Raw genomic sequence first — 66,642 nt, forward strand, 5'->3', positions numbered from 1 at the left:
ATTGATGAGAGAACATTTGAGCAAATCAAAAATATTGAGATGGCTCATGAGGCATGGAAGAAGTTGGAAGAATCATTTGAGGGCACTCAAGCCATAAAGGGTGCAAAGGCTTATATTCTCAAAGAGAAGTTTGTAAGCTTCAAGATGAAGGAGGATGAGAGTGTGCCGGAGATGTTTCATAGGCTTCAAGTGCTTATCAATGATCTCAAAGCACTTGGAGAAGAGGTAAAGGACAAGGACTTCTCCCACAAGTTCTTGAGATGCTTGCCTTCAAGATTTGGCACATTGGTCACAATTCTAGTGAGGAGTGGTTTGGACACCATGACACCAAACCAAGTGTTGGAAGACATCATGACCGATAATACATATAGAGATGAAGATGAGAAGGAAGAAAAGAATGAGAAGAAAGATGAAAAGAAGGATGAGAAGAAGAAGAGTGTGGCATTCAAGGCCACATCATCCAAGGGCAAAGCTAAGCAAGAAACATCAAGTGAAGAAGATGAATCATGGGATGATGATGATGATGAGAAGATTGCTCTATTTGTCAAGAGATTTGGCAAGTTCATGATGAAGAAGGGCTACCGTGCTAGAAGAAAGAAGTCTTCATCCAAGAACAAAGAAGAGTTAAGAAGGTGCTTCAAGTGTGGAAGCAAAGATCATCTTGTTGCTCAATGCTCATACAATAGTGACAATGATGATGACAACAAGAAGAACATGAAGAAGGACAAGAAGGAAAAGAAAGAGAAGAAGGACAAGATGGCATTCAAGAAGAAGAAGGGTGGTTCATATGTAGTCACTTGGGATAGTGATGCTTCCTCAAGTGATGATGATGATGATAGTGATGATCACAAGACCACTAAGAAGGTTCTTGCAAGCATTACCATTAATGAGAAGCCTTCTCTCTTTGAATTTTCATCATGCTTCATGGCTAAGGCCACTAAGGTACAATCTTGTGATGATAAGAGCGATGAAGAATATGATGATGATAATAAATATGAAAATGAAAATGATAGTGATAGTGATGATGATGAACCTACTAAGGATGAATTATTTGACATGCTAGAAGATGCTAAGGAACACTTTGATATCAAGAAAAGGGAATGCAAGAGCTTGAATAAGGAGGTAAAAGCCCTTAAGCAAGCCCTTGATGAGCTCAAGGCAACTCATGAGAGGCTAGAGAAAGCCCATAAGAAGCTTGGCAAAGCTCACAAAAAGCTTGAAAAGGCTCATTCCTCTTTGCTTGATGAGCAAAATAAAAAGATGCATGTTGAAACTTGCAATGTAGGTTTAACTTGTGACATAATTGATGAATCACTATCTATGACTATCATTGTTGCTCCTACTAACCCTTCTTGTAGCACTTCCACTTCTACCTCATCTAGTAGTAATGGTCTCACTTGTGATGCCCCACTAGTGGTTGAGAATGAAAACCTCAAGAATGAGGTCACTAGGCTCACTCACACCTTAGCTAAGGCTTATGATGGTGAGGACCACTTGCTTATGTGCTTGGGTAGCCAAAGAGCTTCTCTCTACAAAGAGGGATTGGGCTATACCCCCAAAAAAGACAAAGCGGCCCTTGCTCCTCATAAGACTAGTTTTGTGAAGAACAATGGTCGATTTTGCACTAGTTGCAAGCAAGTTGGTCATAAAGAGCAAGAATACAAAAATAAGAGTAAAAATGGTAATGTATCCTCCATTAAGCTTGATTCATGCTATATGCTTACTAGGGGTACAAATGGTATAAAGGCTAAGTTCATTGGTAAACCATGGATGAGCTCAAAGAAGAAAGCCATTTGGATACCAAAGAGCCTAGTGACTAACCTTTAAGGACCCAAGCAAGTTTGGGTACCTAAAAAGAATTAATCTTCTTTTGTAGGTCAATTACAAAGCTGGAGAAAGGCATTGGGTTTTTGATAGTGGGTGCACTCAACACATGACCGGTGATGCAAGATTGTTTAACTCAATCAACACCAATGGCAATGATGGTTATGATAGTATCACATTTGGTGACAATGGCAAAGGCAAGGTCAAAGGGCTTGGTAAGATTGCAATATCCAATGACATAAGCATATCTAATGTGTTGCTAGTAGAAAGCTTGAACTTTAATTTGCTATCTGTGGCACAATTGTGTGATCTTGGATTCAAATGCATATTTGGAGTAGATGATGTAGAGATCATAAGTGTAGATGGCTCTAACTTGATCTTCAAAGACTTTAGATATGAGAATCTATATTTGGTTGATTTCAATGCTAGTGAAGCTAAATTATCTATATGCTTGTTCACTAAGTCTAGCATGTGTTGGTTATGGCATAGAAGGATTGGTCATGTTGAAATGAAACAATTGAATAGATTAGTTAAGCATGACTTGGTTAGAGGCTTGAAAGATGTTATGTTTGAAAATGATAAGCTTTGTAGCTCTTGTCAAGCCGGCAAACAAGTTGGAAACACCCATCCTAAAAAAGCATGATGAGCACTAATAAAGTATTTGAGTTATTGCATATGGATTTGTTTGGGCCAACATAATACACTAGTATCAGTGGTAACAAATATGGATTTATGATAGTGGATGACTACACTAGATACACATGTGTATTCTTTCTAGTGGATAAAAGTGATGTGTTTGTAACATTCAAATCATTTGTCAAGGGCATTCACAATGAGTTTGAAATAACCATCAAGAGAGTTAGAAGTGACAATGGTAGTGAGTTTAAGAACACTAGAATTAATGAGTTATGTGATGAATTTGGAATTAGACATCAATTCTCGGTCAAGTACATACTCCAATCAAATGGCCTTGTTGAGAGGAAGAATAGAACACTTATTGATATGGCAAGGTCTATGCTTAGTGAGTACAATGTGAGTCAATCTTTTTGGGCCGAAGCTATCAATACGGCTTGCTATTATAGCAACCGCCTCTATTGTCACCGATTGAAAGAGAAGACACCATATGAGCTCTTGAATGGTAGAAAGCCCAACATTGCATATTTTTGGATCTTTGGTTGCAAATGCTATATCTTGAAGAAAGGCACAAGATTGGGCAAATTTGACAAGAAATGTGATGAATGATTCCTACTTGGTTATTCTACTACAAGAAAAGCATATAGAGTTTGGAATTTGGATAGTGGTACTCTTGAGGAGGTTCATGATGTTGAATTTGATGAAACCAAGGGTTCATAAGTAGAAGATAAGAACTTGGAAGATGTTAGAGACATTCAACTTTCAAATACCATGAAGAACATGGATATTGGTGAATTGAGGCCTAGGCAAGTGAATGATAATGAAGATGATCAAGTGCAAGTGCTCTCTAACTCAAATGTGCAAGATGATACAAATCAAGTTAGTGCAAGTGGCTCTCATGATGATAAACAAGATCAAGTGGCTAGTACATCATCTCAACCCAATGATCAAGCAAGTACATGCAATCAAGTTCCAATCCTCCAACCAACCAATATTGCAAGAGATCATCCTTTGGACACTATAATTGGAGATATTTCAAGAGGTGTATAAACAAGATCAAGATTGGCATCATTTTATGAACACTTCTCATTTGTGTCATCCATTGAACCAAAGAAGATAGATGAAGCTTTGAAGGATATTGATTGGGTGAATGCTATGCATGAAGAATTTAATAACTTCACAAGAAATCAAGTATGGGAGTTGGTAGAAAGACCAAAGGGACACAATGTGATTGGAACCAAATGGGTCTTTAGAAATAAGCAAAATCAAGATGGGATAGTAGTAAGGAACAAAGCAAGACTGGTAGCACAAGGATATACACAAGTTGAAGGTCTTGACTTTAGAGAAACATATACCCCAGTTGCTAGATTGGAAGCAATTAGAATCTTGCTAGCCTATGCTTGTGCCCACAACATCAAGCTCTATCAAATGGATATCAAAAGTGCATTTCTCAATGGCTACATCAATAAAAAAGTATATATTGAGCAACCTCCTGGTTTTGAAGATGATAAGAAGCCCAACTATATATACAAGTTGAAGAAGGCATTGTATGGCTTAAAGCAAGCACCTAGAGCATGGTATGAGATATTGAGGGACTTTCTCCTCTCTAAAGGGTTCACAATAGGCAAGGTTGACACCACTCTTTTCATCAAGAAGGTTGGAAAAGATCTATTTGTATTGCAAATCTATGTTGATGATATCATATTTGGATCAACCAATCAAGAATTTTGTGATGAGTTTGGAAAGATGATGGCTAATGAGTTTGAGATGTCCATGATTAGAGAGTTAAGTTACTTTCTTGGCCTTCAAATCAAGCAATTAAAGAATGGTACATTTGTGAGTCAAGGCAAGTACATCAAGGACATGATCAAGAAGTTTGGCATGATTGATAGCAAAGTCATTAGCACACCAATGGGAACCAATGGCAACTTGGATAGTGATGCAAGTGGAAACATGGTAGATCAAAAATTATATCGGTCTATGATTAGAAGCCTACTCTATGTGACTGCATCAAGGTCGGATATCATGTTTAGTGTATGCATGTGAGCAAGATTTCAAGCCTCACCAAGAGAAAGTCATTTGAAGGCTACAAAGAGAATATTGAGGTACTTGAAGCATACACCAAATGTTGGTTTATGGTATCTCAAAGGAGCAAAGTTTGAGCTAGTTAGTTACTTCGACTCAGACTATGCGGGATGCAAGGTTGAAAGAAAGAGCACCTCGGGCACATGTCAATTGTTGGGAAGATCACTTGTTTCATGGTCATCAAAGAAATAAAATAGTGTTGCTTTATCAACCACCGAAGCTGAATACATATACGCCGATAGTTGTTGTGCACAAGTACTTAAGATGAAGGCCACTTTAAGTGACTTTGGAATCAAGTTCAAGAAAGTATCATTGCTATGTGACAATGAGAGTGCAATCAAGTTGACAAACAATCCGGTTCAACATGCAAGAACAAAGCACATTGATGTCCGCCATCATTTCATAAGAGATCACCAACAAAAAGGGGACATTTGCATTGAGAGTGTTGGCACCGAAGATCAACTTGCCGATATATTCACCAAGCCATTGGATGAGAAAAGGTTTTGCAAGCTAAGGAATGAGTTGAACATATTGGATTTCTCAAATATGTGTTGATGCACCCCCACTCATATGACATGCCTCTCATTCAAGCAATTCAAGGTAAAAGTTGATTGGCATGGCATACATCCTTACTAAAGACATGATTAGTGCATCTAGTCACATTTTCAATTTTATTAGGACCTTTCTAGTGGTTCTATTTTATTAGGTTCATTCATGAAAATCAAATGATTTTGATGTTTATATGATATCACTATTGTTTCTATGCTTGATTTGATCTAGTAATAGCATATGACATGTTTATGGGCTTGTAAACCTAGTGTTTGATCTAAAAAATAAGCTTTAAGTATTTAACTCAACATGGTACAAGATAACCCTTATTTGGAGGTGTGAAGAAGCTTGTCCTTGGATCAAACCGAGTTAAATATCTTTGGCAAATAATCTAGATTGGACCAAATTTGGGAAAATGAACCTCACCCCATTGATTGACATTGATAATCTATCTATATTTAGAACCTTTGTGGTCATTGATGACAAAGGGGGAGAGAAACAAAGATAGTAGTAAAAATAGTGAAAAAGGGAAGAAATATCATAAAGGGAGAGAAACATAAAGATATCTTGATATATGACATAGGGGGAGAGATGTGACAAAGGAAAGGCATCAATTAAAATTTTGAGCACACAAGTAGGGGGAGCAAGCTCATGAACTTGTATGATACATTTGAATATGCATTTCATATGTTTGCTTGCATGGCATAAGTTCTAAAATTCAAAATATCCATGCTTGTGTGATATATGCTAGTTGTAAGATTGAATGATGAAAAAAAATCACTAGATAACTTTCATTTCCAAGTAAGTCTTTACAAGTGGTATCTTTCCAAAGTATATATCCAAATGGTATTGAGCTAACCATGGTGCTAAGGATGGTATAATGGTGCACTCCAATTGGTATCACGCTTCAAAGGTCCATCTTTTATACCTTAGCATCATTTGGTAGACATTGTCTCCTATACTTCCTATCTAATCATATATGCAAGCTACAATCCAAACTCTTAGCACATATGTAGGGGGAGCAATTGCTACCATTTGGGGTTCATGAAACTTGTCCATATCCTTTTACACATGGTAAATATGCTTGGACAAGTAACATGGATTAAATTAAATTTTATTTCATATCTTTGTATAAGGGTTGTCATTAATTACCAAAAAGGGGGAGATTGAAAGCTCTAGTTTGGTTTTGGTGAATTGATGAAACACTAAGTGCTAACCTAGTTTATCAAGTGATCATGAGATAGGTAGCACACTTCAAGCGAAGAAGCTAATAAAGATCATAGCATGACAATGGTGATGGCATGGCGATGATCAAGGGCTTAAACTTAAAAAGAAGAAAGAGAAAAACAAAAAGCTCAAGGCAAAGGTATAACTTGTAGGAGCTAGTTTGTTTTAGTGATGAAGACACTTAGAGAGTGTGATCATATTTAGGTTTGATAGCCATACTATTAAGAGGGGTGAAACTCGTATCAGAATGCGGTTATCAAAGTGCCACTAGATGCTTAAACTCATTGCATATGCATTTAGGATCTAGTGGAGTGCTAACACCCTTAAAAATGTTTGTGAAAATATGCTAACACATGTGCACAAGGTGATACACTTGGTGGTTGGCACATTTGAGCAAGGGTGAAGAAGTTAGAGGTGAAATGGTGTTGGTCGCAATGACATTGGCGTCGGTCAACTGACCAGATGCTAGGTCACTCTACGACCGGACACTGAAGGGCTACGTCCGGTCGCGTTGTCGGTCAGCACAGTAATTAGGGTTAAGCACCAGACGCTAGGTTGTGTTCGGTCAAGCATGACCGGACATGTCCTGTCGACAAAAACATGTTTTGGACCCTTACTGTAAACGACCGGACACTGAGGGTCCAGCGTTCGGTCAGCTCTATCGGAGCGTCCGGTCAAATTGTCGACCGTTGAGATCACTGTTGAACACAGGTGACATGTGGCCACCATCGGGCGACCGGACGCTAAGGAGCAGCGTCCGGTCAATTAGACCAGAGCGTCCGGTCAGCCCGTGTTATGCCTAGTGAAGGGGTATAATGACTCTATTTTATGGGGGCTTCTATTTAAGTCCCATGGCCGGCTGTAGCTTACAACCTTTGGCCATTTTCAAAAACGATTAAAAGACGGTGTCTAGGACTTAGGGGGGGAGTCCCCCCTTCTAGCCCCTGAGGGAGGTTCGGTTCTATAGAGGCAGAGTTGTGTCTTGTTCGAGCCCCGCAGTGGGCACCCCTACAGAGGCAGGGCCGAGTCCCCTTATGGTGTTATCATAACGCTGAGCCCCACGATGGGCTCAGGGGGTTTCTCGAAAAATTAGAACAACTAAAGAATGCTTCTTTATTGAATTTCGAGAAACAAAGTATACAATGCTTGAAAATTTAAGGGTAGAAGCGACGTAGCTATTCTATGTTCCAAACGTTGGTGAGGATTTCGCCCTTCTCATTGGCCAGCTTGTAGGTCCCGGGCTTTAGCACTTCGGCGACGATGTACGACCCTTCACATGGCGGGGTCAGCTTGTGACGGCCCTTATTGCTCTGCCTCAGTCTCAGCGCCAGATCACCCACCTTCAGGTCTCAGCTCCGAATGCGCTAGGCTTGATAGTGTCGTAGGGCTTGCTGGTACTTGGCCGAGTGTAGCAGCGTAACGTCTCGGGCTTCCTCTAGTTGGTCGAGGGCATCCTCGCGGGTAGTGCGGTTGCTCTGCTCGTTGTAGGCCTAAAGCCTCAGGGAACCATACTCCAAGTCAGTGGGGAGGATGGCCTTGGCTCCATAGACCAGGAAAAACGGTGTGAACCTCGTGGCTCGGCTCGGAGTGTTCCTTAGGCTCCAGATGACCAACGGGAGTTCGACAAGCAATTTCTTGCCAAATTTCTTCAATCGATTGTATATTCTTGGCTTGAGGCCTTGTAGGATTATGCTGTTGGCACGTTCTACTTGGCCGTTTGTCCTGGGGTGTCCTACAGCCGACTAGGCCACACAGATGTGGTGGTTGTCGCAGAATGTCAGAAACTTATGGCCGGTGAATTGCGTCCCATTATCGGTGATGATGGTGTTTGGAACCCTGAACCTATGGATGATATCAGTGAAGAATAGCACCGCTTGCTCGGATTTGATTCGAGTGATCGGATGAGCCTTGATCCACTTAGAGAACTTGTCGATTGCTACCAGCAAATGAGTATAGCCCCCGGGGGCCTTCTGTAGAGGCCCAACCATGTCTAGCCCCCATACAGTGAATGGCCATGTAATGGGGATGGTCTGGAGGGCTTGGGCCGGGAGGTGCGTCTGCCACACATAGTACTGGCATCCCTCGCAAGAGCATACTAGCTTGGTGGCATCAGCAACCGTCGTTGGCCAATAGAACCCTTGGCGGAAGGCCTTTTCGACGAGCGTCCGAGGCGCTGCATGGTGCCCGTAGGCCCCCATGTGCAAGTCCTAAAGTAGGGCCTGGCCTGCCTCGGTGGTATGCATCGTTGGAGGACAGCAGATGGGCTTCGCTTGTACAACTCGCCATTGCTGAGGACGTAAGTTTTGACTCATCGCGCAAGTCGTCGGGCTTCGGTCCTGTCTGCGGGAAGCTCTCCTCAAACGAGGCAATCAAGGAACGAGACTCGCCAGTCCGTGCCTTGGTTGGCCTCGGGAGGCTCCGTGCTGACTTCCATGGCCTTGAGCTCGGCCATGGGGGTCTCGGTGACAGAGGGAACCTCGGGCCCTTCGGTGGGCTCGACCAGTGGGCCCTTTGCTATCGCTGAGGCATAGTCAATGGAAGGCTTGTGGAGGTCTCTAGCGAAGATGTTTGGGGGGCCCGGGGCCCGTGCCGACGCCATCTTTGCTAGTTCATCCGTGGCCTCATTGAATTTTCACGCAATGTGGTTGAGTTCGAGATCAGTAATTGGCCAGCCATAGCTCAGGGTTGGTCTCACCGCTGTACTTTGCGAGGTTGGCCGGTTGCCGAAACCGGGCCGGGAAGTGAGCGTCGCGGATGGCCTTGCTAAAGACTTGAGGACCAGGTGGCCTAGGAGAAGGATTGTGGTCCTCCTCACTGTCATAGCGACCGCCTCGGTGTGGGTGGTATCCTCGGGCGGGTCCATCGTTGTCGTGGCGTCGTCACCTGCTAACCACATCGTGGTCGCCTTGCGCCTTGCGTTGGTCACCGAGGTGGTCGTGCACCGAGGGGGCCCTATTGGCCATTGGTGCCCGAGCAGGCTCGGAATGGATCGAGGCCTCTCTATCCTGCTGAAGCGATGCCATGGGAAGTTTTGAGGCGCCTTCACGCCATCGAGAGGCGGAACTTTTGGCCTGTTGTACCGTGGCGGTCTCGAGGAGGTCCCGGAGCTCGCCGTGGGCCCATCGCCCCTCTAAGGTAGAGGGCTCAGGCATTGTTCGGAGCAGCATCGCTGCTGCCGCGATGTTCTAGCTAGCACGATGGAAGATAGGGGGTTGATCGTCCCCTTCGTCATTGTTGATGCGATGGTTGACGTCATGAGCCCTCCGTCGGGCTGCTCCATCATCACCACGACCCCGCTGCTCTTGCTCGAGAGTGTCTCGGAGCTGCTACAGAAGGAGTCGGTCTTGTTCGACCTTGGCCTGAAGCTCACGGAGCTGCTCCAGGTCCGGACGTCGAAGTTCTTTGGGGGCAACATTCTCGATCTGCGCTGCCCGAGGCTCGACACGTGGAGGTGCGACGACGCCCACCCCCTCGGGGGGTGGGGAGCGAGAACCTGCCCCTTCATCCTCATTGCCCATGCTTGGCATCCCGAGCTTGACATGGAAGCACTCACGAGTGGGGTCGTAAGTGCCTTCATCATCGGAGTTAGAGTAGCCGAAGCAGTAGTCGCTCGCGACCAGGAAGCGGCGCATAGCTTCAGGGCCACAAAGTCCGGAGAAGTCCACTCTGGCCCACGCCTTGTCCTCCTCCGAGGAGTCAGCGTGGGTGTGAGTTAAGGTTGTGGCATCGTGGTCGAGGGCGAAGCGTTGGTGGCATCCTGAGGCCTCCGTGTGAGCGGAAGCGTAGGCGGAAGCATAGGCGGCGGCATTACTCAACCCGAAGGGGTACGAGGATGGCGCCATCGTTGGGCTTCACTCCACTAGAGTCGACTCCTCAGGAGGTGGCAAGGCAGAGCTTGATGACGGGGCGTCGCTGCGTGCCATCAGCATCTTTCCCTTGCCCAGGCTTAAGCTAGATAGGTCCCCAACCAGGGACTCTATACCAGCAGCCGGTTATGGGATGCCGGTGGAGCGCGGTGCATCGCCCTGAGCTTGCGCGGTGTTGGGGTGGTCCCGCCCATGCCGTGCTTGGCGAGCGCGACAAGAGCGACGGCCTAGGCGCCGCCTATGCCTAGGCTACTGGGGCATGATGTCGTCGTCGGTCGGTGGGGCTCTGGATGTGAGGAGTACCATATCATACTCATGTCCTAGAGACATGAACTCTAGGCTCCCAAACCAGATCACTGTGCCGAGACGCAGTGGTCGCACGGGGTCTGCCATCTGGAACTTGTTGGGATAACGAACCTGACACGCAGTATGATCCCCTACCTGGCGCGCCAACTATCGGTGTTTTAGACCAGTGAGCCCTCAACCAACTAGTAAAAGTGTACTGCGTGCCCCTAATCCCGGATGGTGATGCAAAGAGACACAAGGTTTATACTAGTTCAGACAATAGGTGCCCTACGTCTAATCTGAGAGAGCGATCTTGTATTCCTTGCACCGAGGTGCTCATAGTAGGGGTTTACAAGCTGGGCGAGAGAGGGAGCTAGTCCTAGGTCTCTGCGTGGAGCGGCGTGGGTTGTTTGAGATGTTGATCTCTTGCAGCGAGGGAGCGTGCGTATTACAGAGTGTTGCGCGTTGCTTGCGCGTGTGTGTCTATCTGAGCGATGTCTACATGTGTGCGTGCCTCTGTGTTTCGTCTATCTCGTGAGTCCGTCTATGTTTCGTGAGTTCCTCTTTCTCTATAAGCGGCCCTGATCACTCCCTTTTATAGTCGAAGGGAGGCACGGGGGCGGTACACGGATTTGCTACATGGCGTTCGTGAGCAGAGGCGGTATGTCCAAGCCCTATAGCTTGTCACTGTGGCGGCATGGTCGATGGAGCGGTCTTGTCCTCGGTGTACTGGAGCGACACGCCGGTCACGCCCGATCCTGTGCGACGTGGGAGCTCCTGTGATGGCTTGACGCAGGGTATGACACATACTCTGAACGACGTGTCGGTCGCTGTACGTTGACAACATAGAGAGCCGAGGCCTAGTTGGTGCCGAGGCTGAACCATTGTGGGGGGCTCGGTGGGCGCGAGTCCCGAGGCTATAGGGACCCCAAAGCGGATAGCCGAGGCTCGAAGGGAGCAGTTGGTCTTTGTACGTTGATTCCAAGGCTACAGGGACCCGGACTTGACTCTCCACGCCGCGTCGTCCTTAGAGCAGGTGGGGTTAGGCAGCACAGTGCCGCATAGGTGTTAGTCGTGGGCACAGTGCTGAGCACAGCGGCTGGTAATCCCTTCCCCGTTCCGTCTCGGACGGCATGGCGTTGATGCGACTCCCATCTCGTCGATCACTCCGCTGTGTCGAGCCGTCGTTTGGCTGACGTCGTGGGAGTGGTTGGTCGCGTTAGTTGGACGTGATGTTCTATTAGGGAAATCAGTCGAGGCGGAGGCGACGGGGTTGTCGCCGAGCCGGCCTCAAGCGAGGAGGAGAATCGACACCTCGTTCGAGGCCTTACATGCGGGGCCTCGAGCGAGACAGAGAATTGGTACCCCGTCCGAGGCCTTACGTGCGGGGCCTCGAGCGAGACGGAGAATCGGTACCCCGTCCGAGGCCTTATGGTTTCATTTTGGGCCGAGCCCGCTTCGGGTGGGCCCAGATTTTATTCAAGGTGGGCCGAGCGACCCAGCTGAGCCTCGGATAAGGTGGGAGTTTGCCGGTGGTTGTCTCTTGGCTTCGATTTTTACAGGGTCTAAGCGATTTTTTGGTTTTTGCTTAGGGGACCCCTTTTTATGGTACCCGACACTCTGGTATGGGAGTGTTGGCAGAGACATGTATCAATCCCAATCAAGTGCAATCATGTTGCGTTGTTAACTGGTGTATTAGCTAAAGTAATATGTTTTGTTTGATTCCTTGAGGGGTTTTATCTCTTTTAACTCAATATTAACTAACAACGCATCTTGTTTCATCCTATACTTTTCAACAACACTAACGTCAAAGCAATAGGAAAATATAAGGGCCCGTTTGGATAAGTGGAATTGAATTCATTTTAATAATTATAATTTAGACATAGATTAATTAAGCTAATATAGTTATATCTGGAATATATTTGTATATTTATTGTTGGACATATAAGGGACATCCTTATATGTTGTATTTCTATTGTAGGAAAGTGAGTTGAAGAATGTGTTATAAGTAGGAGAATAGAATTATAGCATAGCGATCTATAGAATCCATTTCCATCTCCCACGCTATGAATTTGAGATAGACTTATTTATGAGCTTGAAAATGTTATAGAATGTCAAATTCCAAGCCAAATAATCTAATCCATTATGTAAATTTCAATTCCTCTAAAATAAAAGAATCCAAACGGTCCCTAAATGTTTTTTCATAGCTCGAGAAAAGCTAAAGTTCATATACACACTTGTTCCTACCAAACTCAAAATAACATGGGAAACTTATAAAGTAAAACAAGTTAAAACAAACCTAACAAAAATACAAAATTATATAAAACATGTAATTGAAAAGAAATATAAGCAAATGATATTGTCGTCATCGGTTGTCCTCTCTAACAGTCATGTCACGTTTAACATAAAAACAAGTAATAAGGTTATCTATTAAAATCACACTACAAACATACCAAGTGGTGTGAATTTCAATTTTTTAGCCAAATAAGAGGTTTCACCGCGCGTGTCGGCATATGAGAGAGTCATGGGTTGTTCCTCGCTCTATTTTTTTTTGCGTGAGGAGAGAGAAGCATGTCCCGTGTTGGTCACCAGCGTCTCCGTCTCCGCTTCATCTTCCAAGTAGCCATTAAAGATATATTTTTTTATTTCTTACCCTGTCCGTATATGGTAGTTTTGTACACTTTCTATGATAAAACTTATTTCCTGTTATCGTAAATAATTTTTAAACAAATGATTTATATTTGTTTGTTTTTAGCTTATTCGCTAACTCGTTCTCTACCAAACCACTAATGAATTTGGCGTGCACCAAAAACAACTTCCTCAAACATTGAACACTCCCAACTCGATCATCAATACATAAATGATTATAACACAAGTTTGATTACTATTGGATTTATTTAGAAACCACGTATTATACTGGTCGATGTGTACTTAAAAGAATGCAATCGTAGAATAATGCAATGTTAAAGCTTATCAAGCTTGATCAAATTTATATAAAAAATAGTAATATTTATCATGCTAAGTAGGCATTATTAGATTCATCGTGAAACATATTTGTACAGTATCGTTATTGGGTGACGTGGATTTCAATTTGTCAGCCAAAAAGCCTGCTTCCGAAATCCGAAAAACCACCCGGGCAAGGCACAGCAAATCAAGTTCGGCCTTCGGCGCAGGGAGCCGAACGGCCGGAGCCCCGGCCCCCGGACCGTTCACCGTTGAGGAGAGCAGAGCCGAGAGCACGTTCCGATTCCGCTCAGAAATCTCCACTCCAATCTCCCTCGCCTCTCTGCCCTCCTCACCATTTCGCCATGCTGCCGTCGCACCTCAACGGCCACTCCGCCCTAGGGCGGCCCCGCCCGCGCCTCTCCGCCGCCGCCGCCGCCTCAGGAGATTCCGCGGCAGCGGGGGTAGGGGCGGCGGCTCCGCTGGAGGAGCACGACCGCATCTACTTCCAGTCCTACTCCCACCTCGGCATCCACGAGGCTATGATCAAGGTAAGCCGCTGCGCATATGCTCGCATCCGCAGCTGCGTACCCTAAACCCCTCCTAAACCCTAAGTAGCGCAGCCTGTCGACTTCGTTGGCGCCGCGTTTTGAGTCCGAGCAGTGATTCGATGAAATGGCGTCTGTTGACGTTTTTCTTTTGGCAGGACCGCGTCAGGACTGATGCTTACCACACAGCGATCATGCGCCACCAGAAATTTATCGAGGGGAAGGTAAAAACTGCTAGCCAAATTGAGGATGTACTAAGTGTTTCACTTTTTTTTCAGAGATCTGAATTTAGTGACGGGTTCTGACATTTTGCAGGTTGCGCTGGATGTGGGGTGTGGGACTGGAATACTCTCTGTGTTCTGTGCTCGTGCTGGTGCAAAGCGAGTAAGCTATGGGAATGTTTTGCGGCAACAGCTGCTCATTTTAGAAGCATAGTGTTTTTCTTGGAGCACTTTGGTAGTTATTGACTTCTGGTTGCTTAGGTAATGTAATACACAATTGACATCACACTCTGTATCAGTTGAAGGAACATAGCAGTCAACATTCCAAATTCCATTGTACAGCCTACAACTACAATGTACTAGGACCCAAATGTAGGTTACACTTAGTTTTGCTTGCAAATTTGCAGCTTAATTCAATTGAATGTTCTAACTGAAAGCACTAAAAGTTGTAAAATGCGGCTTATATTTTGTTTGTGCTATTGGAAAGGTAGAAACGGTTTAAGTGTATGTGTCCTGTTCCTTTTAAGCATACATTAGTTCTGTTTTTCTGTTTGTCCCTGATGATAGTGGCAGGAATCTGGGATAACTGAAAATATTGATAAGAGTTGTATCTAGCAATGATTTGTTTTCACTAACCTATTAATTCTGCACATTAGCATTGATTTTGCCCCCTCCCTATTTGTATACTCTTTCAGGTGTATGCTATTGAAGCTAGTGAAATTGCTGTCCAGGTAATATGTCACTTCTGAATATATGCTCTAATGTTAACTTGTATGCTTTATTTCTTTTTCTCTATTGTGGATGTCTATAATTTATGTTTGTACTGTTCTCATTGTGGTATCCAATTTGGTTAGTTATCCAATATGTGAACATAGTTTCAGTTGACACATACGGGTGTGTTTGGTTACTTGGCTTCCTTCTACCCTGGCTAGGAAATAAGCAGCTAGCCTGAGCCTGCCTCCAGCAAGCCAACATGGACTTTTTTGGTTGCCTACACTATCTAAGCTTGGCTAGCATCTAGTTGTGTTTGGTTGGCTGGTTTGGCTTGGATAGAGTCACCTCTTCTTTGGGCAGGGAACTTCACCCCCTTTGAGGCAATTTGTCGAACACGTGGTGAGCTCCACCTCTCCACCAAGTGAGCTAGCTACTCTAGTGAAGTGAAGCTAGCTGCCAGCCTCGAGCTTGAGCAGAGCAGAGCTTGCTCACTCTTTTTGTACTAGCACACAGCAGCTGCGAGAACAGAGGTTCAAGAAGAGGAAAAGGAAGCTCTTCTTTGGTGGTGCTCGTTTGCTTGAGCCGGTCATCCATGGACGCCTACGAGGCCACCAAGACGGACTCTGCTCCTCTCCTCGTCCGCCCCAATCGAGCATCTTGACGCCGGGATAGAGTAGCGTGATGGAAGCTCTGCTCCTCCTCCGCCCATGGCCGGGGACGCGAGCACCGGGGACCCGAGCTGAGGATGTGAGGACGCGAGTGCCGGGTCTGGTGGTGGTGGCGGGGGCTGGTGCCCGTGCCGATGCTGGCGGAGCTCCGTCACGCCGGCCTCTGCTCCGTCGAGCTGGCGTCCATGGCAGGTGGTGAGGACGCCATGGCTGCAGCGCGCGACGAAGATTCTGTTCTGGCTGCGGCGCTCGATGAACAGGAGTGGACCGTGCGGGGCGTCCATGGCTGCGGCGCGCGGTGAGGAGCCAAAACAGGTGCCGTGTGGGGGCGCCTGGCTCTGGCTGCGGCGCCGTGGCAGGGCCGGGCGTGTGCGGCCCAGGTGCGGAGGCGCGACGTCGAGGCAGTGGCGCGGAGGAGCAGCAGGAGGACCGCCGTCGTCCTCCTCGAGTCGACCGCGGAGATAGGAGGAGCAGACTGGGGGCGCGGAGAAGGAGCGGCGAGGCCGAGCTAGCGTCCATGGCGGGAGGCGACGGCGGTGAGGAGGGGGCTGGGGCGGGGTCTGCCCGGCCGACCTGGCGTCCATGGCGGGTGGGGCGGGCGGTGAGGAGCAAGGGCGGTGAGGAGACGCACGGGCGAGGCCTGGCCAAGCCAGGCTCCATAAAAACGCCTGCCCCTCACGTTCTTTGTTGGCCAGGCTAGGGCCGTACGGATGGCCCCCCGAAGTCAGGCTCCCGCACATCTACAGCCAACCAAACAAGCTCATCTTGGCTCCAGGAAACCAGGCTAGGAGTTAGCCACCTAACTAAACACACCCTACATGTTTGGAAAGTTACATACTTGGTAGTAGCATTTAGTTAAATTTGTCAAGAGGTCCTTGAATGATCATTTACCAGTTCATATAATCAAGCACGTATATGGGAGTTGAGAGCATGGGTATGAATAACATATTGATCATTGCATATAGTATGACACCTTTTGGAGGTATTTTCTGCATCTGATATTTTGCCTGCTTGGTGTTAAGTTGTTTGTTGTTAATATGTCTAAAATGGCCCAATTTAAGGTGGTTGTTCTAGAAATGCAATATCATTTCCATATTAAAAAATGATTAAATTCCTATGCAGGCTCGTGAAATTGTAAAAGCAAACAACCTAACTGATCAGGTTGTGGTCATCCATGGACGTGTTGAGGTGAGGTTACCATTTTATGTTTATTCTCAATTACTGCTGATTGCATTCTTCAATATGTGATGTCGTGTTGGTAACTTGGCATTGTTGTTTTTTCATGTTTAGAACAAGTTTTTTTTATTACGTTTAATTGTTCTTATCTGCATTTGGAGTGAGCATATTGCTTTTTCATGCTTAGAACAAGCTTTTCTATTCTGTATATTGGTATGGCATAATCTCTTCTTCATTAATACCACTATTGTATAAATGCATTTAGTTTTTTTATTCCATACACTTTTGCTCTTCTTCATTAATACCACTATTGTATAAATGCATTTATGTTTTTTATTCCATACACTTTTGCTTTTGATCTGCATTATATTTTCGTTGCTGTTGAACTGGCAGTGTAGGATGTCGACCTTGAGGAGAAGGTTGATGTGATAATATCAGAATGGATGGGCTATATGCTTCTCTATGAGGTTTATATTTCAATGCTGTTTCTTTTCATTGCATTTCAATGTTCTCTTACTTTTATCGGTTCTAAATTCTTCTGTTTTTTTTCCCTGTAGAGTATGCTGCCAAGCGTCCTATTTGCAAGAGATAAATGGCTTAAGCCTGGGGGTCTTATTCTTCCTTCTCATGCTACGGTATAATTAGCACTCAAAAAATGTTACACTGCTTTTACAGGATGTACCTCATCTATTTGCTTGTACAAGTCATTTACTAATTTTTAGTTTACATAGGCAGAAGTAATATCTCTGATAACTCTAAATACTAAATGTTTCAAATATAAGGGCCATATCATGTGGTGTGAGCCATTAATGGTTTCTGGCTCAAAATCTTGATTTACCATTTTATGGAATGAGAACCAATGGTTTATGATATATCATTGTCCAAAGCTGAATACTTGTCCATGATCCTTTCCCATAGCTCTTCATGGCTCCCATAACAAATCCCGAGAGATACGAAGGCAGTGTTGATTTCTGGCATGATGTCTATGGCATAAACAGTAAGCTACTGCCCTATCTATTCTAGAGTTTCAGTATGCATTGTGGGTGCTGTCAGATACTCAGATCTTGTATGGTGGCTTCTGATGCTATATTTTGATCATAAACCTTTTCTGCTGCAGTGTCTGCTCTTGTGCCACTTGCCAAAAAGTTTACATCTGAGGAACCTTCCATTGAAACAATTGGCGGAGAGAACGTTATAAGTTGGCCAGCTGTGGTGAGTCTTGGGAAAGCTTTTCTGAATCATAAAATGTCGAGCAATAATCATATTTACTCATTACAGCCTTTTGTGATTGAACTCTAATTGCATTTGTCCCGTTCTGTATGCCCTGGGGTGCACACTGTGTACAGTTCAAGCACATCGATTGCTATAATTTTACAGCTGAGGAATTCAAATCTATCACCACGAAATACAAAGTTTCGTCAATGATGTTAGGTGAATTCTGTGACTTCAATCATAATCTCTATCCTGTCTTCTGAATTTGCTATGTTAACTTCTCTGTATTATAGTATGATACTATCTGTTTTTTTTCAAGGACTGTGATATGTTACCTAATGCTGAGTGGCATGAATCCTTGTAATACATGGCATCTTTTCTATTTTTAAAACTAATGTATCGACGTTCACACGTGCTCCTTTCTATCACGGGCTTTTAGGAGCAATATTGGCCAATTTGGCAAATCCCTTAAAGAGAATTAAGATGGTTCACTTAGTGGGCGGTGCAGGGCTATTTCACTAATGTAGTTTTTTCAATTATTATATATAGGGAACTAAGCTGGTTTGTCAACTACTCAGCTGTAGCATGCTTTTAGATTCTGTTTAAACTGCTTTTCTGTAAATATAAAGTTAAACCATAGGTAAAACTCATACAATGTCAACTGTTTGGTAACGATATTTGTTATCACTTATGACTTTAGCTGCGAAACAAAAAAATGTGGGTTGATCTTTATCATACTGCGATTGGTGATAGTTTTCCCATGCCCCACTCTTAGTTTGTTCTATGTTGGCAATGGTATTTTGCCATTAGTTGAGTTAACACCTATTACAAACACTGTTTGCTCATTAATTATACTAAATTAGTTAGTCTCTATGCACTATATATTATGTTGTCAACTCTTTTAAAGCCTAATTTCTGTCTGCTATTTTTATTATGTTACTTGGTCCGTTCTCACCAATATTCGGTCCTACAATGACAGCAGTTGTTAAAGTTGAATAGATTAATTTCCATATCATTTTGTAGACCGTTTATTTGCATCCCCCTTCATCTAAGACTTAAATAAACTATAGGAGACATCAGCAACCTTCTGCTATGCCTTTATTTACGTAGCATTCTTATAAGCCTGTGCCAAGTAGATGCACAATTTCTTAATCTATCTTTTAAGTAAAATAATACTTAAATTTGTACCAACTGATGTCTGATTGTTAACCATAGACAAAAGAACTAGAATTGATCTATACAGGAAATTGAGATGGCACCATTTCTCCCTTTTGCTTATGATCATTAATTGTTTCTTTCAGTTCAATCTAAAGTTTGCAGTTGTACTTGTTTACTCTACTTGCAAAAATATGCGGAGTCTAGGATTATTATTTTTCTACTAAATTCACATGATAAATGTCTTATATAAGTTCCTGAATAAGAAGTCTAAAATTTCTATTTTGCCTGTGTGAAGCTCCTATTCATGGCTTTGGTTTCTGGTTTGAGGTGGAGTTCAATGGGCCTGCAGAGTCCTCTCATAATTTTCCTTCCAATTTGGATCCACTTGAGATTATTCAGAAGAAAAGGAGACGATCATCAGAAGATACAGTTTTGTCCACAGCCCCAGAGGATGAGCCAACCCATTGGCAACAGGTTTGATTTGTAATAATGGCTTTTTCCGTTTTCCATCACGAAAGAACTTATTTCAGTTTTCTTGTTCTTTTAGAGTAATAATATTGATCTTGGGTCATCTTCTGCAGACTATTTTGTATTTCCCAGATCCTATAGAGGTGAAGCAGGACCAAATTATAGAAGGTTCTGTAACAGTGTCCCAGAGCGAGGAGAACCCACGTTTTCTGAATATTCATCTAGAGTGCACGTAAGTTCCTCTGTCATACTACGGTAGTTCCATCCAAGTTATGCTGCTGCTTGAATGTTGTTTATAGCAATAGTTGCTCAGTAAAACTGTCACTGTCTGATTTTTTTTTTATCATGGATACAGTTTGGGTGTGGTTTATCACAATGGGTAGCATGTAATCCTGTTCCGAAGTTGTCTATTGCCAGTCTAGCATTCCATATAGGCATAGAGTTGCAAGGATGAACAGTGACATAAGCTGCCTAATCCATGGAGCATTCATGCATGTTTAGGAAGTTCCAATGTTTTGGGACATAGGAAAAGTCAATCAGTAAGTCCTTCCAGTCATTGTTCATGCCACATGTATGGTTTAGTTTGGGAACAGGATAGGTCGAAGTCTCAGAATGAACCACGATTTGATCCAAAATGTCCATGCATCGATCTAGCAATTTGCTGTCATGTGTTATAGAGGACGTGAAGAAGTTTGCTACTATCAAGTTTGCATTCACACCACTTGTGCTGCACTGTATATTGATATCACACTTTTTAACACTAGTTTTGCATTAAGATATGAATAATCTGCACATAACCTTTGTATCTTGGTTATAGATCAATTAGAACTCTTGCTTCACTCCCTTATGCTCTCGTCTTGGTACAACAGCACAGGAGGACAGACATTGGTGAAGGACTGCGCCATGCGATGAACTGGTGTTTTTATACTTTTATAGTGGCTGGAGTTCCCTGCCAAAGATCATACAACTTGCAAAAGGGCATTGGCAGTGAGGTGCTGAAGACAGGATTTCAGATTTCTTTAATGGAAGCAGAGTTTTTACTATTTATGCAAATTTTTCGTCTAATATGAAGGCAGGATTTCAGTAATTGTACTTTTTCTTATTCTATAGAGTATAGACTAGTAGTTGATTTTGCATCCGCACGCTGTGATCATGCCTCAGTCTCGCAGTCTAGGAGTTTGGGATGAGATGAGAGAAGGATAAAGTAGAAAATGGTGGGATAAACTGAGATAACCAGTTTTTCCTCGTCGACCAAAAAGGATACTTTTAACTGCTGAGACATTGATTATTGAGCCTTTTCTTTGGGTGTTTGAATTCAGGGACTAAAGTTTAGGGTTGTCACATCGAGTGTTCGGATAGTAATAATAAAATAAATTATAAAAGTTCTCAGTAATCCACGAGACGAATTTATTAAGTCTAATTAGTCCGTCATCAGCATATGTTACTGTAGCACTACATTGTCAAATAATGGACTAATTAGGTTTAAAAAATCGTCTCGTAAATTAGTCTCAACATGTGCATTTAGTTTTATAATTAGTCTATATTTAATACTTCATACATGTGTTTAAACATTAATGTGACATGGACTAAAATTTAGGTAGGGGGACAAACAAGCCAGCCTTTTCTTAGTCATGGTGGGAAAGCCTGCAGAAAGGGGAGACTTTGTTGATAGTGTTGTCCAATTGCGAGTGAAGTTTGTCTGTCAAGTGAATCTCTTACTGCTCCTTTTTGCTGCAGTAAAACACAGATTAGGTGTGCATGATGTTAACAGAAAATAGCAGGCGTAACTGTCCCCAGTGCAGTGCCAGTTCCAGATTGCTTTGGAAAATGGAATCCTGCATGTGGCTGAAACTGGCCGTACTTTATGATGTTTTTCCAATATGTTTCCGTTGAAACATTCATATAATGTTAAGGCCCCGTTCGGTTTCTTTGGAATCCTTCCCAGTCGGGCCATTCTTTCACAAAATTATATAATGTCGGGATTATTCCGGGCGTGGAATGGCTCATTCTGTAGAAAACGAACGAGGCCTAAGGGAGAAATGTGGGGGTCATACATATCCGCAAGCCGCATTATTGGTCCCTGGCACTGTTGCACAAGCCAAGTGAAACATGTTCATCGCATTGCATCCTTTGGCTCCTTCCACAGAAGTGAACGTGTTCATGACATCCCATCGCAGCCTTGCACAAAGCGAAAATGTTCATTTTCCCCTCTGCAGAGACCATCAACCACGGTTTCAGTGCAGGCGCACGACACCGATCATGGTGCTGGACAGGCATCTCGGTGGCATGGCTACACACTGCCTTGGAAGGTGAGCCGGTGCGTGCAGGTCAAATGCTGAACTCAAGTTGCGTGTTTGCTGGTCGGTACTGGTGCTGGTGCTGATTTGTGCTGGTTAATGCTGAATTTTTTTTTTTGAGAAAAACATTGTTGACTGATTGAATAAGCCTGGTTGAAACCAACAAACGAACACCTGGCTGAAACGTCTCAACAACATTCCAAACTTCAGGAGTCAGGACCTTTCCTAACACAAAGGAAAGACATTTTTCTTCTTGACACACTCTCTGTTACCTCTATTTACGTACTACTAGGGGTACTTCCGTACTTGTGTACCAATACATTCTCATCCCGTATGCCTACGTTTAAAACGCAACGCATGCATGTGTACGCCCGCCACTAGGCAAAGTAAGCTTGCGTTTAAGTGCGTGTTTAGTTCGTGATTTTTTTGGAATCTGGCTACGGTAACTTCCAACCAAATTGTATAATTAGTTTTTTTCGTCTACGTTTAATGCTCCATGCACATATCGTAAGATTCGATGTGATGGCTACTGTAACATTTTTTGAGAAACTTTTTGAGAACTACTGACACGTTGATCTAGCAGGTGGCGGGTCCAAAACCAATGTATCCATTGGCCGAGTCGACGGTGATCTGGATCCCTTCCTGTTGTATATTCCCCAAGATGGACAGGCCCGACGACGACGGCGCGAACGCTAGGCAATATATGCCGCCGTCCACCTCCAGCAGCAGGTTCCTCGCCGGCAGTGTCAGCGTGGCGGCGCCGTCGAAGTAGAAGGACACGGTGGGCACGCGCACGCTGGTGTACCCGCTCAGGTCGTAGCACGTGTCCAGCAGCGACACGCCCGGCGCGCGCGGGAGCGCGCCCACGGCGCCCACAAACGCGTCGCGCAGCGCCGCGTACCCCTCCTGCGGCAGCCGCGTCACGGCCGTGCCCGTGTCCATCACCACTCCGCCGGTGCCGTCCTCTGTCAGCTGGAACAGGCCGTCCTGCAGCGGCAGCCTCTCGTCGCCGACACCGATCCCCGACACGCCGACGTAGTAGAAGCTCGGGGCCTGCGGGTTGCGCACGAGCGGCACCCACACGGCGCCCTCCGGCACCGCCTCGCTCCGCCCGAGCACCAGTGACCCGGCGTCGTTGTCGGCGCCACCAGAGCCGCCGCGGCTCGCGAGGCAGTAGCTGAACGCGCCGCCGGCCGCGCCGCCGAGTTGCCCGACCAGCGACATGGGGCCCCAGCCGAGGCCCAGCAGCCCCGCCGCCCCGACGAAGAGGCCGCGGTTGCGGTGGCCGCAGCCGATGGCGACGCCCTCCACCGCCGTGCCGCCCAGCGTGAGCGTCTCCAGCGCGAGCGCGCCCTTGGTGTACGACCCGTCCCCGTAGGACACCTCGTACTCGCAGCCGCCCGAGTCGCCGCACCCGGAGGTGCGCAGCGTCCGGCAGATGGCCGACCCGCACGACACGCCGGAGAAGGTCGCCGACGTGGCGGGGTCAAAGAGCGGGTCCGCCTGCGCGTAGCACTCCAGGCACGGCTTGCACTGCACCCAGATGACGTCGCTGCCGGAGTCCACCACGAGGTACTGCTCCGTGGGCGGCGAGCCGATCCCGACGCGGACGAAGTACTCGCCGCTGCCCTCGTCGAGCCCCGACACCACCTTCGACTCCGAGCCGAAGAAGTCCGTCGGCTGGTACGCCGGGGACAGGCGGCTCGCGAGGTACTCGGCGCGTGCATTGTCACGGGCCACGAGGTCGAGCACCGCGTGGCGACGCGAGGGGTACGTCGAGCCGGTGACTGCGTCGCGGCGCACTAATGCGAACGAAGGGCGGCGGTCGCGGCTGCCGTGGGAAGAAGACGACGACGACGGGGAGGAAGGGGAGGTTCTCGTCTTGGTGGTGAAGTTGTGACGGTTGATGTAGTGGAAGCGTAGGGATGATGCATGGGAAATGATGACCATGGATGTGAAGAGGAAGACGAGGAGAAGCTTGGTGGCCGCGGCGTGCATGGCTCTTTTTGTCTAGCTGCTTCGCGCTTCCACTGCGAAGTGAGGTTGGATGAATGAGGGGGTGGATTTATCTGTGCCTGCTCATGCCATGCGTGTCACGCACAGATAGCTTCTACGCTACTCTTGTCCACAAGTTGTCATTTGCACCTGCTCTGTAGTGCAGCGGCAGTGTACCTGCAGTAGTCGCAGAAGCAAATGGTGTGGTTGGTGCACAAGAAGTGCAGCAGCATAGGTGTGTGTTCCTAGTCCTACATGCATGCTTGCCCACTTACGGCCTTTCTTCTCCTCACAATTTACTCATTTAAAATTGAAAAAAAGAAAATCACACCATAGCAGACTTTAGTTGAGATTTCACCATATAAGCTGTTTATTGTAAAGGTCCACCCCATGCCAAGTTTTGTTGCAAAAACTACCCCACAATACATAAACTAAGCATGTTTTGCCCATCCTAGAGCGCTTGCCGTGTTCTTTATACCAAAGTCCTCATAAATTGGACGTCCAAGTCCAAGTGACATATGAGTTGGCTTCTACAATCTTTCGTATAAACTTTGATTTTGAAGTGGGAAAACTTAATTTTATGCAATTCTCCCTTTAAATATATCTGAAGAACATGTTTTGTTGAACAGTAGTCATGCATAATTCACGACTAAAGCCAAGATACTGTTTATTAACATGCATGTGCGTGCTTGGAAGTGAAGTTGGATCAGAGTCAGGGGGATAGCGAGGCAACATGATTCAGATTTGTCAGTTTTTGGCATTTTGAGTCCTTTATTAAGGTGCCACTTTCCCTCCTTAGCTTTTCCTTGAATAAAAATGTCTTTTGCTAATAGATTCGATCTTGTCCTTTACTATCTTTCATGCTGCTACTTCTTTAATTTTCTCAGAGCCAGTTAATTAGATATACTTAGAGCAAGTATAATAGCAGGCTGTAAGCAAACTGAATGCTGAGGTGGAGGAGAGAGAAGAGAAGTGGGCTGTAAGCTTACTAGCTTAGACACAAGAACCGAGAAACTTTTTGAGAGAGACAAGTGAACCATGTATTAATAGTGAAGAGCTAACTATATTATTAGCCTTGCTCTTATTGAGCAGTGCTGAACAAATAATGATGATCAGAGATGTTTAAGAGCTTTTTGCTAATTATATTTCCACTCTGTGTAGAACAAGTATGCAAGGCATACAAGCATGGCCTTCAGGACTCTAGCAGCTGTATCTTCTGCGACCAACTTCCGGAGACTATGCACCACATCATCATCGGCTGCGTCTATAGCAGAGAGGTCTGGTACATGAATCATACTCAACAAGCTTCACCTAGATGATGTTATCACCGTCCAGGAAGAGGATGTTCTTGTGTGGTGGCTGCGCAGCAGGAAGTTGCTTCAGAAACAAGTGCGGAAGGGGTTTGATTCTCTATTCTTTCTTATTGGCTGGCCACTTTGGAAAGAGAGCTAGGAACACCAGGACTTTTGACGGAAACCCCACTTCACCGGGCAACTTAGCTCGCAAGATCCAGGAGGAGGCCGATGAGTGGTGTCTAGCAGGTTTCAAGCATCTGTTGTCTTTGCTTGCGCTGCTGTAGGATGGTAACCCCCCTGTTGCAAATTTGTTAAGCTGTAAATCACGTTCACGTGCTGCCGTAGGGCCGTAGAGCCTCAGTAATCACTGGATTACTGCTGCTTATTTCTGTAGCTTAAATTTGAACAATCTCCTCTGCTTAATGAATTCCGTGCCAATGCACGTTCGAGAAAAAAAAAGTATGCAAGGCATATTTAGTACTGTTAACACACAAGTATCTACGTATATGTCTGCCAGCAAAACACTCCGGTACAGTGAATTGAACCTAGACTCCAAAGAAGGAATCTACAAGATCTTGCCAATCGGTACCTGTGGTGACGAGGATCGTACCATGCCCGCCATATGTTTTTGATGTGCAGTAGCTATCAACAAATGTATTGCTGGCCTTCTTGTTACCAAAGGTATGCAGGGACCACACATAAATAAAGCTCCAATCTTTGCACGATCGATCAGTTTGGTCATGTTGATCACTGCACACATCTCTCTCTCTCTCTCTCTCTCTCTCTCTCTCTCTCTCTACGTGTAAAGACTCGGGTTCTTGATCGATGCTGATGAAACTCCAACTTGACCAGCATGCATAGAGATCAACATATAAATTCTTTCTTTATATAATTTGGAACCTCAGCTCAAGTTGGAACTGCGCTTTATTTCACGGTTTCACCATATATAGTAGAAGATATATATTTGGTGAAAAAGGAATATTACCCAGCCCACACAAGGCACTTGCTTGTGAACAACATGAGCTCACTAGAAAAATAACATAAACATAGCCTCAAGTATATATAGCCTAATTAAGCTAACACTTCCAAGCTATATGCACACTACTCTACATAATCTAATGTCGTTATTACAGCATAATGATGTCCCTATATATGCATGCAAAAACTTTCAAGTAGTACTAAATAGATCTATCTATCTATCATCTAGAAACAAAACGCATGCAGTGCAGAGATCATCTTGATTACATGAAGAAAGTTACAATCATTGTAATCTTTTACAGACTAATTATTATTTGACACTGAGTGGGATGAGTTAGAAAGCCAAGCTTCTTTTGGTTAGAGAAATGGGCATGCTAATGCAGCCTCAACTTGCAGGAGGGGGGGACCGGCGGCCACGCAGTGCAAACACATGTCATTGGGTGAAACATGACATCTGAGTCGGCTGTCCTTTCGTCCTTTAAAATCCTTTCCATCCCCTTTGCGGCCAATTCAAAATGGCGTGCTCACCAGTCACCACCGGCCACTGAACCAAAACAAAAAAAAAAAAGGAAATGAAAAAAAAGGGTAGCTAGCTAGCTAGCTCGATCGAGTTAGTTCAAGTGTTGAACGCTAGGTTGGCAGTTCATTCCTGAAAGATTAGCGTATGATTTGCTGTCTCTTGTCACTAGTGCTGCAATACTTTAGTAATGTCTGCAATCACCTGCAAGCGTGCATATGCCCGGCCACCAAAAGCTAGCCTACATATACTACCAGAAAGTAGTAGAACTCATATTGCTAACCTGTACGGAAGAAATTGACAGTCTACTGTTTCTGTAGTCTCTAATGAGATCACCATGTTTTGACTGGAAGGCAGGGATGGACTAGTATGAAACTGCAAACCTGACAATCGTTTTTGTAGTGTAGGAACCAGGTATCCAGAGGTTAATCATAAATATGCATGTCTCGTTTTTCTATAATTAGCGTACTACACAAGCTGCTACTACTTGGCTGCTTATTACTACCTCTGTCCCCAAAAGATATAACTATAGGTGCTAGTTTAAGTACTTCATGTTTGACCAAGTTTTTAGTAAATAGTATTCACATTTATGGCTCCAAATCAATTTATTATGAAAATACATTTTGTAACTAATCTAATGGTATTTATTTGATATTATAAATATTTATACATTTTTATCTATAATTGGTCAAATTTGATATACTAAAACATGACACTATTCCAGAATTTTATTCTTTTGGAGCCGTCTAATAAAAAAAACTTATGAAGCTGTCTTAAGTTAAACTTTTATAAGTTTGATAAACTTATTATAGAAAATAATATCAATATATCTATGACACCAAATAAGTATACTTTGAAAAATATATTTCATAGTGTATCTAATATAATAATTTTGTGTCATAAGTGTTTATGTTATCTTTTTACAAACTCGGTCAAACTTGCACAAGTTTAACTTAAGACAACAGTAAAAATTGATTTTATTCGGGGACGTAGCGTGTGGTATTGTGATACTAATAACAACTTATGTGTGATATCATTCATATCATTATCGTCCACACACAGCCAAAATAGAGATTATTAGTGTGATAACAACGTTTGAACCGGCACAATTAGGAGTGCAGAGCTTTACGACAAAATGCGACAAAATGTGGTTAGGAGGAGATGAAAGGATTGCTTAAACAAATGAAAAGGAGGAAGGCATGCTTACAAGCGATGCTATGCTAAGGCATGCATGCAGCATGCTACAGGCGAGTGCTGAAATAATAGAGGGCATGCAACGCGACACTGATGGCGCTGTAGTGGAGTTGTCACCACTCACCAGCGCCAGCGGCCTTGCGTTTGCGTACGTGTTCATGTTCCTGGTGGGAGGCGCACGCAGACGATGCCAGACACTTTTGGATCGGAATTATTGGGGGAGTAGTAGTCAGGCAATACCAGATCAGCAAAAAAACTGAAAAAAGAAACCGTGAAAGAACAGATATGTAGAGAACAGGATCAACCTGATTCTGGTTGTGTCGTTGTGAACAGTGACTTGAGTGCCCTCCACCCTCCACTGCCTCCAGACTCTCCAGTCCGGCCGGCGGCCGGCATCAATCCGCCGGTGACATGGGGCAAGAGCTGATCAAATACGGTCGAGTTCGGATCGGGCAAAAAAAACGTCTGGCTAAAATTTTAGCATACGCTCACCCAACGGACACGGCTCCAATTCTCTATTTTCTTAGAGATAAATTTTTTAATAGAGTTTATTTGGATTTTTTTTATTTTCATCTCTTTTTTCAAACCGAGGGGATTTCCCATTTCCATTGCATCAGAACGGAAATACAACAAGTTTAAGAGCATTAAGGCAGAACAGATACATCACAAATACATTTAGACAAGATATGCAAAAGGAGTCTATCTCCGGCGCCGGACAATGCACATCACAGGGAGCAACGAACTAGACAAGACAAAAGGCTCAACATCCAGATGCGAAACTAACTCCTACCAAACCCTTCACAGTGCCGGGCCTTTCTTCATCATCATCTCTGGCAGTGTCTTGCAGCATATTGGCCTGCACAGCAACTAGGCACGGTTTGGTCAGCAGCTGGACAACTATCTTGAGCGTAGTGTCGAGTGAGTGTCGACTTCCTTGATCAGCGCCTCCCTATCACCTTCCTTTTGAAGACCTGCCCAAAATTTCATGAGTGCACATGCATGGCATATGATTTCAACTGGATTGTGTAATATTTTTCCATTAAAGCAAATTTTGTTTCTCATTTTCCAAATTGACTAGCGTATTGCTGCAATCCCAACAGCACAAAATTGTTTCCCATTGGGAATCCACGTCTCACACCATTTCTAGCTTTGAGAGAAAGAAGTAGGGATATCATTAGCATCCAAGCAAGTAACTATTGTAGTCCAAACAACTTTTGCAATAGAACATGTGAAAACAAGATGAGATAGCTGGTTACAGAAGTAGCAAGAGGGGTCGCCTTTCCTCTATCTCTTAATCATATTGTCCTTGGTCAAAATGGCATTGTTCTCCGCTAACCATAAGGAGATCCCTTTTCAAATATGTTTAAAAGTAGGACCTCCTTCAGAGCTAGTTAAGGCATTATATGTGGATTTTACTGAAAACTTGCCTTTGTTCTCTGGTTTTCAGAAAAGTTGCCTTTGTTTTTTCATATCTCAATCTATCTTTATATTTTTTTATAGAATTTTTAGAAGCTTAGAGACATCTTACGTGGCTTAAATTCTTATCGGGTATTTACTATATCCTTTTAAGAAAAAAGGACAACACCGCTTTCAAAATTGCTTTAAATCAGGCCATGAAGATAATTTGAGAGTTCGGGTGCAGGGTGTAAGGCGAAATCATGTTCCTTCTGACAGGGGGTATTGTAGTGTTACTATTCACAAACTCATTTATTTGAGAGTTCGGGTGCAGGGTGTAAGGCGAAATCATGTTCCTTCTGACAGGGGGTATTGTAGTGTTACTATTCACAAACTCATTTTTTCTCTCACCTCCGTGAAACCAATGTGGAGCTGGTGAAATCATGTTCTCCTCCGGTTATTATAGCACGAATCCAAACTCCCAAGCCCGAAGAAATCCTCCCAAAGGAACTCTACGATGTTTGGTTTTGAAATTCAATAATGCTATCTCAGGGCGTCCGAACGGATGGACCGACCCGCACCACTCACCTATGCTGCGCGTCGCACGCCCCCGCCTGCTTGTCTGCGTGGCGCGCCCCAGCCCCATTCCGCCTCGCTGATGCCGCCTTTCCCACTCGCAACCGCGCCTTATTGCCAATCATGTCCGTCCATGCCCGTAGTGGCCACCGCAACCTGTTTGGGCCTCCGACCAGCCTTCCTTCTACCAGATCCACTACGCGGCGAGAGATCCGGTGGTGGCAAGGGTTGCGCCGCCGGCTATGAGGGTTGTAGGGGCTACGTGTTCTGCATGAGCCTAGGATACCGGTGGCCACAAAGGGTCCCTACCGGCCTCGCGGTAGACGGAATCGATCTGGTCGATGGCGATATTGGTCGATGGTGACGACGTCGCGGCTGCCTCCGATGAACTCCACACGCCGAGGAGCCTCCATTCTCCTAAGTACCATGGAGATGTTACGCTAAAAGCGCATGTTGCAAGCGTTTGTTTCAATTGTTTCAGAGGTATGTTGCAGTTATTTCATATGGATGCTACAAAAGTAGATTACTATGTTGCATATGTTGCAACGGTTGTACATGCATTTTGCAAGCATCTATTTAAAATGTTTCATTTGTTTTTTCAGACGTATGTTGCAGGTGTGTTTATCTGGACGTTGCATACGTTTCACACATATGTTGCAAGTATTTAATTTGGATGTTGCATATATTTTGCAATGGCTTTTTTCAGGTGTTTTTTTGCAAGTGTTTCATAGCATGTTTCAAGTTTATATCTGTCTTCGGACGTATGTTGCAAATGTTTTATCTGGATATTTCAAAAGCAGATCGGGTGTTGCACATGTTGCAATGGATCTACCTGCCGCAGCCACCTGCTGCAGCTGCATGACGAGCAGATGGGGCACGAGTGGTCCCACGTGCGGTATAGTGGCGCGAGCGACGTCTGGGCGCGAAAACGTTAGACAGGGCAAGGGCGTGCTAGTGCTAGCGTGAACCGCGTGGGAAATGGAGTGTAGGCGCAAGCGTCCGTCCGGACGTTTCGTGCCGTGTTTGAAATTGGGTTTTTTGGATTGATGCCATTACAATTCTTGAAGATCTAAAATATGTCATTACTATTCGTCCATCCAGAAGCGTGCCATTACAATTTTGACATACTCAGAAATATGCCATTCTATACGCGAGACAAACGTGTGGGCCCGCCTGTAGACTTACGTGGCATACGGTCGACCCTATCCGTCCGTCTCCCGTCTTCATCTAAACGGCACGGTGAATATCGTTGTCTTCCCCTCTCTGTCACTCTCGCTCTCTCTGTCTCTCCCCAAACCAAGAACCCTAACGAGGCGCTGGTGGCGGTGACTCCGGCAGCGGTGGCGTCGACGAACCCGACGGCGGCGCAGCAGGCCAAGGAGACGGCGCAAGGCTGTCCAGATGAGCTCGAGCTCCATTGCTGCTGGTAGCAGAAGGGGACACTACACCCTACTGGACTGCCCTGATTGCCATGTTCCTCTCATCCGAATCGTGAGCAAGCAAGAGCACTCGATGAATGAGTCGTTCGTCAAGTGCCCCAACAACGTAAAGGTAAGGATTTGCAGTGTTTATTGAATCTTCGTGATTTGGTTTCAATTTGATGGATTTAGGGTTTCGCAGGGTGATCCCACAACCTGTGGCTGGACCATTCGGAGAAGCAGTACGGGTTTGTCGCCGCTACCAGCAGCTCGTTAGGGTTCTTGGTTGGGGAGAAACAGAGAGAGCAAGAGTGACAGAGAGGGGAAGACGGTGATATTCACTGGGCCGTTTAGATGAAGACGGGAGACGGACGGATACGGTCGACCGTATACCACGTAAGCCTGCAGGTGGGCCCAAACGTTTGTCTCACGTACAGAATGGCATATTTCTAAGTATGTCAAAATTGTAATGGCATGCTTCCGGATAGACGAATAGTAATGGTATATTTCAGATCTTCAAGAATGTTAATGGAACCAATAAAAAAATAACTTTTGAAATTTGAGGCGGCGAACCACGACGATCAGAGAGGCAAAAGATGCTTTTTCGTTGGGTTGGTTGGGCTGGAAGTCTGATGTGGCAGCAGGGCAAACCGCGTTGGGTTCTCTATTGGCCTGCTGTGCCAGAAGCACAGTTGAGCAGACGCGGCCCAGCCTTCCAGGCCTGCCAAGTGGAGTGGGCTGAGAATGCATACACACTACACGACCATGTAAGTTTCGGCCCATGATTTTCAATTCAAAAGAACCTCGTATTAGTAGTGCTGAATAAACTTGCATTGTATCCGATGCTTATGTGCCAAACCAAAGCGTGATTTTCAATTCAAAAGAACCTCGTATTAGTCAAGCAAGGCCAGAAGAAAAAGGTTTCTTCCCGGATTAGCACAAGCACAACAATGTGGAGCTAGCATGAATGTGTATCAGGGCATCGCTAGCTTGGTCACAGTTGAGGCCAAGAATACGAACACGATGCTTAGGAAGCTGGTCTGAACAATCGTGTCTGTCACTTGACATAAAACGGCAACATAATCCTGCAAAAGTTGTAACGAGACGTGATGAACTGATGATGATTCAAGCGCGTATTCGCTGACACTCGGAGCTGCACATAAAGCCTATGGAACTGCATATCGTTAATGTTTTCCTAAACGGTAAACGGTCTTTACACGGTCGTCATTCGTTTAACGTTTAGGCTGTTTACATGGTGTTTAAACGAAGTTAAACGGTCTAAACGGTTTTGTACTTTAAAAAAAATACATATAATTGTATATGTGTATGAAAAAATAAAGTATTCTAGCATTTATACATATTTATCCGAGTAAAAATCAATTATTTTGGTATGTATATATATTTATGCATGTGAAAAGAACCAAATATAGATATTTATGCATGTAACATATCAAGTGTACACACTTATAAATATAATAAACTTAAGTATACAAATTTATCCATATAAAACTGAACTAGATTTACCTCGTGTTCGTCTAAACGGCCGTTTAAACAGCTGTTTAGCCCGTTTAATGTTGTTTATCTCCGTTCCGTTTAGGCCGTTTTCCCGTTTTTTTTTCCCGTTTAAACGGTCAACCGTTTAATTTCCGTTTACCCCATAAATAAAACAGTTTACCACCGTTTACCGTTTACTGGCCGTTTAATCCGTTTAGGCGAACACTGATATCGTTCGACTCCATCAGTCCATCACCATACACTATCACTTGTGTACTCTGATCCCGAAAAGAGTGCAATTTCTAGATTAAAATGAAGTTTTTTTTTCAATAAAACTAAATTTATAGAAAATAGTACTAATATTCATGTTTCCAAATACTAGATAGATGAAAAAAATCATGATTAATCTAATGATGTTTATTCGATTCGATAGTATGTTTTACACAGACTTAGTTGACTCGTAAAAACAAGAATTGTACTCTCTCCGTCCCAAATTATAAGTTGCTTTGACTTTTTGGTACATCTATTTACTATTTCTTCTATTCTAAAATAAATATACATGCCACATTATATTTCAAGGAGTCAAACGTTCTAAAATTTGACTAAATATATTAGAAAATATTCGAGATGTGACGATGATTGATGCGCTAACTCCCCGTTATCCGAAGGGGCCGAAGCTGCCTGTAAAGCAAAACTGCACATCGTTCGACTCCATATTCACTGTTACTAGTGTACTCCTTCCGATCCAAAAAAAAAAAAAACAAATAGTGCAATTTCTAGATTGAACCAAGTTAATTCTTTTGGATTCACTAAATTTATAAAAAGAACATACTAACACCTATGCCTACAAATAGATTTATATAAAAAATAAATTTTACAACTAATTTAATGATACTTATTTGGTATGATAGTATTTTTTTTACACATTTTTAGTTGACTCGTCCAAAATGAGAACTGCACCTTTTTTATACAAAAGGAGTACTCCATCCGTTCCAAATTATAAGTCGCGTTGGTTTTTTTTATTCATCTATTTTGCTATAACATGATATTATATCTAGATGTATAGCAAAACGGATGTATCAAAAAAGTCAAAGCGACTTATAATTTAGAACGGAGGGAGTATATTATATACTACTACCTTTGTCTTGAAATAAATACACAATCTAAAGTGTGACTAAATGTATTAGAAAATATACTAATATTTATGATAACAAATAATTATCATTAGATTTAGATTAATCATAGAGTGTAATTTTATAGTAAATCTATAAATTAGAGATACAAGTATCAATATTTTTTCTATAATTTTCTGAAAGTAATTTACTCCACCTAAAACGAGATATGCATTTAATTTGTGATGGATGGAAGTGACGTGCTACGGCCACACTAGTCGACTGAAGGCAGCAACGGCAAACCACGACAGCACATGGAGTGCCCCCTCCTCTTCGTGGCGACCATCGAGTGCCTTTCGCTGCCCACACCCAACACGCACCCCCTGCTGCGCGGCGCGTAACCACCGGCCGGCCCGTTGCCCCCGGCGACGGCGGCGAATTCGAAAGCCGAGCCCCATGCCCTCCTGAAGTCCTGAGCTCATGCGCCGGCCGCGCCGCAGTAACTGTGAGCTGCTTGGCTCGCTAGGCTCCCCGCGAGGTGCCCCGGGCCCCGGCACATGAACACAGTGAATGCACGCGCGAGGCTCCCGTCCCCGTTCGTCCTCTGCGCTCGGGCGGCCGCGCCACGACGTCGCGCGCTATAAATACTAGCGCGCCGACCACGTACCGCACTCGCAGCTCCACGGCCACGCACGCACCATCATACACACACACTCGTGCTCGCTACGTCAAGCCACCGTCGTCTTCCCTACCTCCCGGGTGCTTTTCGTTCTGATCCATGATCACACGTCGATCACATCATCACCGGCGCCAGTGACATGATAACGCTAGTGCAGTAGTGTTCAACCGCGCCGTCGGCTACGAGAACAATGCAGCTTTCCGCCAGACTCCTGTGCGTCCTCGCCATCCTCCTTGCCGCCCAGCCGTCGCACGCAGAACTCGCCCGCCGCGATCGGGGCGACGCGTGGCGGCGACGACAGGCCGTCCCCGCCGTGCTCGCCGGCGGACCGGGCGGCGCTGCTGGGCTTCAAGGCGGGTGTGGCCGTGGACACGACGGGCATCCTGGCGACGTGGACGGGCGGCGACTGCTGCGGCGCGTGGGAGGGCGTGACCTGCGACGCCGCCACGGGGCGGGTCGTGGCGCTGCAGCTGGAGGCGCCGCCACCCAAGTCGCGGCACTACATGCAGGGCACGCTGTCGCCGTCCCTCGACGGGCTCGAGTTCCTGGAGTCCCTGGTGGTCCGCGACATGGCCAGGATCGGGGGCGCCATCCCGGCGGCGCTGGCGCGGCTCCCGCGACTCAGGCAGCTCTACCTTGAGGGCAACATGCTGCCCGGGCCAGTCCCGGGGAGCCTCGGCGGGCTGCCGTCGCTCCAGTACCTGTCGCTCGCGGGCAACCGGCTGGACGGGCAGCTGCCGCCGGAGCTCGGTGCCGTCTCCGGCCTGGAGCAGGTCAACGTCGCCCGGAACCGCTTCTCCGGCGCGGTGCCTCCGAGCTACGTGAACCTGTCTAGGCTGGCGTACCTTGATCTCGGCAGCAACCTCTTCTCCGGCGCCGTGCCCGGGTTTCTTGGCCAGTTCAGGAACCTGGCCTTGCTGGACCTCAGCAACAACAGCTTCTCCGGCGAGATACCGGCATCGCTCTGCACCCTGCACAGCCTGACGGACTTATCACTGAGCCATAACAAGATCGGTGGCCAGATTCCGCCCCAGATGGGCGCCCCTCCGGTCTCTGAACTCTCTGGCCATGGATGGCAACATGCTTGTAGGCTCCATTCCAGCATCACTCCTCGGCCTGCAGAAGCTGTGGTACCTGAACCTGTCAGGAAACGGGCTCTCCAGTCCACTCCCCACCAGCACCGGCAACGCCTTGCCTTCCATGGTATCCATGGACCTCTCCCGCAACCGTCTCACCGGCGACATTGGCCAGCTGTTCAGAAGCTTGTCAACAGCGGCTAGCCATGGCAACAGGACTACTAGTCCACAGATTGTTCTTGCCCAGAAACTAGAGCACCTGGACGTGTCGGAGAACAGGATCACCGGTGCGCTGCCCGACTTCGCCCGCGGCGCGGGGCTCAGGTGGCTTGACATCTCGGGCAACGCCATCGGCGGCCAGATCCCGAGCTCGGTCTCCAAGCTGAGCGGCCTGGAGAGGCTGGACGTGTCCAGGAACCGCGTCAGGGGCACCATCCCTGCGTCCATGGCGGAGATGGTGCGCCTGCGGTGGCTGGACCTATCGACGAACGAGCTCGTCGAGAGGATACCGGACAACTTCACGAGACTGACGGGTGTGCGGCACGCGAGCTTTAGGGGCAACAGGCTGTGCGGGCAGATACCGCAGGCCAGGCCGTTCAACCTGTTCCGTGCGGCCGCGTACGCGCACAACCTGTGTCTGTGTGGCAAGCCATTGCCGCCGTGCAGGAAGATACGGTGACACGGGATGGCATGGCAGGATGCAAGGTGACGAGCCAAAAGAAGTCGTGTCCACTGTTGGTGCAACCTGCGAAGGGTGTGGATGGAAAGATGGAAATGTTCGGTTGTTAAATTAGTTTAGATTAGAGTACCTCTGTGTGTTTTTCTTTCAATGCAAAGTCCAGTTCATCGGAGCACTTCTGTGTGAGTCTGAATGCAAAGTTGTGTAATCGTGCATGTTAGAAAAGAAGTGCAAAAGAAGACAAGCTTTGATATGTAGTGTATTTGAAGTCTGAGGGTCATATTTGTTGCAATTCTAGTGAATTTTCGTTATAATTTAATTCAGAAAATAAACACAACGGTCATATTTGTTGCAATTCTAGTGAATCTCGTTTAAAAGAATCTCGACATGTTCCTAGGTCTCATCGTTCAACTATGCATGTTGTAGAAAGCTATTCTAATAACTCGGACGATGAAAATAAAGAATGATATGCTGCTGAATTTGTGTGGCCAGCGCAAAATAAATTGGTTACTTGTTCTTCTCTCAAGCCGATTCACAAAAATCGGAATGAAGAAGTTAAATTTTCTTTTGATTTTTCTAAATGTGACCGAATCTTTGATAAATTGCTTAAATTTGGTTATCTTAGAATTAATTATACATTGGCACCAGCCAAGGAGTTAAATTGAAGGGCTCGTGCCGCCCCCGTCCCACCACTGGATCTACCCCTGTTGACGCTGCTAAGGTCCTCGTCGTCACCGCTTGGACAGTGCAGTTCTGACAGACGAACCCTGAGTCGTGGCAGATTTCGTTCATCAGAAGGAAACACATTCAGGATGCACTACCGGATTCAGCTTCTTTGCCGAGTGCCTCAGGCACTCGGCAAAGGCCGATATACACTCGGCAAAGTCTTTGCCGAGTGTTACACTTGACAAAGAGCGCTCGGTAAACAGTTTATCAGCAAAGACCTCTTTGCCGAGTGCACTTTACCGGACACTCGGCAAAGCCTTTGCTGAGTGCTAATCTGACACTTGGCAAAGAAAAGTCGTTGTGACGGCGAGCGCCACCGTGACGGCAGCTTTGCCGAGTGTCAAGGTCAAGCACTCGGCAAAGGTGGCCACTGTGTCTAGTGCCACCGGCAAGACACTCGACAAAGGTAGCCTATTTGACGAGTGTCCTGACAAGACACTCGGCAAACAAGAGACCTTTGCCGAGTGCCTGGCTAGTGGCACTCGGCAAATCTGTGATGTTTGCCGAGTGCAATGGCCTTTGCACTCGGCAAAGCATGTTCCCAGGTAGTCACTTTGTCAAGTATCATGGCCATTGCACTCGGCAAAGTGACTGATAATAGCCTTTTTATTTGTTTTTACATCTCATCCAAACAAACAAAAGATATATATAACCAACATCATATATATATCATCAACATCACATATATATCACCAACACCACATATATATCACAAACGTCACATATATATCACAAACGTCACATGTCTCACAATATATCACAAATAAGTTCACAAGTAATCTAAGTGCTCCATCATCTACAACCACAATTGTAAATAAAAGTACCATTAACAACCACAAGAATCTTAACCAGATGACCAATGAGACTTATTTGGTGAAGGATTCGCTGAAGCATGAGGATCGTTCGATGCCGCCGATTGATTCTGCACAAAGGAGAAGAGATTGCATGTGTGAGACAAGATAAATATATACCATACATGAATAAAACTTTCATACTCCACTAGGTTTGACTGTAAGCATGAACATACAAAACTAAAACATTTATACTCACAGGAGTAGAATAGTGAGAAGGTGGAGGTGGAGGTGGAGCGAATAGCGAAGGTGACGGAACTACACCCGTAGCGACGCCAAGACTTTGCATGTACTGAAGAATCTCCACCATCCTCCGCTGCTCGGCCTCCCGCTCGGCCTCCACCCTCTCCATCTTCGTCTGCATCTGCTCCCGTATCCTCCTCTCTTGTTCCATGATACGGAAATATCTACATATTTTCTTCCGTATCTCTTTCGAACGGGAGACGCCTAACTGGGTTACGTGATCTACAACCATGATATGGAAAGAGGGGTTATATCTAAGGTGGCAGTGGAGTCAGGCTAGCGGGGCCATGGCGGGCTGGTGCAGTTGCGAGGTGACGCGGTGCAGGCAGATCCGCAGCGACGAGGAAGGTAATCGGGGTCGCCGAGGTACTCCGGCTCCGCTCCAACGGGCTCTTCTCTACAAAAAAAACATAAAACTGTCAATACAAAATTTTGGCAGCACCTCTTCTGCACGGTGAGGTTTCCAAAACTTGCAAGAGAACCAACGGCACGATGGCCGACATGCACATTTATATGAACGACACAATGGCCGACATGCATAAGATTATATCCAACCACATCTATATAACAATACCACAACCACTCCTACGACTCCTACGACTACCACCACTGCTACTCTACCACCACCACTACCGCAACTACTAGTAATACTACGACGACAACGATGGTAGGGCATACCTAGTGAGCGTCGTAGGGCGGCGGTGGTGAAGGGGCCAGAGCGTCGGTGGACAAGGCGATGACTGGGGAAGCGCCGAGGACATGGGAACGGCAGCCGGGGCGCCTCCTCCTCCTCCTTCTCTTCCTCCTTCCTCCTCTCCTCCTCCCCTCCTCCTCTCTTTCTCCTCCTCCTCCGGCGGCGCAGCGCGGGGGGCGGCGCTGGCGCGGGGGCGGCGGCGGCATGTGTGCGTGTGTGCGGTGTGTGTGGGCCGGCTGGACCGCCGAGGTTAAATCCCCTCGTTGCCGAGTGCCCCGATCTGGCACTCGGCAAAATATTTTTTTATTTTTTTTAATTCTCTGCCGAGTGCACCTGGCCTGACACTCGGCAAAGAGGTTTTTTTTTAAAAAAATCTTTGTCGAGTGCCCACAATCTGGCACTCGGCAAAGTATTTTTTAATTTTTTTAAATCCTTTGCCGAGTGCCATCCGGCCTGGCACTCGGCAAAGAGGGGTATTTTTTAAAAAAAATTAAAATTCTTTGCCAAGTGTCAGCCGTCTAGCACTCGGCAAAGATGCTCCTTTGCCGAGCGCCAAACGCAGACACTCAGCAAGCCGTTTTTATTTTTTTTCTTTCTGTCCCTAAACTTTTTCTGTAGTCCTCATACAATACCTGATACTCCATGTTCCAATGTGACACATTTTTCAGACTTTTTCTATATTTCTTTAATTTATTTTATTTAATTGAATTTTTTTGGATAATTCAAATTATAACTGCTAGTCATTCGAATAATGAAAAAATGATATTCATGTTATTTAGTATAATATGAGGCCGTATCCATGAATAGACCACCAATTTCGAACATCTTATTCACGAAACATGACCACAAATTTACGGTCGAGTTGTTTTTAAATTCTATAAAAAGCAAACGAAGTTAGAAAATCATGAAACTTGTCAAGATATCATGATATCATATGTGGAGGCTGTGATAAAAAAATTGAGGAGGTTTCACGTAAGTTTGTCACGTACGATGCTTACCACCTCGTCGGCCTTTTCATGAAATCATGAAACTTCTTTAGAGATTCTTCGGTTTGCAAGTATCGTACGTGACAACTTGCGCAAAACCTTCTCAAATTTTTATCACAGCCTCCACATATGATATCATGACATCTTGACAAGTTTCATGATTTTTTGGACTTTGTTTGCTTTTTATAGAATTTAAAAACAACTCGACCGCAAGTTCGTGGTCATGTTTCGTGAACAAGATGTTCGAAATTAGTGATCTGTTCCTGGATACGGCCTCACATTATACTAAATAACATGAATATCATTTTTCATTCATTTTTTTCATTATTCGAATGATTAGCGGTTATAATTTGAATTATCCAAGAAAATTCAATTAAATAAAATAAATTAAAGAAATATAGAAAAAGTCCGAAAAATGTGCCACATTGGAACATGGAGTACCAGGTATTGTATGATGACTGTAGAAAAAGTTTGGAGGTCAAAAGTGAAAAAAAATATGGTTTGCCGAGTGTCAAAAAATGACACTCGGTAAATCACCGCTTTTGCCGAGTGTTAGGAGAAGACACTCGGCAAAGGGTTAACGGCGGCTGCCGGCCGTTAACAGCGGCGGCCCTTTGCCGAGTGTTCTGGTTTGCCGAGTGCCCGACACTTGGCAAACCACCTTTTTGCCGAGTGTTATTGTTCGCCGAGTGCTCGGCACTCGGCAAACCACCTCTTTGCCGAGGTTCTCTCTGGCACTCGGCAAATAGCCTCTTTGCCGAGCGTCCAATAAAAAACACTCGGCAAAGTATGGGACACTCGACAAAAAAGCCGTCTCCGATAGTGATGTCTTACTATCATGTCTGACCATCTACGTTTCATGGAGCGCCCAAGTTTGAGAACTGTGAAACTCCTTCAAGGTCTCACCAGAGCTCCACTATACCAGATGCAATGAGGTATGCAAACTTTGTATGTGCCTTGTGTTTGAGTTCACCTTTTTTAGATGAGTGTTTGAAAGTATTGTATCATTGCCAGCTTGCCTTCTAGGAAGACATCAACCCTCTTCCACATAAATATTTAATTGCTAGAGACATGTTTTCTTGCGCTCGGTTCGATATACAATACGATTAGCAAATAGCAAAAAAATATAATTATGAAGAAAACGAGCGATGGACGAAGCGCAATGGAAAAAAACTAAATATGACTTCTCTTTATCGATTTATAATACGAGTGGCATATGTGAAATATGATTATGCAGTTGCAACTCTCCTTTTATGCACACATAACTCTTAGGCCTCCTTTGGAATATACAATTTTTTTTGTTTCCTATGTTTTTTCTGTATAAAAATAAACTCATTGTAGTGATTTTTTTAAAATAATACCAATGAAATTTGTGTGTTTTCAAAGGGGTCCTTAGTAAGGAGTTTATGTAAAGATCCATTGTTTACTCTACTTAGTGAAACGGAGTGTTTGCTTGTTACGTGACTTGTTTTTCCTTAACAATTTTCTTTTGCAAAGTGGTCTTCGCTCGAATTTTCTTTTGGCCGGGAAGAAGAGAGGGAGAAGTAGCTCGTCGGAACCCAACTCCCAGATGCTTGAACGTGGGAGGAAGAGGAGAAGAACACACCTCGCCAGTGCTGGTGGTGGCCTAGGAGCGCCGGTAGCTGCTAGAGGAGGAGGAGGAGGAGGAGGGGGGAGAGAGAGAGAGAGAGAGAGAGAGAGAGAGAGAGAGAGCGGTGTGGTGGCCTCCTTCGAGCGTGGCTGTGGTAGAGAAGAAGAGACGGTGGGACGTGGCCGAGAGAGAGCGAGGAAAAAGTGGGCGTGCGGGCGTGGACGTGCTGTGTGTTAAACGCAAACACACCCGCACGGCTAGAAAGTAGCTCTTGCCATAACTTTTAGACCTTCTTTGGAATGTACAAGAATTTTCTATTTCTTGTGTTTTTCGTGTGGAAATGGATTTGGGTCAATTTTTTGTATATTTCTTGCGAAGTTTGTGTTTTTTAAAGGGCCCTTAGTAGGGAATTTATGGAGATCCCATTGTTTACTCAACTTAGTTGAAAAGGGAGTGTTTGTTTGTAACATGACCTGTTTTTCCTTAAGAATTTTCTTTTGCAAAGTGCTTTTCCCTCTCATAACCCGGCCATAACTCATACTCGCATCCGTTAAGTCAAATCCATTTAAACAACACATTAAATTTTATATGAAATCCGATGGGAATAATCAAATATAAATATATTTCAAATAACAACGATGCTTTATTGACACATATAAATAATTTCATACCAAGTTTTTCAAAAAAATGTAAATGCATATCGAATAATATTACACTCAAGCTATGAATACACATGCCGAATAGAATGGAGCGAAATTGTACACCTCTACCACCCATGTTGAGGCAGAGCTCAACCGGTGGATTTATCATCATATATACAAGAAGATGTAATCTTATTGATATAACTAATGCACTGTAGAAACATGACAAACAATTTGAACAAAATATGGCCAGATTCATAAAATTAAGGTATGTATCTAGATCTTAAGCTTAAAACTGCAGGTATTGGATCGGATGCTCAGCTGCGTGCCTGCCTGGATGCTGTCGACCACCAGGTTGCAGTTGGCCTTGCCCGTCATCTTCCACAGTCTGATGGCGCCGAACTTGATGCGTATCGGCACGCGGGCGCGGACGGTGAGCGGCACGAACCCGGCCTGCTGCTGCAGCAGCAGCTGCGCCGCGACGTCGCTGTCGAGCCGCGTCTCCCCGGCGAGCGAGATGTGCGGGCGCACGGTGGTCCGGTGGCCCTGGTACAGCGCCGGGAAGGCGCCGCGGCACAGCACGGTGCCGTTGAAGGACGCCGTGACGTCGCCGCCGTCGTAGTAGATCCCGATGCGGCGGTTCGGGTTGGTGGCCGTCACGTCGACGTCGAACGCGTCGGTGACCGTGGCCGTCGTGGTGTTCACGTCGAACCGGGTGACGGTGAGCCGGTCCACATGGAAGGTCGGGATCTTGGGCCGGAACACGAGGTACAGGATCCCCGCGGTGGCGCCGAGCGCGACGACGAGCAGGACGAGGGCCAGGAAGGTGTAGCACACGCACCGGCAGCACCGGCTGTGCCGCTGCCGGCGCCGCGGCGGGGGCAGCGGCGCTGGTGCGTACGGCGCCGGGGCCGTCACCGGTAGCAGCTGGTCGTGGCTGGGTTTCTTGCCATGCTCTGGCGGCGCGGACGGCGGCGGCGAGCCCACGGTCACCGGGTGGATCTTGTGGTAGTCTGCCATGCTTGTCGCGTGCTGCTCTCAAACCTGCTGCCCGGCCCTGTACTTCTCTCCGGTGACCGGCCGGTGGCTCCGGTGTGGCGGCGTTGCCTGTACGAAATGCACGAACGCCGCAGCTGCAGGACTGGATAGTTAAAGGCTTAAAGCTATTGTCGACTCGGTGTTCAGTCGTCTATATATGTCTGGTTGGTCTGGCTTGGCTTCTAGACGGCTGCCCTTGACTTGTTCGCGCCATGGGCCATGGCGGCGTGGGTGTTTACTTCCACGCTTTCCCCTTTTCTCTGTCCCCTGTGTTTCGTGGAAGAAGAAATCACATGCCTTTGTGTTCTCACTCATGTGATGCTCTTGACCTTTCTGGGATATATAAGTTTTTGACTGCTCGCCCCCGCGTCCGGGTGCACCTACGCGTTCTAATGAGCTTGCTGCTGTTGGAGGCAGGTGAGTCGTGTGGTCAGGCCAGGCCAGGCCATCCGTTGTCGTGTCGTAGTTCGACACGCATCGCGCGCCACCAGCGGTACGCGCTGCGCCTGCGCGGCGTTTGCACTGCACGTAGATGCAGGTGAGCCGGTGAGGTCACGGCGGCTCCGCCGGCGTGTTGAATGGTTGCAGGCTTGCATAGAGGTGGGCCTTCTCATGCTACGTGTCGAGCTTAGGTGTACTAGCACACTGGTCTACGCGTACGTATCCCAATATACAGGTCGTGTCATGCCACATGACCTATCATTTGTCAAAATTCTAGATACGGTATTTATCGTGCGGTACTCAGGCTGTAGCAAAAGGTCGTGCACGAAAGTCCCAGCTCAGGCTTGCGATCGCCGATTCGCCGCGGGGCATGATGGAGGAGTCACCGTCGGCATGAGAGCACCAGGAGCCTGTACAGACGTACCGTTCAGATTTCAGAGCGTCGCCGTGTCGTCGGCCTGAATGAACGGACGGTCGGTGTGGCGACAGCGATCCCGGCCGTGTCGTCGTCATGCCGAGCTCACCCCTGTCGTGTCACGGCAGAGAAGGCGAATATAACTAATTGTCTAATTGCACGGAAGATGCCTAATCCCTGCAGGCAAGCATGCTTCATTTGACCACTGGCCGGTTGTTGTTAATGCGTTGAACATTCTGATGGCCGGGGCTGCATCCGGAAGCCGAAAGCTGTTTTTTCCGTCATGACGTGATCAACGGTTTGGTACAAATGACTCGTCCCCAACTTATCAACCTCAGTTCAAATTTGAATTAGGCTGGTTGTTAAGGGACGGATTTTGTGAGATGGTTTCAGAGGTTTGGCACACCACTCTAGTTTCAGGCTCACCCATCGAGAGATAGCAAATGAAAATCAGAAGACTTCGTCAGCATGTTAGAGGATGGGCGAAGCATGTGAGTGGCGAGTATAAGAAAGAAAAAACAACACTTTTAAACAAACTAGATGATCTAGATAAGAAAGCAGAACATACCATGCTCAATGACTCAGAGCGAGATCTAAAGCACGTGTTAAATGAAAGGCTTGCAGAGTTACTAAGAGAAGAGGAACTCAAGTGGTACCAAAGGGCTAAAGTGAAACACCTTCTTGAAGGTGACGCGAACACAAAGTATTATCACTTGCTAGCCAATGGTAGACATAGAAAAACTCGTATTTTCTAGCTTGAGGATGGTGATAGTATTATAACCGGTGATGCTCAGCTTAAAGAGCATATTACTAGTTATTACAGAAACTTGTTTGGCCCATCTGATGATTCTCTAATATCTCTAGATGAATCTCGGACGGAGGACATACCTCAAGTTTCTGATCTGGAAAATGAGTTCTTGATAGAGCCTTTCACACAAGAGGAAGTCAGAGCGGCAATTTTCCAAATGGAACACAATAAGGCGCCCGGACCGGATGGTTTTCCACCGGAGTTTTATCAAGTTTCCTGGGACTTAATTAAAGATGATTTGATGGCTTTGTTCTCTGATTTTCATCATGGAACAGTACCGCTTAATCGTCTTAATTTTGGAAACATTATATTGTTGCCCAAAAAGAAAGATGCAAGAGTTGTTCAACAATACAGACCCAACTGTTTGTTGAATGTCTCTTTCAAAATCTTCACAAAAGTTGCAACGAATAGACTAACTACTATTGTCCAGAAATTAATAAGACCGACTCAGACAGCTTTCTTACCCGGAAGAAATATTATGGAGGGTGCAGTGATACTACATGAAACGTTACCTGAACTACACACTAAAAAACAAGACGGTGTGATTTTTAAAATAGATTTTGAAAAAGCTTATGACAAAGTAAATTGGAGCTTCCTACAGCAAACATTAAGGATGAAGGGTTTTTTCACAAAAGTGATGTGAATGGGTACATAATTTTACACAAGGAGGCAATGTAAATATTAAAGTTAATGACCAATTAGGGCCGTACTTTCAGACTAAAAAAGGACTTAGGCAAGGTGATCCCATGTCACCCATACTATTCAATATAGTGGTTGATATGTTGGCCATACTAATTGCCAGAGCAAAGGAGGCAGGGCAGATAGAAGGGGTTATTCCCCATCTTATTCAAGATGGTTTGTCCATCCTTCAGTATGCGGATGACACAATGATCTTCATGAGCTACGATGTTGAAAAGGCAGTTAATATGAAACTGTTGCTAAGTACTTTTGAACAACTATCTGGCTTAAAGATAAACTTCCACAAAAGTGAAATCTTTTGTTTTGGAAAAGCTAAAGATCACGAAGAGTTTTATTCGCAGCTGTTCGGATGTGCCATTGGTAAATACCCATTTCGCTACCTGGGGCTACCTATGCATTTTAGGAAATTATATAATAAAGACTGGAAGAGCATCGAAGAGAGAATTGAGAAAAGACTTAATGGGTGGAAAGGTAAACTGCTAATAGTCGGTGGTCGATTAGTCCTTATAAATTCGGTGCTGTCTAGCTTACCGATGTTTATGATGTCCTTTTTCGAATTACCGAAAGGAGTATTAGAAAAAAATTGATTGTTTCAGGTCTCGTTTCTATTGGCAAAATGACCATCATAAAAGGAAGTATAGATTAGTCAAATAGGAAATTATGTGTCAGCCTAAGGACCAGGGAGGTCTTGGGATACAAAATTTAGAGGTCCAAAACAAATGTTTGCTTAGTAAGTAGATGTTTAAGTTATTAAATGAGGACGGATTATGGCAAGAGTTATTAAGAAATAAGTATATTAAGAATAAGACACTAGGAAGTTGTGAAAAGAAACCAAGGGACTCGCATTTCTGGAAAAGCCTCATGAATATTAAAGATACTTTCTTGAAGTTAGGACATTTTAATGTCAAAGATGGGTCACAGACTAGATTTTTGGTTGATACTTGGCTGGGCAATAAACCTCTCAAGGATAAATTTCCGGTGTTGTTTAATATTGTAAGAAGAAAACATGACACTATTGCTACAGTTTTGAGTTCCCCCGAACTAAATATATATCTTTTCGCAGAAATTTGGTGGGTGTGAACTTATTAAACTGGAATAGAATAGCTGCTTCTGTACAACAAATAAACTTACTGCAGGAAAGGGATGTGTTTGTATGGGGCTTCAAGGCTTCTGGATTTTTTACAATCAAGTCTATGTATGCTGCATTAATTAACAATGGGGTGAGAGTATCACAAGATATTTGGCAAACGAAGCTCCCCATGAAACTAAAAGTTTTCATGTGGTATTTAAAAAGAGGAGTGATTCTAACCAAAGATAACTTGGTTAGAAGAAATTGGGCTGTAGACAAGTCGTGTTGTTTCTGCTATTTCTCAGAGTCAATTCACCATCTCTTTTTTGATTGCTTTTATGCCAAATTTTTGTGGCGCTCTATACATATACTTTTTGAAATTTCACCTCCCACGAACATAGATGATCTGTTTGTTAATTGGTCTAAATTGGGTAACAAAAAGTATAACACATTGTTATTAATAGCAGCTGCAGCACTACTGTGGGCAATATGGCTAACAAGGAATGAGGTAGTTTTTGACGAATGCAAACCCAAATCTCTTTTGCAGGTACTGTTCCGAGGGACACACTGGCTACGTCAATGGGCCAACTTGCAGCGGCATGAAGATCTGAAAGATCAAATGATCTCTGTGGCTAAACACCTTGAGAAGTCGGCTCTAGAATTCTTCAGTTCTAATGGATGGCTTTCACAAAGACACGTTGGTTTTGTTTAGTCAAGAACTTTTTACTTGTTCTGTTAGTTGCGACACTGGTTGTTTTGCCTACAACCGTACTTTGTGCACGCGTCTGGAGTTTGTAATAATTAGCCTGATTCTATCCTTGATAGATGAAGCCGGATATTTTATCCTTTATCTAAAAAAAATATATCACAGCTTCAGTGATCAATTGCAAGTTGCAACGGACAAACAAGTCATGATATAACATTAATTTCCTTCAGCTATTCTTTTTTTCCTAATTGGTACTAGTCATATCAACAAAAACAATATATGTTTGCTACAATGAAAAAGACACCAATTCTTCATCTAGTTTCACTTGTTAATCAAGCCTAGCTTACCCAAGGTATTTCTTTCATTTGAACACTCATCTTGATGGCATGACACCAATATCTCTACCGCTCAAAAGAATGTCCATGGAACATGGCGTAAAGCAATCAAATCAACATTTTTTTTTACTTGCTTATCTTATCTCAATCTCGATCTCCATCTCCTAGTGTCCGGAGGCTTTAGAAGTTGTACAGGAGCAGCTGGAATCCGGAGCCACCACTCCCTTAACCTTCTCGCCAACTTTTCACTGCTCTTCTTCCTCAATGGCATCTGTCTTGTGTATGCTTCTAGAAGAATCAGTAGAACAATGGTTCTCAATGGCATGAATGTGAATATCGTGGCCACTACAACCAGTGCAGCTGCAACTCTATTGGTGCTCTGAATTCAAGCAACACATTTCACTAGTCAGGATGGCAATGTTTCAAACAGTATATGGCTACATAGCAGAAAAGATCAAGAGACACCTGAGGAAATGCTGCAAGCATGAGGGACCGAAGCTTGAGGAGAAAAATGTTCCCTGCTTGCACGTGTGCTTCCAGCTGTGAGATGGCCTGTTGCAGAGCTAGAAGTTGTTCCACGGTTCTTCTTCGAGGAGGAGTTATGATCTCAAATGCTCCCACCGAGCGCCCATTCCCGTAATGTTTGTTCCATAGCATGAAGAGAGCAGAACCAAGCAAAAAGCCAGGAAACATGAACCAGATCCAACCACTGCAATAAAGACAACTTCCTCAAAAATAGACAACTTTTGCTACTTCCACAAAGACCTTTTTTTCTAACCCAAATTTGTGAAAAATAACTTCAAGGTGTTGCAGATGATATCATCACATATCGGAAAACAATACCTGTATGCCATGTAGAGGAAACATAACAAGAAGACAAAAGATTTAAAGGGCTCTTCCCACCCAGCCAAAGTGAGCAACCTTTTACCTATTTCAATCAAAGGAAATAGTAGTTCCTGGAGGGAGTTAAAACAATGTTAGTACATTAATTAATAATTCTTAAACAAGCCCAGATCATGAGCTCCCTGGAAGACATATACTGAAATATGCCTTGCCATTTACAGTTCAATGGAAGTTTAGCTTCTGCCATGTGACATAGTTTTAGTTTCATATAACAAACTATTTCCCGTTCAAAAATAACGAACTATTTCCGAACAAAAAACAATACCTTTAGGACAGCTACATTAGTGTCTATGTCTTCCACTTTGACCTGATCAAGCGTAGTCCTTGCCGCTTCCACTCTGCCTGAATACCCAACCGATCGCTCTAGAGCCATCTGAACTGAGCTAGTTCCTCCAATTTGCACGTCTCGAACAGTGAAATCCCTCTCCTCAGCATTGTCCTCCTCTTTCAGTTTTAGCAAACCCATTGTCACCATTGTATATGCAGAAAGTGGGAAGGGGTCAGCAAGCATCAATTCATCCGAACTGCTCTGACCGAAATCCTGGCTTCCTCTGAATCTTGGGCAATGCTGCTTGAGCTGGCCATACAATGCCTCCAAAATCTTGTCGCCTTTCGGCAGTTTCTCGGCCAAGTTGAAGGCAAGGATGGTCTTGAAATGTGCTGGTAGTATGTGGAATCCCTGTTTAACAGTGCGGTACTGCAAAATCCCTAATGTTGCGACGGAGAGAGCCTCCGCCTTCTGGAAACTAGCAAGCCCGTACTTCCTGATGAACTTGTGTGCGTGCAGCACCTCTTTGATGGCTGCAAACCAGTAGTCTCGGCGAGTGTGGCCTTTGAATTGTGGGAATTCAAAGAAGACAGGTTCACTTCTGTCGCAGTACACACACGTTAGTTAGTCTAGTATGTGCAAATTGCAATTATGATAAAAGGATTGCCTTTTTTGTATATAACGTAATGTACTGTTGTGTAGCTACTCACGTCAAGCTGGACTTGTACATGACAGCTTTGTCAAAGAGGTGAGCACCCCATGGCCCAGTGGACTCACGTTTTACTGATTGTTTCAAGTCCCTTGCCAGATCATACACAACAGCCTCGCCGTATGAGAAATCAACACCAATAGCCTCAAAGTAGAGCGCGTGATTCGTCAGTGTGAGCCTCCCTGCAGAATGCGCAATCCATCCATACACATTAAGAACCTCGTGAAGAAGCAGATATCAGCAGCGCTGATCAAAATTACCATAAGGAGGGTGCTTAACCAGGCCATGTGGACGTCCCGATGTGCTGAAGAACTGGCTTGGTTGTCGCAGCGCCGTGGATGTCAAGGATCACTTCGTCGTCAGAGAGCTGCAGGGCAGGAGCTTTGTGCCCCCCTAACATACGTTTTGCAGAGCAGAACGCCCTAGCGTCAGAGATGATACAGACATACAGCGAGTGATGCTGATAATTCAGAAGAATTCGATAGCTTCCAACAATGTGAACATGGTGAGGATGGATCGATGCGTATAGGTACGTACTCGTCTAAGCTTCTGAGATACTTGTGGTAGATAAGGAAATGCAGCCGTCCTCCTGTAGAGTTGGTGAGCGCGTCAAACAGGTTACGAACGGTGATAGGGTGCGCCATGGCAGGGCAGGCAGGAGCAATCTTGGCAAATGCCTCGGGTCCAACTGTCCTCCTGCCATCGACCTAGCCATTGATATCACGCAAGATCAAGATCAGGCAACACAAAGGATCAGGAACACGATCATATACAGGGGGAAACAACAGGGAGACCTGAATGGCCATCTGCGTTGGGCTTGAATAGAAAATGGATGCACCGTCGTCGTCATCCGCGTCGTCGCGGAGAACGCTGAATGCCGTTTTCTGCGTCGTGAAAAAACCAATGAATCCTGATTCAGTATCTACATGGTCTGTTTGTTCTAACAGGGGAGAAGACAAGAGCCGATCTGACCTCGAACACTGGCGTCGGTCTCCTCGTCGGGCGCCTCCAAGGCGAGCATCATATCAGTATGTGAGCGTGTGGAACTCCCTGTCGCCGAGGTGGTCCGGGCGCCTGGCCTCCACGCGCAGGGCGACGTGGGAGCAGTACTCCACGACGCTCCTGGCGTACTCCAGCGGCCCGCCGGCCTGCTCCTCCGCGTCCAGCCGCCGGAGCAGCTGATCCACCGGCACGCCCGCGATCCTGCCACGGTCACGCAGAATGTAATGCGATGAGACGCAATGTTCTGTCTGTCTGTCACGGTGAACGGAAAAAGAAACGCGCAATGTCGGGATGGACGGACCGGGCGCATCGGCAGGACTACGGATGCAGCAGCGGCCGAGAGGGGAGGGATGGCGACGGCTGGTGGCACGTCTGACCCCATGGCGGCCGTCTCGGCGCCGCCACCGCGCTCCTGGTCCTCCTTCCCCCTGCTGCGATCGCCGCCGAGGAGGAGGCGATCAAAGAGACCCATCCCTGGTGGCCGCCGGACACGGATGCATCTCTTTCCCTTTCCGTGGACGGATGGCTACGCCTACGCGTGCATTCCCCGCCGGTGTCGGACGTCCAGTGAAGCGAGGAACCGCGCACACGCCGCGAACCTATACCTATCCGTCCACGGTCACTTGCCAGCAAAGTAAGTTCCACGTTCCTGTCCCTAAGTCATCGGTGAAATGGATTTCACGTAAAAGCAACTAATCGGACTGTTCGTTTATTGGTTTTAGCCAAATCTTATCAGTTAACCAATAGTGTGTTTTCTTCTCAAAACAAATAAGTACCTGTCGGATTTATCAGTCCAGAAACCAACCAATGAATAGGCTGAATATCTGTCCAGTTCGTTTGGTTAAAAAGCCAGGCTGACAAGTCTTCGTTGATTTCTTGGGAAAAAAAAACACTGTACCTAAATTGCGATCTCCGTCCAAAGATGCAATTTAGCTCCAGTCCAGTCCAAACCAAACTATCTTTATGTTTAACTATAATTATCAATATGCATGACTCCAAATAGATATACTATAAAATTATTTCATAACAAATCTAAGTAGAGATACTATAAAAATATTTCGTAACAAATTTAATGATACATATTTAATATAATAAATATTAGTATCTCTTAAACTTAATCAAACTTCTAATCATTTGACTTAAAATTGCATCTTTTTTGACAGACTGGTGTAGTTCACAGTTTGTATCTCAACTACGTATTTTTGCAAGATTTGCTATCCCCAGGAACAGTTATAAAATAAAAGAACGTAACATAATGTTTACACTAAAATACGGGCATCGACCGACATAGAGCACGTTCCACCGTTTTCATGAAAAAGCCTTTTAACTGAACTCCGTAGATACAAATCTTATTACCACTTACATCAATGGAGTCCTCTCCCTCCCCATTTACCAGCTCAGAAACTATGTGAACAAAAAACATCCTGCAACTGCAAAGAACAGACGCAGGCTTACAACATAATTATCTGTCCCCGAAAAATGCAGTAAAAAGGAGGCAGAAACATGGATCCCAGCGGTGAGAACCACCCGGGGACTTAGGAGTCAAGTCATGGTGATCACTTCACGATGCAGATCTTGATGACAGAGGCGACCCCGATACGGTGAAGAGCCACGATGGAATCACCAGGCTTGCAAAGCTGCTTCTGCACAGCAGACTTCAGCGCGGCCTCCAAGATCACCTCCGTCGACTCTGAATCTGTAGCCTTTGCAGAGCCCTCGGCAAGGAGGGGAATGAGACCCCTGTAGATCAGGCTGTGCCTAGCTGGGCCCTCGGAGCTGATGGTCCAGTCGAAAGAAGTCCGTCGTTAGCACGGGTACGACAACAGAGAGGATGGGAACCCTGGGGCGGTACTTGGCGACCAGCTTGGCCGTGGTGCCACCGCGAGTCAAGACGACGATCAGTGCGGCCTTGGCCTTGTTGGCAGTTCGCACAGCAGATGATGCAAGAGACTCCAGAGGGCTCATTGGAAGAGGCGCGGACCTGATCATCGCCTTGAAAACTGCCTCGTGGTCCAGGGAAGATTCTGCCTCAATGCAGATACGAGCCATGATCTTCACAGCCACCTCGGGGTAGGCTCCAGCAGCACTCTCACCACTGAGCATGACACAGTCAGTTCCATCAAGAACGGCATTTGCAACATCAGTGGCCTCAGCACGTGTTGGCCTAGGAGATTTGATCATTGACTCGAGCATCTGGGTAGCAGTAACAACAGGTTTGCCAGCAATGTTGCACTTGTAGATCATCATCTTCTGCGCAAGGAAAATCTTCTCAACTGGAATCTCCATTCCCAGATCACCTCTAGCAACCATAAAAGCATCAGTCTCCCTCAAGATCTCATCAAAGTTTACAACACCCTCTTGGTTTTCAACCTGCATAGCAGAACCATATCATGAAAGAAATCAGATCCATGACAGCATAACTAACATGATCATAAGTTCTATAATATGTCCATTATCATCATGTAATATGAACAACACTATAGCAGGAAACCGATTCCAGACATTGCAGTGAAAAAGCAATATATGACATGAACTAGTCTGAACCATAAAGGAATTATCCAGTATTTCGGAGAATTTGGCTAGGAGTAAAACAGCCTAACAGGTGGAAAACGTAGAGTAAAAGTAACAGAATTGCATTTCGCTAACCAACTGTCAAGTAAAAATTCTTGTGAAGTCGTAGCCTGGGCAAGCACTATATCCTAGTTGGTGAAAGAGTACTCAACATACTACTTTCATATGTTACTGATAAATAACATAACATGGCAAAAACTGGTCATCAAGTTGTTTACAGTAAAACTAAGATGAGAAGGTTTCATACGAGAGATGCAAGCAAATCATGTCGTGCAAAATTATGGACAGAGAAATAGCTGATATAACCCTTTGAAGTACGACAGTGATAGTATATACAAACCTTTGACATCAACTTAATGCGCTTGGCATGCTGCCCAAGAACCTGTCTGACAGTCACCAAATCTGATCCCTTTACGGACAAAGGATAGAGCAATCATGTCAATATCATTTGGAACACCCCAGCCCAAAATATCTTCTTTATCTTTCTCAGTCAATGTAGGAAGATCCACAACAATTCCTGGCAAATTGCAGTTCTTTCTCTCACCAAGCATTGCAGTGTTCTCACACCTACACCTCACAGTTCCAGCATCAGGATCGCAAGACAGAACGGCCAGAGAGATAGTACCATCTGCGCAGAGTATGACATTTCCAGGCTTCACGTCAACAGGCAGTTTCTTGTAACTCATAGCAATCATATTTTCATCACCCTTGATATCATAATCAGTGGTGACAGTGATTTCTTGACCCTTGGTTAGCTTAATTGGTTTACCATCCTTCAAAAACCCTGTACGAATCTCAGGACCCTGCAGCAACAAAAGGTTGGTTAAGAACACTTCATATAACCACCTTAAATGCCATACAAAGAAGAATACAGTCAGAAGTTTTGCAAAATATCATGGAGTGACACATAACTACATAAGCAGCAAAGAGCAGGTATAGTATATATGTACTCAATTTTAATGATGAAGCCAAACCAACAAATATGACCATGTGAACCATGAATTGGAACATAAGAAAATGAAGAGGTAGCAATTTAGTGGCAACTGACAAGAAATTAAGGAATAAAGACCCCTAGAAGTTCCGTTATTGATCAGCTCTTGTGTCAAGAAAATGAAACATCAATTGAAAATTGACTGAACCTGAATATCTGGGGAGGCTGAATGCTTTGGCATTGCAACCTCAGACTCAGAGACAACCAAACCATTCCAAATCCAAAACCAGAAGTAATACATTAATCCCTGGACCATTAAACGCAGAACCATAACCAGAAGTGGCAAAAGTAATCTGAACAAAACATAACAAATTTGGAACTGAATTCAACCATTCACATGGAGAATTGTTGACACAAGAGTGAACAATGGCAACAAGGCAAATATAGAGCCATAGGCAAATCTAATCCTTGGCACTATTGTGTCACATCACAAATCAGTATCCCATCACATAAGAAAGCAACTAATGTAATCACAGGTGTTAATCATATATGTAGCATTCATTTTGGTCAAGATGAATGTCTAAATACTCCTACTGAAACCACTGAGCTCAAAACAGGCGATGTCCAAGAAAAATATTTTGGCTTACAATTGCCAATCTTCAAGTCTAGTGAAGGAATTGATTTCTTAAAACCTAACTTCCACAGCAGCTAAAGTAGGAGTACTCAACATCCACCAACTTTGCAGTACACTCTGGGTAGTTAAAGCTAAACATACAACCGAAAGTGCTAATGTACAAAATCTGAAACTAACTTTAACTAACATGGAGTATCGTTTCCTTTCCACAAACACGATAACCAACAGCATATATTGACTAAAGTAGCAGCAACTGTCAATAAATCAAGGAATAATGACCTTGGAAGCTCGATGCAGATGAACTCCATAGGAAGCAGTCAATCAAACCATTTAAGTCCAAAAACATTCCAGACTTGCAGTAACGTGAACAACTAGCAGACAAATCTGAAACTAGCTTCAACCAACAAGACGTGCAGCTTCTATTCTATATGGAGTATTCAAGGCACAAACAGCTCCTCTTTGCAAGAGGGCCAGTATAGAGCGCATGCAAATCCCTAGGCACGATATGTCAAACTGCCAAAAGTCAGCACAATGTTATTTAAGGAAAAAGCTACTTGCACGCATTAGTTTTGGTACTATCACACGCGTTACTCATATACTGTGTATATGTAGCATGCAGTAATTAAGTTAAGATCTAAACCTTCTACCAAAAAACCATTGAGATCAAAATACCAAGCTCCCTGAGTGGAAACCATATTGAGATAATACCAAGCTCCCTGAGTGCCGTGAGTGGAAACCATATATTGAGATAAAAACAGTCCCCGTCAGCCCCGAAAAGATCACTCTAGCTCGTCCCACTGAACAGATCACTAGATCCCTCCAGCGGCAAACAAAAACAGTCCCCGTCAGCCCCGATCCAACCAATCGGCAAGCATAGCCAACCCAAACATGCAGCTAAAGCAGGTAACGGCAGCAGAGCAAGCACATCCATGACACACAGAAGACAGAGAGAGAGGGAGACCTTGGTGTCAAGCATGACTGCGCAGAGGATGCCGGTGTTGTGCATGGCCTGGCGGAGGTTGTCGAGCGTCTCCTGGTGGTACTCGTGGGTGCCGTGGGAGAAGTTGAAGCGCGCGACGTTCATGCCGGCGCGGAGCAGCTTCTCGAGCATGGGCACGGTGCGGGAGGCCGGGCCGAGCGTGCAGACGAGCTTGGTCTTGGGCACCCGCGCGTCGCCGGCGCCGCGGTCCAGGTCCGCCAGGATCTTCGCCATGTCGATGTTTGCCATCGCGCGCCGCTACGGATCTCTCTCCCTCTCTGCTCCGCGGTCCGGGACGGGGGAATGGGGAGGGAGCGGTGGTGGCGTCGGCGTCGGAGTCGGGGTCGGGTCGGCGGCGGAAAGCAGCGAGACGGGATTCGAGATTTGGTGCCGGAGTTTTATAGAAAAGGGAGAAGGAGTGGGGGAATTGCGATTCCGTGGGCGACGAGAACGACGGAGATGGAAGGCGCAGGCAGTAGGCAGTAGGCACCGGGCAGGGATGAGTCACCGGACACGTGGTGCCCACTGAATTTGGGAATTTCCTTCTGTTCACCTTCCATTCTTTTCTTCGAGTTGGACCCATGGTCCCACTGGCATGAAGAGGCAGAGAGCATGGCGGGCCTACCAGTCAGTGGCTCCTGCGTCCACTGGCTACATGATGATGCGAGCGAGACTTGTTTGTTGTTTCCAATCCATTAATCCAATAGTGAAAAACTAGAAAGGGTCTCCTTGGAGAAGAAGTTTTGCAATAGAAAGTGTCACTCTCGTCGGAAAGAATACACTTTTTTAGTTTAGATATAGAAAGAGTACATTTTTTTAGTTTAGAAATAATACATTTTCAGTTACAGTAATATAAATCAAACCATGTAAGTTTTCTTTTCCAAACCGCACTAATAAATACTTCCTCCTCTGTTCTAAATTATAAGTCGTTTTGACTTTTTTGATTTATCCATTTTATTATATATTTAGATATATTATTATATTTAGATGTATAGTAAAATAGATGTATTAAAAGAAGTTAAAGCGACTTATAATTTAGAATTGAGGAAATACTATCATTAGATGTATCTTAAAATATATTTTTACTATTTGGAATTTTAATTGTTCACGCACTACAGTAGTTCGGTGAGCAGTGCTACTGTAGTGGCCAGTGCCCAGTGGGATTCGCCTTCGCCCGCCTTCTCGATGCGTGCGAGCGCGGATGATGATGTGGGTGCGAGGGATGATTCCTGGGTGAAACCAGCATATGCCGCGGCACGGCGGCAGCCGGCACAGCAGTCAGCAGCGCACGGCGCCACGGCGAGTCGCCGACCGTGGGCGTGGGCGGCGCCGAACGGACCTGACGACAAAACCAGCGACGTCAGAAACCGGGGACCTGGGCCTCTGTTTTGAATGCTGTCGCGATCTAGCCCTTGCTTGCCCTTCGTTTTCCTCGACACGGCAGCGTTCGTTGGCGGCGTCGCTGCCCGTTTTCTTTCGTCACGGTCGTTTTCTGCTCTTGTTTTTATGATGACGAGATGAGAGGAATATATAATTCAATTATTCAAGTGCATCCGAATATGTTGTCTTTTCTGATGAGAAAAGAGGAATAATTCAACTATTCAATCGCATGCGAATATGTTGTCAAAAAAAAAAGTGCATGCGAGTATATACCGAGCCTGACGTTTCAGCCTGCATGGTCAACTTTATTGCACCAGTGGCCGCTGTCCAGTCTTCCATTCCACAAAGGCATGGACGAGTAGAACAAGAACTTTTTCTCTCTCTCTCTCTCTCTCCGCAGTTACGTTACGTACGTACTCCTTCTCCTATGTTCTAATTAGAATTAGAAGGTTCCTTTTTCAAAACCTCCTGATCCTGTTGACAAACGATGTCAGTCACTTTTACGGGCAGAACCATGGGATCTAAAGACCGAGGAAAACAAAACAATGGTTCTAGATTATTTGAACCTGAACCAAAAGAACATCCGAGTCGTTGCTCGTGAACTCGTCACATGCTAGTGCTTGGATTCATCCACAGCAGGCAGCATAAACGAGACATGATAGCTGAGATCTCCATGCCTAATCAGCTTTGCCTAAACACATCGAGAAGGTGGACAGATGGAGCCAGTGGTGGAGTTAGGTTAGAATTCAAGGGGGCCAATTCTAGTCTTGTGACTAATCACTGGTTATAGGCATAATTTTCTTTCTATATAACACAGCTATACAATTCTAGTGGAGGAGTTTATAAGCTAAATTAAATATATTAATAGACAAAGTAATGCATACGCAGTCTATATGTTACCTGATGAGTGTAAGCTGTTGCAAGATGAACGTCTGCTAATTGTCATTGTGTCCTTAAATAGAACAAGAGAGCTAAATAGACATACTAGAATAACAGACTAATAAGTAAAATATTATAATGCAGTTGCATGCAAACACGGGAAACAACAGCAGTACTCATTTGAAACGGCCGGATGAGCTAAACACAAATGCTAATTAAGTTTTGTAATAATGCGTGGAAATATACTCCTAGCATCATCAGGATGGAAGCAGATAGAATAAAAAAGAAGCTAATGCAAGTTTAGTCGTGGCGTAGATAAATGCATGTAGCTAGGCCATGCAGTGATGCAGATGTGTGTGCATAGTTGCAACTTTTAAATGTGCATGCATGCTACTGAAGACGCAGGCTCTCTTTGCAAACATATCCCAAGCAAGGGGGGCCGGTGCCCAGGATAGCCCTAATGGGTCTCCGCCAGTGGATGGAGCTACGAAAATATATGCTCCCTCCATCCTAAAATAGGTGATCTTATAGAATTTAATTGTTCGGAACATATGAGATTCTCATTTCTCAATGCCCCTGACGTCGATGGGTGGTAGGAGATCCTACCCCGACAGGAGACGGGACCTATGGCTGCCTCGATTGAGCCTCGCTGTGACCCAGGTCTAGGCGCATAGGCTCGGAAGATACCCGCGCAACTCCACGATAGATGCTTCAACTGCCTCTCCTACTCACACCGAGTAGTGACTTGCCGGTGGCCACGGCGTTGCATGCGTTGCCGTGGATTCTGCCACCTCTCTAGGGACTGCAGGCGGTCCAAGTCAATGCCGAAGGGTGGTGTCCTGCCTCGCCGCTCAGCTCATGCCGATAACCCATAGGCCTCCCAGCACGCACCCCTTGACAATCCATCGACCTCGGATGGAATCGTGTCAGGTGTTGTGGGGGGCACCGACGACATCTGCCAACGACGGAGAAGACGCCGGTGGCACCAGGGTGAGCCGACACCTGACATCAGCATGGGTGCGCCTACCATCTACACTGACAATGCCACTGCTTCCTCGAGCTAGATCTGTTGGCGAAGGAACTATGCGAGGGAGCCCCCCCCCCCCCCCGCTTGGGTCGTGTCGATCGACCTGATGCTGGACGAGCTTGCCGTCTCGCTCATCGTGAGTCGATAAGCGGTCACACCTGCACTTGGTTGCCTACAGGCTACGACAACCACCTCTCAGGAGGTTCAAGCTTTGTTGGTGGACACCCGTCCTCCAGCAATGGCTCCTCAGTGCACGACGGACTCACCTCCGTTATTGCCTGTGCAGAGCACACCTCCATAGATGGGTCAATTCATTGTCATGGGTGCTGAGGCGCTAGGGGAGGATGGTGAGGTTTGGCCACTTGGGTTCGAGCAGGCCAAGCACATGGCGGGTACTTCTACACCAACGCAGGACAGACAAGCCACACCCAACCCTTCTACGCTAATGAAGGACGGCCAGCTGGACAATGATGTGTCACCCACGCCACGTGAGCCCGCTCGGCCCCTCGCACAGTTTACCGAGGAGGTGCAGCTAAAGTGAAGGTCACCCTTAATCGCCACTCCACCAAGACAGAAGGCGGCAACCAAAAGGCACCTATCAAACAGGAGCAAACGGATTGGTGCTCAACCGTTAGCGCACATGCCGACCTCTAAGCAGGATGAGGTACTCCTCATGAAAAGGATGGGCAACCTGTCACAGGCGACACCAACTTCATCCACGTCCAAGCGAGCATATGACGCCATCTTCACGGGTGTAGCACCCGGTTTTAAGAACAAAACCAGATACGCACCATATGTGAGCCCAGGAAGTCAAATCTCACATATAGCTACAAATAAGGGTAATATCAATAGACAATGCTTAAATACATAATGTATTAGTGTACAGAATATATCCTCAGAGTATAGACAGTGGAAAGACAACTCCGATCATCAGGCGAAAACTCCAAATCCACAGGGACAACTGACTGGTTGATCACAAGCCTAATTCCTCCAGACTCTAGCAATCTGGTACCCATCCAGGATTTTTATCCAAATAATTGAAAAATAAAGCAAGCGTAAGTACATGTCGTACTCAACAAATATAACATATGGTTCATGAGGCTCAAAAGGCCGACACTACTTTATCTGCGATTAGCTTTTAATGAGTCATCTTTTAGCAATTAGGGTGGAAACAAGTTCATCACAAGCCCATAAACACATGATCAGGTAAACATGAATAATAAATAGCATAAACAGTCATCATTAATAAGCATCTTCATCATCCATATCATTAGTGTTCATCATCTATTCCGTAAAGGTTCCAAGGCCGCTCGTTACCGTGAGCACGACTGATATACTAGTTTTACACTCTGCAGAGGTTGTATACTTTCACTGTGAGTCATGATTTACCCTTTCACCTGGGGTGATCAGCCTCTTGACCCACTACCAAGGAAGGTCAGTAGGGTTCACTATGAAGCCTTTTAAAGGTTTGTCTAACAAGTTAGGGCCATTAGATTCACTCGGCAAACAGATGTAGAGCCCCCCTTTCCGATGGCACAATGACGTGCAACCTATACACAAGAGGACAGAGGCCGTACTAAAGAGGACAGAGGCCGTACTATACCTGATTCGTCAAGTCATTCTTATGCCAATAAAGGTAACCACTAACAAGCTAGAAAAGGTCATCATACTGAGCTAAAGCCAGAGCCATGTAGCTCTCACAGCTATACTGTAAATCCTGAATGATCACTTACAGATAAGTCCTTAGGGAGAGGAATCTAGAGCACAATAAAAATAGCCCAATGCTCTAGCCCCCTGATTCCATGTTGCTAAAAAGCATCTTTTAACGTTTATTGCATATACCATTAGTCAAGTTACAAGATCATGGCTTTAGTTGAGCACTAGCATCATACTACCCAATGCAATACCCCATAGGTAACAAGGCACAAGATATTAAATATCTAGGTTATTCTTATTGGCAACAAGGTAGACACATACAATATGAATTAAGTGATTAAAGATGAATAGGTAACAAGAAAGATCCCATGCTATACTTGCCTTATAAGCTTGCTCAACTTCCTCATAATTTGCTTCTGGTTATCACCTTCCGATCTTCATCGCTCACAAATGATTCTCGTTCTACTCATAGCAAGCACCACGCATAGACAAACATACAAGCAACTAAGAAGAATTCACCATACAAGAGAAAAATAATATACTAAAAGAGAGCTCGTCACTACGGTCACAAGATCACAAAAAACACCGAGAACGAAACTACCGTTGAAAGGAACGACTACCGGGAGATTTATATTATAAAAGTAAAGAAAAGCCTACCAGCTTGATTTGTTTTAATTTAGCAAAACTATATGAAACATGTTAATTCAGATTAGACAAAACATATTTTAATTCTAAAATCTAGGTTAGACTAATCATATTTTATTTATAAATATTATTATATAGTTTAGGCGAATTAAAGTTAACCTTGCAACAAGAAAGTTTCATGTGAGAACATCAAATTTAGTTTTAACATATGAAACGTGTTTAACCTTAAGTACTTTATAATTTAAAACACGTTCATGTCAGTAGTAATCAAATTAACATTAGTATATGAAAAGGAGAATGTTAAACCCTATGTTATTTTTAATTTAGAAAGATATTTACATAACCTTCAATAATCAAATTAATATTTATTTACGAAAGATTGATGTTTACTTACATTGCTTTTAATTATACAAAGTATTGCATCCATATTAATCAATTTAATATTTAACTCAAAACACATAAGCACGTGACAGAACAAACAACGCTAATAGGCCGTGATCACATCATTACAAATTCCGCACTTGATCGCACTAAAAACAAAGCTAGGAGAGTTTTAAAGCTGTAGCTAATTATTTAAACAAAAAGACCATACAGTAAAGAATGGATTATAGGAAAAACGTGAAGGATGTATGTGCTGTTGGTAAGTACCGTACTTGGCTTTTCAGGCATGCACGGCGTTCGCTGGCTTATTTGGGTACATCGGTATGGCTGGCTTGGCTTGCAAGCTAACGCATCTCGGTGACTCACGCAGCACGACGCTGGGTGTCAGTCGGGCGCAGGACTGGGCTTCGGGGTGGCGGCGGTGTGTCTTCACGGACAAAGAGCAATAAGGATGTCATTCAAATTCGAGTTTTTTCACTCTCTCTTCATCATATCAATTTTTAGCCGTTTGCATGGGGTATTAAATGTAGGTAAAAAAATAACTAATTACACAGTTTAGTTGGAAATCACGAGATGAATCTTTTGAGCCTAGTTGGTCCATGATTGGACAATATTTGCCAAATAAGACGAAAGTGATACTATTTATCGGGTTCACTTTTTTTGCAAAGTGAACGAGGCCTAAGTAGAAGATCGATGACATACAGCTCAACGGGGCGGCAGCGGACGTTGCTTGACGCGAAGCTCGTCAGTGGTTTGCAGACGACGGTGAGGCAGCAGACGGCGACGGCGAAAGAAGGATGAGAAAAATCTGATTTACTGCATGAGGGATTTTTCAAACTAGAGGCTGCTCTTGTGGTAGTTTTAGTGTGCTTTGTCCAAAGGCTTGATACAGATTTATAGGGAGAAAAACTCCCCACATCTATATCAAATAGCAATATGGTACTAATTGATATTGCACCTTCTACATTTACTAATGAACTTAAATAATCATTAAAGCACATTAGTAAATAAATGCATGAGCATTTAAGATTTATTAGGATTATTGTACATGGGCTTTGAGCGTTGGGAAAAATAAGAGATTTATTATTTTCGGAATTAATGAATTTCGTGGATAAAATAATTCTAAAAAAACCTAGAATTATTATTTAAGCCGTAAAAAATACTCCGAACTCTCTAAAAATTTGGGAAAATTTTCCAGAGATATTATGGAATATGAGGAACCCAAATAAAGTATTTGGAGCCCATGATAAAATAATTTGGAGCATCTAAAAATTAAATTATGCTCACAGACAAGTAGAAACAAGTTCATGAAAAAGCTAGAAAAAATTCTCAAGAAGTTTGTAGAGATTGATTGACGGACGAGGAACTGAAAGGAGTGATTTGCGTTACAAAGAAAAGATTTTGGGAAGCTCCCAACGAAAACGTGAGCCGAGAAACAAAGAATTTGATTGTAGAAAAATATAAAGGCGTGTCGAAGAAGGAAAATTGACCTACTAACACATTTAAAGACTTTGCTCACTCTCAACACACAAAGAAGCAACAAGCAAACATTACATCATCCAAATGCACATCAAAATTAGAAAACTTTGAAAATTCATATTTTTTCTATAACTAAATTTGCGCTAGCTCAAACTAAACTTGATAAATTTTATTCAAATATTAAAATAATTCATTTTATTTAGTGTTTTTTTTATGCACAACCAAAAATCGGAATTTTTGGGGTGTGACAACGGGGAACTTGACATCGAGCCAAGTTGCAGCTCTGAACGAGTTGTTTTTAGCGACCAATGATAGGGCAGGTAGAAGAGCCGGTCGTACCCGGTGCGCTCTTTTTGGATGACGGAGCAGGAGCGCGCAGACCGTGGCTCGATTGTGTACCATCTATGTAATATCAAAATTTGAATCTGTATACTAGGAAGGTCAACTGACAGACCTCCTTGGACGCTCGTCAGAGTGTGTCGTTTGTATGGTTGAACTCTTCTTCTTAATTACAATGATACGCAAATCTTGTGCGTATTCGAGAAAAAAAATATCACTAGATTAGATGAAAGCCTCCTTGTTTTGATATGATCTTTTAGTGCCGAAGAAGTCCAAATTTTATTTTCAGCTATATCTAGATGACAATTTCATTAGGATATATTGCTTGGTTAGGTAATTTCTCATGTTGTATCATCATTGTAAGTTACATTTTTTCTCTTTCCAGGTTAGCGAAAAAATGCCATAAAATAATCTATACCTAATACTAAAAAGACAAAATTTCTTGCCACTGAAAATTTTTCGTCCAACCTGCTTCAGCAATCATGCAACCGTCTGAGTTGGGGACGTTTACCAGATCCAAGTCCGGTTGAGCCAAAATAGCTATTTCTTTCCATATCCATAGCCATGCAGAAGCACGTCAAATTTTGTATGGAAGTTTATTAATTGGCCGGGTTAATTAGTCATTGTTTTGGTCAAGGCGGAGAGCACTAGAGAATACTTGAACGTGACGGTGACCGATTCCTTCTCGATTTGGAAGCCGGAGGCTGTATCGATTTGTAAAATTTTTGCTTTGTCGAGTTACGTAGGTTGAATTAAATTATGGAATGTTAATCCAACTAGAATCCATTTAAAACGCTTAGACCATGTTTCGAACTTTTCGATCTGATCAAAAGTAAATTAATCTATATTTATAGTATATATTATTATCTATAAAGCATAGATCATTTTATTAGTATGTCACTCTCTCACAAGTCTATATAAGTTAGAGCATTGTATCTAGCTTGTATCTAGCTAGCCATGATGCCGCAGAGTATGATCCCAAAACGAATATGAACATATAACATGATGGTTAGATAAGGCATGGTAGGGAGTCTAGATCCAAGATGAACTGGGACTCTTGATACGATTATTAATAAATCTAAGCTGCAAGTTAGCGAGGTGACTAGGTAACATGTATATCCCTTTGCAACACACGGATAAGTTTGCTAGTAGAAAAAAAAACACCGAGAAATAAATTCTCTTCTTGTCTGCACCATTTTTTTTACAATTTTGAGGCATCCTTCGTAAACAAGCATGTGGCTGGATGGTTGGGTCGGTCCAGCTCGAGCTGGCTCGTTAGGTTAATGAGCCAGCTTGGCTTGGCTCGTTAATATTACGAGCTAGAGGGATATTTCAGCTTGGCTCGTTAACGAGCTCGAGCTGGCTCGTTTAGTTTGTAAGCTACTTAAAAAATAGGATATATATATTTATAATATTTATGTCACAATCATTTTAGAAGGTGACGTCCACCATTATGTAACCATACATGATTAATACATATCAGGTTTATCAAAAGTATCAACCATGCAATATAACTGGTCTATTCATGATCCATGCAGTTCCAGCGTACTTACTAGTTGCTTGCCACCACAGACCTAGAAAAGTCCACAAATTCAATGCCAGCATCATCATCTTCTCCCTCGAAAATAATCCATAAATCAATATTTAAGTACTATAACATTTATAAAATCAAAATTCATATGAAACAACTGAAAATAATGATTACATATCAATAAAATAGGTGTACACTTTGAGGTCAGCATCATCATCTTCTGGATTCATGGTTGTGGGCTGATAGGCCTCAGCTCGTTTGAGCTCGTGAGCAGCTCGCGAGATGGCTCGTTAAAATAGCGAGCTAGACTTCTAGTTCAGCTCATGAAAAAGTTAAAACAAGACGAGCCGAATCGAGTCGGACACAAGTCAAGCGAGTTGGCGAGCCACGAGTATTTTGTCCGGCCTTAGTTGGGTCCTCTCAATGGAATGTTGCTCGCACAAATTTGATCCACGACTACTGTCATGTTCATTTGGCTGATAAACCATAACTGAAAATACTGTTGATTGATTTATTATAAAAGAACAATATTATTTATTAATAAAAAGTACGGTTTATAGGTTTATAAGCAACGAATAGGGCGTAGGACAGCTTGGGTGTCGTACAGAGACTTTGGCTGTGTTTAGTTGGTGGGGTAAAAAATTTTGGGTGTCACATCGAATCTTTCAAAGGATGTCGGAAGGGATTTTTGAATACTAATAAAAAAATTAATTGCACAGCTCGTCTTGAAACAACGAGACAAATTTATTAAGCCTAATTAATCTATCATTAGCAAATGTGGGTACTGTAGCAGTTACGGCTAATCATGGCATAATTAGTCTTAAAAAATTCATCTCACCATTTCATGACGAGCTGTGCAATTAGTTTATTTTTTTATCTATATTTAATATTCTATATATGTGTCCAAACATTCGATTTTACTTTGCGATTTTTTTTTGGTGGAACTAAACACGCCCTTTTTCTTATTGCAGGTTGAGCGAGCGTTCGTGAGGTGTGTGCGCGTGAGTTGCTCCGCTGACGCGTTTCAAGACCACTCAAGTAACCTCGTTCGTGTGTGACAGTCTGACCACGCGGTCAACACGGGTACCTATTCGAGTTTATAGGGCGTCTCCAACAAGCCTTTAACAGCCAGTTCGTTCTAGTTTATAAGTTATGATTTATTCATTAATAAACAATTTTTTTTATATCAAACCAACAATAATATTTTTAGCTATGACTTATAAACTAAATCAGTATAAACGAACCCGACTTAAGTAGCTAGGTATTATTTTTTAACCCACTGGATGAGAGAGAGGGTGAGAAAGGATCGCGCTAGCGATAGTTCAAGCAGTAGGCTCGCACGTCCTCCGAGAAATTAGCTGCCTCTTACGGCTCCACCTTCTCCGCCACGCCCATCCTCTTCTTTTCATTGTTTTTTTACTCGCTCTGCCACCACGTCAGCTGACGATTCTGCAGCACCGTTGGAGACGCCCTTATTTAGGGATGAAAACGGATCAGATACGGACGGATATCATCGATATTATATTTATTTTCATATTTCTGTCCGAATTCGGATTTAAATACGGATAGTGTTAACTATGTCGGATAGGATACGATTAGATATCGACATCATAAATATACGATTTGAGTATTCGGATACGGATACGGTATCGGATGTTAGATATCCGAACTCGGATACGGACAGATCTTAGCCCCTCTAAACGGATTTGGTTTCGAATACGGTCGAAAAATATCCGTATCGTTTTCATCCCTACCCTTATATGATATGCCCATTCAAGTTCTTTTACAATATATGCCAGCGTT

At 44.6% G+C, this 66,642-nt stretch overlaps 3 protein-coding genes and 3 pseudogenes across 3 annotated transcripts; 2 read left to right on the forward strand and 4 right to left on the reverse strand.

The window, feature by feature from the left end:
- The first annotated feature begins 13,612 nt into the window (after window positions 1-13,612).
- On the forward strand, window positions 13,613-20,918 carry LOC136496944 (probable protein arginine N-methyltransferase 6.1). Its single transcript, XM_066492726.1, has 13 exons — window positions 13,613-13,963; window positions 14,119-14,184; window positions 14,276-14,344; window positions 14,877-14,912; window positions 16,686-16,751; window positions 17,138-17,206; window positions 17,297-17,374; window positions 17,658-17,736; window positions 17,857-17,951; window positions 18,086-18,170; window positions 19,405-19,583; window positions 19,691-19,809; window positions 20,447-20,918. The coding sequence occupies exons 1-13, from the start codon at window positions 13,778-13,780 to the stop codon at window positions 20,487-20,489; spliced, it is 1,170 nt and encodes a 389-aa protein (XP_066348823.1). The 5' UTR covers window positions 13,613-13,777; the 3' UTR covers window positions 20,490-20,918.
- Window positions 20,919-22,018: 1,100 nt separating this feature from the next.
- LOC136498202 (protein ASPARTIC PROTEASE IN GUARD CELL 2-like) lies at window positions 22,019-24,424 on the reverse strand. The gene has a single exon (XM_066494155.1). The coding sequence runs from the start codon at window positions 23,870-23,872 to the stop codon at window positions 22,451-22,453; it is 1,422 nt and encodes a 473-aa protein (XP_066350252.1). The 5' UTR covers window positions 23,873-24,424; the 3' UTR covers window positions 22,019-22,450.
- A 9,738-nt stretch (window positions 24,425-34,162) lies between these two features.
- On the forward strand, window positions 34,163-36,500 carry LOC136496241 (DNA damage-repair/toleration protein DRT100-like; annotated as a pseudogene).
- Window positions 36,501-42,015: 5,515 nt separating this feature from the next.
- LOC136497593 (NDR1/HIN1-like protein 6) lies at window positions 42,016-43,737 on the reverse strand. The gene has a single exon (XM_066493443.1). The coding sequence runs from the start codon at window positions 43,032-43,034 to the stop codon at window positions 42,291-42,293; it is 744 nt and encodes a 247-aa protein (XP_066349540.1). The 5' UTR covers window positions 43,035-43,737; the 3' UTR covers window positions 42,016-42,290.
- A 3,646-nt stretch (window positions 43,738-47,383) lies between these two features.
- Window positions 47,384-51,004, reverse strand: LOC136497062 (uncharacterized; annotated as a pseudogene).
- A 641-nt stretch (window positions 51,005-51,645) lies between these two features.
- On the reverse strand, window positions 51,646-55,993 carry LOC136497988 (pyruvate kinase, cytosolic isozyme-like; annotated as a pseudogene).
- Window positions 55,994-66,642: the final 10,649 nt, after the last annotated feature.

Source organism: Miscanthus floridulus, chromosome 12 (genome assembly GCF_019320115.1).
Source record: "Miscanthus floridulus cultivar M001 chromosome 12, ASM1932011v1, whole genome shotgun sequence".
In the NCBI taxonomy this organism is placed as follows: Eukaryota; Viridiplantae; Streptophyta; class Magnoliopsida; order Poales; family Poaceae; genus Miscanthus; species Miscanthus floridulus.

Excerpts from the sequence above, each read along its gene's own strand:
- LOC136497593 (XM_066493443.1), bottom strand. The coding sequence starts at position 43,034 with ATGGCAGACTACCACAAGATCCACCCGGTGACCGTGGGCTCGCCGCCG.
- LOC136498202 (XM_066494155.1), bottom strand. The coding sequence starts at position 23,872 with ATGCACGCCGCGGCCACCAAGCTTCTCCTCGTCTTCCTCTTCACATCC.
- LOC136496944 (XM_066492726.1), top strand. The coding sequence starts at position 13,778 with ATGCTGCCGTCGCACCTCAACGGCCACTCCGCCCTAGGGCGGCCCCGC. Across the intron at positions 16,752-17,137 it reads TCATCCATGGACGTGTTGAG|GATGTCGACCTTGAGGAGAA; the intron begins GTGAGGTTACCA and ends CTGGCAGTGTAG. Across the intron at positions 19,584-19,690 it reads AGCCAACCCATTGGCAACAG|ACTATTTTGTATTTCCCAGA; the intron begins GTTTGATTTGTA and ends CATCTTCTGCAG.